This window comes from Oryctolagus cuniculus, chromosome 15 (assembly GCF_051225735.1).
Source record: "Oryctolagus cuniculus isolate XC-2025 breed Fujian yellow rabbit chromosome 15, ASM5122573v1, whole genome shotgun sequence".
In the NCBI taxonomy this organism is placed as follows: Eukaryota; Metazoa; Chordata; class Mammalia; order Lagomorpha; family Leporidae; genus Oryctolagus; species Oryctolagus cuniculus.
Genome location: NC_142881.1, coordinates 61,416,783 through 61,477,730, shown reverse-complemented (window position 1 = coordinate 61,477,730; position 60,948 = coordinate 61,416,783). Strand labels below are relative to the sequence as shown.

The 60,948-nt window shown below is 49.7% G+C and overlaps 1 protein-coding gene across 1 annotated transcript; it reads right to left on the bottom strand.

Annotated features, from left to right (window-relative positions):
- Positions 1-546: 546 nt before the first annotated feature.
- Positions 547-44,701, bottom strand: MACROH2A2 (macroH2A.2 histone). Its single transcript, XM_002718440.6, has 9 exons — positions 44,544-44,701; positions 27,703-27,933; positions 16,693-16,799; positions 14,636-14,833; positions 12,540-12,650; positions 10,655-10,754; positions 7,716-7,805; positions 2,285-2,459; positions 547-851 (listed from the first exon to the last, which is right to left on the bottom strand). The coding sequence occupies exons 2-9, from the start codon at positions 27,872-27,874 to the stop codon at positions 686-688; spliced, it is 1,119 nt and encodes a 372-aa protein (XP_002718486.1). The 5' UTR covers positions 27,875-27,933; positions 44,544-44,701; the 3' UTR covers positions 547-685.
- Positions 44,702-60,948: the final 16,247 nt, after the last annotated feature.

The following is a 60,948-nucleotide window of genomic DNA, read 5'->3' as shown; positions in this document are numbered from 1 at the left end:
GCGGCCTGCAGCCTGTGCTGCTGCTGTGTGGCAGGAACCTCAGCCCCTTGGTGCCAGGCCTTGTCCTGTTTACTTAGAACTTTCTGGAAATAGCCACCTACAGGGACACAGTTTTCCAAACTGAGGGAAAGGGTTGCAATAAAAGAAGTTGTTGTAAGAAAGACACTGGATCTTTTATTTTTTTTTCCTTTCATTTTCTTTAAAAAAACAAAACAACCCTCCCCCCCCCCCGAAAAAAAAAAAAAAGCCTGAAGCACAAACCTTTTAGGAGTTACACATGGCGGGGGGCGGGGCGGGGGGGCGGCTGCCAGCCAGGAGCCTTTCCCGCCCGGCCCCTTCACGCCCTCCTCCCTTGGACAAAGGAACAGAAGATCCAAGCATTTCGAAAGGATTTTTTTTTGTGTGTAAAAGTCAATGCTATAAATCTAAAACGAGGTCTGTTTTTTTTTTTTAAAAAGTTCTAAAACAACAGGAAGAAAACACATGGAAAGCAACCCGCGCGGAGACCTGGCTAGTTAGGGGCCGGGGCTCTGGCGACCGAGGACAGAGAACCGGGTGGCACCTGCCCCGGCCGCCCCGCGCCCCGCGCCCCGCCGCCAGCTCCGCCGCCCTCCCCCGCCGGCACCCTTCCTCTCTGCGTTTGAAAAATAACCCCCCGCTCTGGCGCCACCTGCCGGCCGCACAGCTACTTGGCGTCGAGCTTGGCCATCTCCTGCACGTAGATGCCGATGCTCTCGCTGTCGAACAGCAGGAAGTACACGTTCTTCAGCGAGGAGGCGCCTGAGTCGTCGAAGTGCGCCGAGATGGCCTTCAGGGTCACCTGGGCGGCCGTCTGTTTGGGGAAGCAGTTTCTGCGCCAAAGCAAGAGCAGAGCCAGCGTCACGAGGGTCCCCGGCCCCCAGGGGCTGTGAACTTCTTGTCCCGTGCTCCCTGCCCCAGACCTTGGGCCCCCTGTGGGCGATGCTGGCCCCCGCGCAAGGAGCAGGCAGCAGGCAAAACCTCCACCTCATGGGTCAGAGAGGCGATGGTTTTGGTCGAGGTTACAGGGCCGGCAGGCAGGCAGGCAGGCGTCCTGTGTTCGAGTTTTTAAGAAGTTCATGGGTGAGGAAAACATTACGTGTAGACTTCAAAATGTTTTTTGCACCCAAATACATTGCTTTTAATTCCATTTTTCCAGGAACTTTTTGAAGTACTCTAGTATTTGAATCGGTATCACGAATAGCTTTTAAAATACCCAGCAGAGGCCCAGTGGCTCTCGCACAGCTGGTCTGCGTGCCGATCAGACTCTTCTTAAAGAGTAAAAGCGTCTGCTCAGAAGCTCGCCTCCGCGGGCCCTTTCCCAAGCACCTGCTGTTCCTCTCGTCAGCTCACGTGGGCCGTGTGACAGTGGCTCTGGGTGGGGCTGGGCTGGGGAAAGTCTGCTAAGTGTCCCCAGCACCAGGAGCCATCGATAGTGCTGGGCCATGGCACCAGCCTGCGGGGTGGTTGGGGAGCCTCGGGGCAGGTCCAGGGTAGGTCTGCCATGGCACAGCTTCTCCTTACCCACCTCGAGTGCTCCGGTCCAGAGCAGGCCAGCCCTGGACACCTGGCCCTGCATGCCGAGCCAAGTCCCCCCCTACTCCCAACCTCCCCAGTGCCGCTTGTGCCATAGAGCGGCCTCTGGCGATGAGAGGGCGTGCAGAGGTAAAGCCGGAGGCTGCATGCTAGGGGCGTGGAGGGGGAGGGTGCGCTGTGAGTGACAGCACACGTCTCCTCACCCTCCTGCTGCCCTGCCGGGGTCTGTGACGCTGATAATGGTCATTTCCCCTGCCCTCGTTAGGCGAGCCCTCGGGAAGGGCCTTTTGCTTCTCTGGGTGTGTCTGTCATGCCTCTGCCGATCCCAGGGCTTTGGAGCAGGTGTAGGGTAGGGCCTGAGATTCCACACTGGACCCAAGTGAGGTCGCTGCTGCCAGTCCCTGGACCACACTTTGAGCAGCAAAGGCCTCTGGGCCTGGGGTCTGCCAGTTACATGTTCCAGACTTGGCCCGCAGGCGGGGATGAGTGATTTGAACTACCTGGGCTCTCAAAAAAAAAAAAAAAAAAAAAAAAAAAAATCACAGGCCACCTTCCTCGCCTCTGCCTCTCCTGGGGCTTTAACAGCCGTGCGCCCCATGGGGCAGCAGGCTCGCTTCTCCCTGTGAGCTGAAGGATGGAAACCCAGTTTCCTGCTCTGACCTCTTGATCACGTCCCAGAGTGGGGAGCAGGGGGTCCCCTGGGAAAAGCCTGCAGGAGCCGGCGTCTTACCTGCCGCTGGGGAAAGGCGGGAACGCCACGGACTTGAGCTTTTTGTCCTCGGCGGCCGACAGGCAGTTTTTGATGGTCTCTTCCAGCTGCTCCTCACACTTGTCGGAGCCCCACTGCGGGATGTGACAGTGGATGACAAACTTGGCTGCGAGTCCACTGGACTGGCTGACAGCGGCTGGGACACAGGGGCAGAGAAACGCAGGTTATCGCCTAAGCCTTTGCCTTACGCTGGGGTGAGGCTGAACCTCAGAGGTCTACCTGTTAGCTCACTGGGGACAGGGAAGGGAGAGAGAAGTGGGCTGGATGCACTCTCTACCAGACAGCACAGGGCCCTGGCACAGCACTTCCAGGTGGTCCGCCAGCTGGCCCCTGGGTTAGATGGCTTGCTCCTAATGGCTCCTGGCCAGAAACACAGGTCGAGTGGTCTCTGGTGGCTGGGGGAGGCCAAGTAATGCCCCCGCCCCAAAACCCCCATCCTCATCTCTGGAAGGGATGCAACTCTGCAGGAGGCAGGAATACATGAAGGATTTGGAGACAGGACCACTGTCCTGGGTTGTCTGGGCCCTAAGTGTGATCAGGTGGGTCTGGACAAGATGCAGGGCTGCAGCCAGGAGTCCTGGGAGAGAGCTTCCCCCAAGAGGCCCCTGAAGGAATCAAGCTGGCCGAGGCCTTGATTTCGCCCCTTAAAACTCAGCGTGGCTGCCTTCTTCTTTTTATTTATTTATTTTTTTGACAGGCAGAGTTAGACACAGAGAGAGAGAGACAAAGAGAAAGGTCTTCCTTCCATTGGTTCACCCCCCAAATGGCCACTACGGCTGGAGTGCTGCAGCCAGCGCACCGCGCCGATCTGAAGCCAGGAGCCAGGTGCTTCCTCCTGGTCTCCCATGCAGATGCAGGGCCCAAGCACTTGGGCCATCCTCCACTGCCTTCCCGGGCCATAGCAGAGAGCTGGACTGGAAGAGGGGCAACCGGGACAGAATCTGGCGCCCCAACCGGGACTAGAACCCGGGATGCTGGCACCACAGGTGCAGGATTAGCCTAGTGAGCCGCGGTGCCAACTCAGCGTGGCCTTCTGACTGCCAGAGCTCTAAGAGAACACTTTGAGTAGGAACCCACTGACGTTATGGTAACAGATCACAGCAGCCACAGGAGATGAGCTCTGTGTACCTGAGTCCAGCCCTCAGAGATCCTCACTTGGGTGACTTTACGACGACTCTGAACTGAGAACTGCTGGACGTTTGAGAAGGATGTTTATTTATTTACTTGAAGGGTGGAGCAACGAGAGAGGAGAGAGAGAGAGATCTTCCCTCTGTTGGTTCATTCCCCAAATGCCTGTAACAGCTGGAGTTGGGCCAAGGCAAAGCCAGGAGCCCAGAATTCAGTCTGAGTCTCCCATGTTGCTGGCAGGGACCAAGGCACTTGGGCCATCATCTGCAGCCTGCCAGGGTGAATTATAGGAGCCTGGATCAGAAGTGGAGGCAGGGGCCAGTGCTGTAGCGTGGTGGATAAAGCTGCCGCCTGCAGTGCTAGCATCCCACATGGGCGCCAGTTTGAGACCTGGCTGTTCCACTTCTGATCCAGCTCTCTTCTATGGCCTGGGAAAGCAGTGGAAGATGGTCCAAGTCCTTGGGCCCCTGCACCCACGTGGGAAACCTCGAAGAAGCTCCTGGCTTTGGATCGGCCTAGCTCCGGCCATTGCAGCCAATTGGGGAGTGAACCAGCGGATGGGAGACTTCTCTCTCTCTCTGCCTCTGCCTCTCTGTAACTCTGCCTTTCAAATAAATAAATACATCTTTTAAAAAAATGAAACTAGATCATGCCAGCTTTGGCTCCTGATTTCAATCATACTTTCTCATTTTACTTTTTACTCTCCCAAACATGGTGCTTCAAAAAGTTCATGGAAAATGGAATTAGAAGAGGATATGTTTATTTTGTTTTTAAATGTACTTATTTCTTCATTTTTTAAAAAGACTTGTTTTATTTATTTGAAAGACAGAGTGAGAGAGAGGTGACAGAGAGGAAGAGATCTTCCATCTGCTGGTTCACTCCTAAAATGGCCTCAGCGGCCAGGGCTGTCCAGGCTGAAGCCATGGAGCCTGGAGCACCATCTAGGTCTTCCACATGGGTGCAGAGGCCTGAGCATGTTAGCCACCTTCTGCTCCTTTCTCAGGCACAGTAGCAGGGAGCTGGATCAGAAGTGCAGCAGCTGGGACTTGAACTGGTGCTCTGACAGGGGATGCTGGTGTTGCAAGTGGGGGCTTAACCTGCTACGCCACAATGCCAGCCCCTGCCCCCTTTACACTTAGTTATTTGAGGGGGAAGAGAGAGAGTATGCACCCCAGAACAAGTGGGCCAGGAGGCAGAAGCTCAATCATGGTCTCTCACTTGGGTGGGAAGGACCCAAGTACCTGAGCCCTCCCCTGCTGCCTCCCAGGGTGCGCATCAGCAGGAAGCCGAGCCTGGGAGTGGGGACTGGACTGACGCCGGGCACTGCAATACTGGATGCAGAGGTCTTCAGTGCTATGCCAAATGCCTGCCTCCCTAAGTTTATCTTACTCCCCCAACCCAAAAAGTGAAATCCAAGTGTCCATGGAATCTTCAACAAGTGCCTGGAAACGTGCATGGTTTTCACAGCTTTTTGCATCAGAATAAACGTATCTTTTAATTCCATTTTTGTGGGGTTCTCTGGAGGTTCCCGTCAGCATCAGAGCTCACAAGCACTGAGGCTGCTGGGAAGTCGGAGAGGTCCCCGAGCGCACTTCTCTCTGATCTGCTGGTTGCACCCGCGGGCTTCCTGCCCCGCAGTCACCCCCTGCCTGGGCACCTCTGAAGCAGCCAGGCTCTGGGCCTTTGGCAGTTTAGGGAGGCCGTAGCCACGAGGGGCAGCGGTGTAGCGGGCACGGGCACGGGCATGGGCACGGGCACGCGCGGTGTTCTGGAGCTGTGTGGCGGGGGGGGAGGGGTTGGTGCCACAGATTTCTTTGCCGTCTGTGATGCCCTCTAGGTTGATGAGAAATGTGTCCTAGCGATGGCCACGGTTTTGGAGAAGCTGTGTTTGCGCTTGCTTGGGAGCGTGGAGACTGAGTCCTGAGCCAGTCAGGTGAGGCTGTAGGCTCTGTCTCCCCATGCCTGGCACGGGAATCCTCTCGCAGAACGCCAGTGAGGCAGGGGCGTGACATGGCCCCATGGGCTGACACTACCACCCTGTATCTGCACACCGGAAGCAAACGTCCTGGTTTGGCCTGAGCACTGATACCCAAGAGTCTGTTCTATGGAGAACGGAGGACTCTGGGGCCTGGCCATGCCACCTGGGGCACTTCTCCCAGGGTTCTGACTGCTATCAAATGCTGGAGAGAGTGAGGCTCCTCACATCCACGGCTGACTTATTTCACATGGGAACCACATCATGTTGTCAGCCAAATAGTATTGTGCTTAATGTGAAGTCTTTTTTTTTTTTTTTTTTTTTTTTTTTTTGTGAGGGGAAGATTTATTTATTTGAAAGGTAGAGTGACAGAAAGAGAGGAAGTGGGATAGAAGGAGACAAATGAGAGAGAGAGAGAGAGAGACAGACAGACAGACAGACCTTCCATGTACTCGTTCACCCCCCAAATGCCCACAACAGGCAGGACTGGGTCAGGCTGAAGCCAGGAGCTGGGACCTCCACTTGGGCCATCATCTGCTGCCTCCCAGCATGCAGTAGCAAGGAGCTGGGTTGGGAGGAGAGAAGCTAGGACTCCAATATGGGCATCCCAAGCTGTGGCTTAACCAGCTGCACCACAACACAAGCCCACAAGGTGATTTTTAAATCAGAGGAATGCGCTCCTATTTGCAAGGTTAAACGTTCAATGAAGGAAAAAAAAATATTTTTATGCCGCACTGCAGGCAGTGGCTTTACCCACTATGCTACAGTGCCACCCATCTGTGGCATCTCTGGAACATCGGCAACCAGCACAGCTTCAGGCCCTCTCTCCCATTTCCAGTTGCCATGGAAATACATTGTTTTGGGCTGAAACACAGTCATGGGCGACCCTATGGCTCTGAGCCTGGCTCTGGTCACCTACAAGTGTGCGGTAGCCATGGTCTCATGACCAAGGAAGAGTTGCCCTCCCAGTGGTTCTGCACATTTTCAGACCCAGAGCTCCGTGCAGGGGCTGCCACGTCCTCGTGGCCACTGCCCACGGCCCTTCCGCCTCTGTGTACACACTAGCTCTGCTTGCACTGGAGTGCGGCTGTCTCACTTAGAAAGGAAGTGTTGCCTGTCACCGCATGCGTGGGGAGTGCCATGTGCAGTCTTTTCAGGCCGGCCACTTTTCTAACAGTCAAATCCAATCTAACAGTCCCTGTATCCTCTTCCACGTGGTGCCTCTCATCTGCATAGGTCACTTTCAGTCCATGGGTCCTTGCTCCTCTCTGGCTCCCATCTTTCTCCTTCCTCCTGCCTGCTCATGCCCGAGCCTGCTCACACACGATGTTCTCACTACCCACAGCGTCCTGCCCCTGCGTGGGCCTAGAGTGCTCCCAACCCCCCCGAGCAGAGGTCATGGTTCCTTCCCTGCCCCACTCATGCATCTGAAGACAGCGATGGGTTTGCTGACCCCCGAAGTCCTGGCGTGAGTGCAGCACTTGGCATTGACCATATGTCCCATGCATGAATCGACAGGGGACTGTGTGGTTAGAACACAAATCCGCAGTTGGGTTCACCCATCATCAGTTTCCCAGCGACCCTGATAACAGGTGTGCAGGCAAAAACCTGTGCACAGACGTCCACAGTGGCAGAGGCGGAGGCAACCCCAACGTGCATCAACAGGCAAACGGATGAACAAAGTGGATTATTATTCAGCCATCAACCAGGACAGAGGCACTGACCCCCAGTATAATGTGGATGGACTTTAGAAAGATTAAGGTAAGTGACGGAAGCCAGACACAAAGGGTCACATACTGGATGATTTCACTGACATGAAACGTGCAGAATGGGCAAATTCATAGACACAAAGTAGGCCTGTGACTGCCAGGAGCTGGGGAGGTATGTGGCTGCTTAACACATATGGGCTTTCTGTTGGACGGGGTCAGGCAGGCAGCTCTGGAACCAGACAGGCTGATGGCTGCACAACACTGTGGAAGCACTCCATGCCATGGAGGTCCACACATTAGGATGGTTATGGTGGTGCCTTTCGTGTTGTGTGTGTCTCACCACACCCTCGCGAGGTTCACTCAATGGCTTTAGACCATGTAGGGAGTAGCTCATGCAAAGGGAACCATCGACTTTCTAGTCCCCAGACCCACTTGAGCCTGCTCCAATGACCTTAGGGACGTGAGCCCAGCTCTCTGGTCAGTTATGGCGTGTTTTGTTGCATAAACTGAGCACACATGAGGCCAGTGGGGCTGGGTGGGGCTCTGCTGGGAATCCACATGGACCCAACGCCACACTTACCTTCAGCCACCTCCAAAGGGCCCTGGGATTTGCGAAGCTCCTTTACTGTTTCCAAGAACTCCTTCCCCCCAGCCTTTTCCAAGGCTTTACCTGCAAGGGAGCACAACAGGAAAACACTGACTGTTCTTTTGATGTCATTACACTGCTTGACACAGACTTAGTAAGCAGGTGTTGGTGGGGGTGCCCAGCATTCCTGTATGTGTATATATAAAGATCTATTTATTGGTGCTGGTGTTGTGGTATAGTGGGTAAAGCTGATGCCTGCAATGCCAACATCCCATATGGGTGTTGATTCGAGTCCTGGCTGCTCCACTTCCCATCCAGCTCCCTGCTAATGGCCTGGGAAAAGCAACGAAACATGACCCAAGTGCTTGAGCTCTTACTACCCACATGGGAGACCTGGAAGAAGCTCCCGGCTCCACTCTGGCTCAACGCTGGCAGTGGCCGCCATCTGGGGAATGAACCAGCAGGTGGAAGATCTCTCTCTATGTAACTCTTTCAAATAAATAAATATTTTAACAAAAGATTTATTTGAAAGGAAGAGTGACACAGAGGTGGGGTGTGGGGAGAAACACACACACACACACACACAGTTTTCCATCCACTGGTTCATTCCCCAAATGGCTATAAGACTCGGGGCTGGGCCTGGCCAAAGCCAGGAGCCAGGAGCTTCATTTGGGTCTCTCACGTGGGTGCAGGGGCCCAGGTACTGGGGTCATCTTCTGCTTCTTTCCCAGGTGCATTAGCAGGGAGCTGGATCAGAAGTGGAGCAGCCGGGACCTGAATTGGTGCTCTAATATAAGATGCTGGCATTGCAGGCAGCAGCTTTACCCATGGCACAACACTGGCCCCCGGAAGATGATTTTTGAAAAAAATCTTCATATTCCAGTGTTCTGTTCCATGGGTTCAGTAACCATGTTGACAGCTCTGGGGTCCTGTTCCTACCTCAGTGCCACCAACATGTTGTAAGTCCTTGGGGTCAGAGGAATGATACAGACCCAGGGCAGCCTTGCATGTTGTCCTCTGAACTTGGGGCTCCCTTTGCAATGGAAAAATGCAGAGGTTTGAGAGGCTTCCCTTGAAGGACTTTGCTGCTGGGAGACACCCCAAATCTTTTTTTTTTTTTTTTTAAGATTTTTTCATTTATTTTGAAAGTCAGAGACACAGAGACAGGGAGAACCAGAGAGGGAGAAAGAGATCTTCCATCTGCTGGTTCACTCTCTAGATGGCTGCAACAGCCAGCACTTGGCCAGGGAGAAGCCAGGAGCCAGGAATTTCATCTGGGTCTCCCATGTGGGTGGTAGGGACCCAAGCACTTGGGCCATCTTCTACTGTTTTTCCCAGGCACATTGGCAAGGATGTAGATTGGAAGTGGAGCAGCTGGGAGACACACTGGTGCCCATTTGGGATGCTGGCGTCACAGGCATTGGCTTTACCTGCTATGCCACAACACCGGCCCCCTATATCCCCAGTCTTTGATGTTGGGGGTAATATTCCATGTCTCAGGGTCTTGTTTCCACGGAGGCCAAGTGGAGCCCCTTGGAGATGGCAGGAGGTGCTCTGGCCCAGCAGGGACCCGGTGCCTTGTAGCACCCTGGCGTCTCTGAGAACACACCGGTGTGATGTCCAGACCCGGATGCTGCTGTTGTCTGGTGTTTCGTCTGCAGGTTAGCATGCTGATGGGGATGTCTTGGGCAAGCCTCCACTCTCTCTCCTTAGTGGTTTTTATTACAGGTTGAGCATCCCTCATCTGAGAATCCAAATCCAACACGCTCCAAAATCTGAAACTCTGAGTACCCATGTGACACCACAAAGTGGAGACTGCTGCCCCTGACCTCATGTCCTGGGCTGCAGTCAAAACTACGGTGCAAGAAAAATGTTACACAAGATGGCCCTCAGCCTAGGCTTATAAGGAGCACAAGAAACGTAAATGAATTTCGTGTTTAGACTTGGGTACCCTCTCCCAGGATATCTCATTATGTATATGCTAATGTTCCAAAATCTGAAATAGGGGCTGGCACTGTGCTGGTGCTGTGGTGTGGTAGGTTAGGCCTCTGCCTGTAGTGCCGGCATCCCATATGGGCACTGGTTCAAGTCCTGGCTGCTCCACTTCCGATCCAGCTCCCTACTGATGCGCTGAGAAAGCAGCAGAGGATGGCCCAAGTGCTTGGGCTCCAATACCCATGTGGGAGACCCGGAGGAAGCTCTTGGCTCCTGGCTTCAGATAGGCCTAGATCTGGCCATTGTGGCCATTTGGGGAGTGAACCAGTGGATGGAAGACTTCTCTTTCTCGTCCTCTGTCTGTAACTCTGCCTCTCTAATAAATAAATAAATCTTAAAAAAAAAAAACTCAAAAAACAAAATCTGAAACACTTCTGGTCCTGAGCATTTTGGAAAAGGCAAACTCAACCTGTGTTATTTCTGTTATTATTATTCAGTTCAGAGAGACCCTCGGACTTGGGCGATGGAGCTCCCACCCAGGCTCAGGCATGAAAGTGCATCTGGCCCAGAGGGCAGTCGTCTCCGAGAGCAGCCTGCCCCCCTGGGGTTTCCTCACTGCTGTGCTTGCGTCTCAATGCTACAACAGGGCAGTGGGGATCACAGCCCGTGCCCACCACCCCCGATCTCCTTTCTGGCCTTGGACTCCTGGGCCAGCCACTGGTTGTAGGGTAGGGTTCACTTTGAGAAAAATTCACCGAACTGCACACTATTGATCGACTTTTACACAATACTTCATAAAACTGTCCAAAAATATATGCAGGATTTCAAAAAGCTCATTAATCTCTCATGATGTTGTCCAATCACAGGTGAAGACAAGAGTTTGACAGGGACTCAGACAGTGGGATGTCCAGTTGACAGTGACAAATGACGGATCTCACGAGGACGTGACCTAACACCGGGCTACTTCATGGCGCCTCTACCAAAGTAGAGGCCCTTACCTATATCTTCCTTGAGGTCAATTTCAGCTGTGGTTGGATGGACGATGCCCTCCACTCTCATGGAGCCAATATGGCTGATGTCACTCTGGGTCAGGGACAGCTGCGTTGGGAAGGAAAGACGGAGAACACAGGAAGATGAAGTTCCACTGAAATCTTCGTATTTTACTCAGCACTCATTAATTCTTAATTATTCTTACTGGATGTCAACACAAAGGCTGCACGGAGAGCACTGCTCTCGATGTTCCCCGCTGTCTGTTTTTCACTAGGCTTTTTGAGCCCAGCGGATTGTCTTTGCTTTGAGCATGCAACAAATGCACCTCCTCTTCCAGGAAGAGGAACGAGGTCTCCCTCCTCTTTCTTTCCTTTGGTTGCCAACACCAGTGGGAGTTTTTATTTATTTATTTATTTTTTTTTATAGGCAGAGTGGACAGTGAGAGAGAGAGACAGAGAGAAAGGTCTTCCTTTTGCCGTTGGTTCACCCTCCAATGGCCGCCACGGCTGGCGTGCTGTGGCCGGCGCACCGTGCTGATCCGATGGCAGGAGCCAGGTACTTCTCCTGGTCTCCCATGGGGTGCAGGGCCCAAGCACTTGGGCCATCCTCCACTGCACTCCCGGGCCACAGCAGAGGGCTGGCCTGGAAGAGGGGCAACCCGGACAGAATCCGGCGCCCCGACCGGGACTAGAACCCGGTATGCCGGCACCGCAAAGCGGAGGATTAGCCTAGTGAGCCGCGGCGCCGGCCCAGTGGGAGGTTTTCAGTGAGGAGTCAGTGCTCTGAGTTGCTGCCATGAGGGAAGCCCAGGGCTCACTCTGTCTTCTCCCCTTAGTGCCCTGGATCTTTCCAGAACAGCACAGAACCTCTGGAGGCAGGACTCAGAAGCCAACTACCTTGCTTGAGAGGAGTGGTGGGCTCTGGGATGCTGACCTGCCCATGTCTGGCCTCCTTGCATTTTGGGGACCACATCAGGAGGCTACCCTTGGGAAATGCCACCCAGTGTGCTCATCATGGGTTGTAAGAAAGGCGTTCTCTATCATGACCTGTGTGAGGAGGAACTTTGGTCCCCCTGGCTGAGTGGAGAACGCTACTCAGCACGGAACCATGGACAGCTGTAGGAGGGACACCAATTCCACCTCTCTGCTCCCTGCTTTCTGCCATTAGTGAGGCACTGGAAACTCGCACACCTGTGTTCTCAGGACATGCTTTTGCCAATGGCTTTGAGGGAGGTTCACTCTATTGTCAGTGTGCAGCACTCAGTGACCGGAGAGGAGGAAGTGACTATTTCCTGGTGTAGCTACTGCAGCCCCAGTTGACTTGGTAGACAAAGTGCTCTGTAGACTTCACACTTGTGGGGATAAAATCTTTGCACGTCTGCCTGGGCTGCTGTTGTGTTGCTGAGGACTGCTCAGATGTATGGCCCTGTTGGTTTTCTTCCTGCAGCCCAGGAAGGCAAGCAGGCTGAGCTATTAGCAAGGAAGTCATTGCTAACACCAGGCATGTCCAGGAAACAGATACTCCTGTTTTATTTCTTTGACCAATTACATTCAATGAAGACAGGCCTCTCAGAGGCTGTTTGAGAGGGCTAGCTATGGACAGGCGCAGGGAGAATCCCCAGGAAAACCAGTCCTGTCGTCCTAGCTACTCTGTGCTTCCCTTTGGCTGATCAACGTCAGTGTTAGCAGTTCTCAGCACCAGAGGAGGGCTTGCTCACTCTCACCATGCAGACACTGCCCAGCTCTTTAGTCTACCAATGAATAATCCAAGACCGGAGGGAAAGTCATATTAGGGGAGCAAGGGGCGAGGGACGAAGGAGGCGTCACTGCTCATAAACAGGAGGTGGTAAGAATACAACAGTTTTACTGCGGCACACCAAGATCACTGTATTACCTTCTGTCCTAGAACAAGGCTCTTAGAAGACAGAATGGTGAATCCATCCCCTGGCCCGTCCTCCGAGGTGGAGTGTGAAGCTCCTTCTTTATCGCTGTCCTTTGGTTTGGACTGTTGGCAGAAGGCAGAACAGGTGAGAATCAGAAAGAGCCAGTGTGGCTTTCCTTAGCTCTTCCCATGGCTGCCACCAGCTTGGACAGGAAAGGAAGTGGTTAGGCGTTATGTTCTGCTGTTTCTTTTTTATCTGAGATGTACAGTGAGAGTGAGAGCACGCTCAAGACACACACACACACACAGCAAGAGAGCGAGTGAGCGGGAGAGAGCGAGAGAGGTCTCCCATCCAAATGCTCATGATAGTTGGGGTAGGCCACAAGCCTGAAACTCCATCCAGGCCTCCCCCATGGGTGGCAGGGGCCCAAGTCCTTGAGTCCTCACCCGCTGCCTCCCAGGGTGCACTGGCAGGAGGCTGGGTGAGCAGAGGCACGAGCTGCACACCCGGGTACTCTCACACGAGATGAGGGTGTCCCAAGCCCTGCTGAACCACTGTGCTGCAACGCCTGCCCCTGTGTCCCACTGTTTCTGGATGGAGGGAGGCAAGGGACAGCAGTTTGAGAAAAAGGAAAGGACACTGCCAAGACTGAGGGCCGGTGAGGGGCTCACATGTTGCCGTGGCTGAATGTCCCCTCCAAAACTCATGCTGACATGCGACTGCCACTGTGCCAGTGCTGGGAGGTGGGACCTTTAAGAGGTGATTAGGCCAAGGGCAGCTCTGCCTCCTGAATGGATTAAGCGCCGATCAGGGGAGTGGCTCTGTTGTAAAAGGGAGCGCGCTCCTGTTCCTGCCCTCGCTGGCTCCTGGCCCCGTGATGCCCTGCCCCGTGTCACAGAAGTGGCCCCTGGATCCTGGACTTGCCAGCCTCCAGAACCGATCCTTACAACACACACGGCGCAGGTGTCCTCCTAGGTCAGCAGACAATGGACCACACACCCGGGCCCTCACCTGCACCTGGACACAGGGACGTCGTGCTTGCTCTTTTCAGTGCCTAGAGCTTACGAAGGCAAGCAGCAGAGCGAAGGGGGTCGTCCACAGGGCACTGCTCAACCTCCCTTCTGCCCTGGTCTCCCTGGGGTGCAGTGGTAGTGGCCCGAACTCTCACATGACCTTCTGTGTTATCATGGAGGTGTGTGGAATGAGAATGTCACAGCGTCACAGCTCGGCCTCACAGAACTCTGTGGTCACGGAAATTCTGTCCGAGCTGTCGGCTGCTACCGTGTCCATGTGATGTGGCTTGTGCCATCGAGAACCTGAATTTGTAACTGGATGTAATATTAATTCAAATGTAAACAGCCACAGGGGCCTAGTGGGTCCTGTCCTGAGCAGCACCTGAATGTATTGCTACACAAAGGGCTCTCTGCGAGCTACGCTACTCATTATGGCAAGCTGTCCCAGACACCTGGACGCCCACTGGCTGAACCTAGGGGGCTTCCTAAGGGAGACCAGGGATTGCCGAGTCTGCAGCATGGGGCTCCACGGAGGAACGAGAAGCAGGGTTCCAGGCTTGTGCCTCTCACGTGAGATTCTGGTGGGGGTGGGAGAGGGGTCTGAAAACCAGCCCGCTCAAGGCTCAAAGGCCTTGACCCTCTCCTCCCCGCACCAAGCCGCAGCACCCTGGGTTCTGCAGAGACGCCGGCTCAGCCTGCATCAGTGCCTCGCTAAGCTTTGCTTTCCCTCTGCACTGTCTCAGTCTGTTCCAGCGGCGTAACAAATCGCCACATGATGGGTGGCTCATCAGAGATGGAGATTCATTGCTGAGAAATCTAAGATCAAGGCAGGCGCCCGCAGGGCGTGTGCGGGCGAGGTCCATTCCTCAGAGCTGGTGCCCTCTGGCTGTGCCCTCCGGGGCGGAAGGCGTGGAGAAGCTTGCTCAGGTTCAGGAGAGGGCGTCCTCAATGATCTAATGACATTCCCCAGGCCCCGCCTCCCAGTGCCAGCCCCTGGGCTTAGCTGTGAGTCCGAGGGTTTTGTGGGGGGGATGCAAACCCGAGCACAGCGGTGGGGTGGGTGCCCAGCTCAGGCGTGCAGCCTCTCGGCTCACCTTTTTGGACGTGCGTGGCTTGGTGGCCTTGGACTTCTTGCCCCCCTTCTTTCCGGACGAGGCCTTCCTTCCTCTCTTCTCTGGGGGTGGGGAGAGGATGGTTTCCGACTTGCCTTTGGTCCCTCGCTTTTTGGCCAGCAGTTCGGGGTGAATTCTGGGCAGGACGCCTCCACTGGCGATGGTCACCCCCTTCAGCAGCTGAGGAGAGAAGAGCGCGGGCTCACTCAGCAGAGAGCTTGCTGCTGCGGATTTAACGCGGGTCTAACGGTCGGCAAAACGAGCCTGAACTTGGGTTTCTGCTTTCCTAAAGAAACTGCACACTACACCGTTTAACTGGCTTTCCCCTCCTGCTTGCAGTATTTCTCTGTAGGAATCGAGGTATCCCCTGATCTTGTGCAGAAAGCAAAACAAAGCAAAGCAAAATGAAAAGGAGACAGAAGTTGAACTGGGGAAGCTGCCTGGGGCTCTGGCATTCCAGACACAGAGGAGCACAAAGAGCTTCACACGTGGGAGCACAGCTGGACACGATCAGGTTCAAAGGTCAGTGCAAGGAGCAGAGCCTGTTACGGATCCCCTCTCCTGACCATGCACGGCCCCATCAGTGTATGCTTACTGTAGATGATTGACACGTATGACTACAGGAATATACTGTGCCAATCCCGAAGCGTCAACAGTCCACGGACCACATTTGCCCATTAGCTACCCACTTATGAAAACAGACGTTTGGAACTGGTAAGGAAGAGCCTGGAAACATCTACAGCAAACTGCTCCCTGCTACTGTGCATGCTGGGAGGCAGCAGTGATGGCTCAGGGGCTCAGGGCCCTGCCGCCCATGTGGGAGACCCAGATTGGGTTCCAGGCTCCTGGCTTCCACCTGGTCCAGCCTGCGTGTTGCAGGCATTTGGGGAGTGAGCCAGCAAATGGAACATCTTTCTCTGTCTCTCTGCCTTTCAAATGAAAAAAATAATTATAATGCATATGAGCGAAACTGACATTTTGAGATTTGAATGTTTACAGTCCTTATTTCTACTGTTGAGGAACAGGTATTTTTTCTTATTATTTGTTGAATTCTTTACTTAGTGGAGGGTTAAGCTTATGATTATAAAATAAACAGAAAGTATGTCATTGTAAAAATTAAAAGAAAGAATAAGGAAGGAGGAAGGAGGGGAGGGTGGGAAGTATCACTATAAATCCGTATATATGAAATACAGGACATTTGTTCACCTCATATAAATAAAAATACAAAAAAAATTAATAAAACAAGAAGAATAGCAACTTAAACAAAATTGTTGAATAGCTATTGAATCTGCTTACAAAAATTATGGTTTGTAGCTTATATACCTTTATGTCTTTTTAGTGATTAATTTTTGTCCCATTTTTGAAATTGTCAGTCCATGATGGATCAGCAAGATTGGCAATAAGAGCCAATTTTTCACTACAGTTTGAGTGAATGAGATAAGAAAATAAATATAAATAAAACTTCTTTTAAATGAGTGTATTTAAAAATTGAGAGGCAGAGAGGCAGCGATGCAGACAGACAGGGAGCGAGGGCTCCTATTTGCTGGTTCACCCTCCGCATGCTTGCAGTGACCGGCTGGGGCAGGCAAAAGCCAGGAGCCAGGAACTCAACTCAGGTGTTCCCACATGGGAGGCAGGATCCCAATTACTTGAGCTATCACTGAGGCCTCCCGGGGTCTGCAGTGGTCAGAAGCTGGAATCAGAAGCCAGAACTGCGCATGGAACCCTGGCACTCATACTGGACATGGGCATCTTCAACCTCCAGGCCAATAGCCTGCGCCTAAACAAAACCCCTTATACTGTTTACCCACCACCTTGCGTACTATGGAGTGGGCTGGGCTGGGGCACACAGCAGGACCTGTCCCACAGGCACTGAGTCTGAAACTGAACCACAGACCCAGCAGCGTGAGTCCTCCCCTTAGCTGGTCTGAGAGTGCACAGACGTGGCTGTCGCAGGTGTGGTCTGTGGACAGCCGGCTCCACCTGCTGTGCTGTGTTTGGAGACCTATCCCGTGGCTGTGGCAATGCCTCAGACATACCTGGTTGAGTTCCTCATCATTGGCAACTGCCAGCAGGATGTGTCTTGGAGCTATTCTGGCTTTCTTGTTGTCTCTCGCGGCATTCCCGGCCAGCTCCAGGATTTCGGCTGAAATGACAAGGGAGTGTTAGCAGGCAATCACACAATGGCATCTGAGCTCTCTAAAGTTTTCCTATAGACACGGTCTTTGGGTTTGATCCAATTTATTCACTGGCTATTTTCTTTAAAAAAAATTTTTTTTTGACAGGCAGAGTGGACAGTGAGAGAGAGAGACAGAGAGAAAGGTCTTCCTTTACCGTTGGTTCACCCTCCAATGGCTGTCGTGGCCAGCGCACCACGCTGATCTGAAGCCAGGAGCCAGGTGCTTCTCCTGGTCTCCCATGGGGTGCAGGGCCCAAGGACTTGGGCCATCCTCCACTGCACTCCCGGGCCACAGCAGAGAGCTGGCCTGGAAGAGGGACAACCAGGACAGAATCTGGCGCCCCGACCAGGACTAGAACCCGCTGTGTCGGCGCCGCAGGCGGAGGATTAGCATAGTGAGCCGCGGTGCCGGCCCACTGGCTATTTTTAAACTTGGACTTGGAAAGAAGTCTAGAATGCCAAAAAGAACCCATTAGAGGCAAGTATGATATTTTTGTAAGATCTGATACAGGATCCTAGAGCAAAGTCTTATTGTTCTGGACATTCATTCTTCCTCTTCCTTAGTAGATGGGCTTGTGACTTTCGGCTGAGTCCAGAGCCACAGGAACAAAGACTGTATTTCCCACCATCCCTGGTTGAAAAGTACGGTCATGTGACTAAGTTCTGGCCAATGGAAGGCAGGCAGTTGTGTTGTAAGGGACTTCTGGGAAGGTTTGTGGCCTTCTTCCCTTTCTGCTGGTGGATGATGGACATGATGGATGGCATCTGAGCAGCTGTCTTTGACCAAGAAGTTGTGGAGGAGAGCAACAAGATGGAGGGAACAGACCATTCTGCTCTGTCTGTCCTGGAGTTTTTAATATGAGAGTGAAGTAAAGTCTCTTGTTTAAGCCAAAGTTAGCAGAAGTGAATCCTGACTAATGCAGAATCTTGGTGCAGGCCCTGAATTTTGTTGGGTCTACAGAGAGCAAAGCCATCTCTGAGGAGAGTAGAGAGTGGGTAGAATCTGTCTCTGGGGAGTCGGCGCCGCGGCTCAATAGGCTAATCCTCCGCCTAGCGGCGCCGGCATACCAGGTTCTAGTCCTGATCGGGGTGCCGGATTCTGTCCCGGTTGCCCCTCTTCCAGGCCAGCTCTCTGCTGTGGCCCGGGAGTGCAGTGGAGGATGGCCCAGGTGCTTGGGCCCTGCACCCCATGGGAGACCAGGAGAAGCACCTGGCTCCTGCCATCGGATCAGCGTGGTGCGCTGGCCGCAGCGCACCGGCCGCGGCGGCCATTGGAGAGTGAACCAACGGCAAAGGAAGACCTTTCTCTCTGTCTCTCTCTCTCACTGTCCACTCTGCCTGTCAAAAAAAAAAAAAAAAAATCTGTCTCTGGGACCCAGTGGGATCCGCTGTAGACTCCCTCACCCCCTCCCTTGGTGCGGCAGGTTGCTCCCGTCCTGGGGGACAGTCAATGGTGGGAGCTGATTCAGCCATGGAATGAGGAGATGCTCACGAGACCTGGGTGGAAAGACCCCCCAGGACGTAAGCATAGCTCTGAGCTGATCAGACATGGCATTTGGTAAATGAGAAAATGTTGATGAAAAGAACTTTTCCTATAGCAATTTCACATGGCAGCAACACTTTGGGGTCAAAATCATAAAAAGCTGTGGAATTGGTTTAGACCACGGATGCACATTGCCTCTTCGTCTTCTGTCTTGTTTTGTTATTTTCCCTTCTTCCTCAAAATTGGGAGGATGTTATACTAAACCAAATTTGTCTGCCTTCAAAAATGTGAATGAGCTTTGAAGAAAAATCCCTTTCTTTGGAAAGCTGGAGGTGTGTGCCCATGTGTTGTCTCCTTGATAATGAGAGGGAGTCAGTGTGTGTGCGTGTGTTCAGGGGTCTGCTGGTACAATACATAAATCCTAAAATTAACAGGCAATTCTGTAGGAGTCTTTACAATCAACCTAATTTCAAATGAAATAGCACATGAAATTGCCATCATTCATAAAATCTATGGCAATAATAAAAACTTGGCATAAGTATGCCATATTAACTAAGCAAATGTGATTAACAAAAAATTAGAATAAAATAAACATTACAGTTAAATATTTATATGGCATTTCCATAATGAAAAAGCGCTAAATCACCGCAAATTCATTCTCACATCTTCTCCAGATGATTAAGCAATGACTATTGTGCTTACCCCCAATGCATTTCTACGGGCCCATGTTTTCTGAATCAAAGATTGGGGCGCTCCACTTTGAGAGCCATGAGCACACTTGGTGGAACAATGGGACGGGGATTTGAAGTGGATGGTAAGTCATCCACTTGGCTGCATTCAGGTCGTTGCCCAATCCTTTCTCTCTCTTGCAAAGGATACCCATCAAGAGATGGAGGTGTAAATCTCTCAAAGTTTTTTTTTTTTTTTTTTTTTTTTTTAATGACTCCAGGTCAAAAAGTACAATTCCCCAGTGTGCACCATAAAAGAGATTTCCTTACCAGCTTACTCAGGGCATCGTCACTGCTGGAGCCCATACTTGCCTCTTTCTCTCTTATTTATTTATTTATTTATTTATTTTTTGACAGGCAGAGTGGACAGTGAGAGAGAGAGACAGAGAGAAAGGTCTTCCTTTTGCCGTTGGTTCACCTCCAATGGCCGCCGTGGCCGGCGCGCTGCGGCCGGCGCACCGTGCTGATCCGATGGCAGGAGCCAGGTGCTTCTCCTGGTCTCCCATAGGGTGCAGGGCCCAAGTACTCGGGCCATCCTCCACTGCACTCCCTGGCCACAGCAGAGAGCTGGCCTGGAAGAGGGGCAACCGGGACAGAATCCGGCGCCCCGACCGGGACTAGAACCTGGTGTGCCGGCGCCGCAAGGCGGAGGATTAGCCTAGTGAGCTGCGGCACCAGCCATTGCCTCTCTTTTTAAATGGGAGAGGGAACCATGGAGCTGCTCAAGTTGAAACTTGGGAGCAGGTGAACTGAGTTTAGCATCTTGAACCACGGCTCTCCTGCCTCCTGCCACCTGTGCTTAGAGAGGTGTGCAACCTCTCCAAGGCCGTCGAGTGAGCCGTCTGCACGAGGGCCAGGCTGCCAGGGAGCCGTACGGGCCTGGAGCTTGCAGAAGCCCCTGAGGAAGGTCCGGCTGTTTTCAGTTGGACAGACGGATGCACAGGAATTGGATTCACAGAAGGAAAACCCGCTGGAATCAAATGCGGCACGAGGGACGAGCGGCGCAGTGCAGGCCATGCAGCGAGTGAGCAGCTGGGCTCTTGGGCTGCCTTTCTGAAACAACTTGTAAGAAAGAACACCCTGGAGCTGATGTTGGGGCACAGCAGGTTAAGCTGCTGCTTGGGACACGGGCATCCCACCTCGGAGTACCGCTTTACGACCCGGCTGCTCCGCATCCAGTCCAGCTTCCTGCTGATGCACTTGGAAAGGCAGAGGGTGATGGCCAAAGTAGTTGGCCCCTCCCACCTACCTATGTGGGAGGCCAGAATGGAGTTCCTGGCTCCTGGCTTTAGCTGGCCCAGCCCCAGCTATTGCAGTCATTGGGGAGGGAACCAGTGGATGGAGGAGCCCCCCCGCCCCCCATTATTCTGCCTTTAAATAAATAAATAAACCCTGGATTCTAGGCTCTAGCATTTTTTTTTAATTTGACAGATAGAGAGAAAGGTCTTCCTTCTGTTGGTTCACCCCCCAAATGGCCGCCACGGCCAGAGCTTCACCAATCTGAAGCCAGGAGCCAGGTGCTTCCTCCTGGTCTCCCATGGGGTGCAGGGCCCAAGCACTTGGGCCATCCTCCACTGCCCTCCCGGGCCACAGCAAAGAGCCGGACCGGAAGAGGAGCAACTGGGACTAGAACCCGGCGCCCATTTGGGATGCCGGCATTGCAGGTGGAGGATTAACCAAGAGAGCCATGGTGTCGGCCCCTGGCATTTTTTCTTTAAAGAGAAGAACGTATTGACACAACAGAGACTGTGGAGCACATAATTTGTGTATTTTTGGATGTTCAGTCTGGACATCCTTGGACAGGGACATCACTATTTAAATGGCTGAAATCATGTTACTCATCATTAGTGGTTCAAATGTTATTGTGACAAGTATATTCTCAGGAATCACAAAAGTCTGCTACACTCGTGAGTGATTTTATCGATCCTGGGGCCCAAAGAGTCCTTACATTGGCAATCAATAGGAAAACAAGATTCACACAGCACAACTTGGCTTCACTGCCAATTCTGCAGGACGATTGTGATTCTGCTGAGTGCTCTGGACGCCTGTGAGGTCCACAGACTCCTACAGCACGGCCGAGCTCCTGGCAGTCACACCGCCACCACAGCAGCCACGTGGAACACAGCTGAGCGGCTGCTCCCACACAGGCACGACTCCCTTAGCCAAAGGCATGCCCGGGTCTTCTCCTTCTGTACACAACCTAGACAACACTGGGCACTCCAGCCCGAGGAAGATAGGAAATACCACCTTCAGTGAACGGCTGGGACCGGGACACGGAGTGGCCCTTCCTCCATGGCTCAGTCTCCTTGCCCGACCCTGTGTGGTGGTGCCCTGTGCTCTCCTTGGGCTCTGCAATCTCCTGGGGGAAAACCCACCCAGCCACAGCTCCAGCTTCAACACACAGGCCCCTGCTCTAGTCCTGCCAGGATGCCACCTGGACAGGGGCCCTGCAGGAAAACGAAACCCAGCACGTCTCCAGTCATTCCCCACACCTCCTTCTCCAGTGCATCTGGGACCCGGCAGCTCCACCCACACATAGCCCCTACCACAAGAGGCTTCCTTCTCCCTCTGCTCACCTGCCCCTAGCCCCTCACGGCCAGCCTCCTCAATCTTACTCACCTGTGCCCCACTGGGTGCCATTACTGGGTTCAGGCTGGCCTCTCTTCTAGCCCAGGTGATATGATGGCTGGCCACGTGGTTTCCCTGTCCCCAGTTTTACCCTCCTCCAGATCCGTGCCTTCATATGCTGGCCCACATGCACCTTACGCAAAGTAAAACAAAGACGCCCCTTCCCTAACGCGCTTTACTGCCCTTGGTTTTGTTCATGCAAGGCCCTTTATTAACATCTGCTGGAAATAAATTCTCATAATAAATATATCATTGCAGTCTATGGTGGGAATGAGACACCACTTTTTTTTTAGAGACTTATTTACTTCCTTGAAGGCAGTTACACAGACAGAGACGGGGAGAGAGAGAGAGAGATATCTTCCATCTGTTCACTCCCCAAATGGCCGCAATGGCAGGGTCCGGGCCAGGCCAGTCAGGAGCCTTGAACTCCACCCAGGTCTCCTACAGGGGTGCAGGGGCCCAAGCGTTTGGGCCATCCTAAGCTGCCTTCCCAGGCATATAAGAAGGGAGCTGTATCAGAAGCAAAGCAGCTGAACCCGAACCAGGGCTCCAGTTTAGGATGCTGGAGTCGCAGGCGGAGGCTTAACTAGCCGCGCCTCAACACCGGCCCCACGAGGCGCTCTTACATGTGTGTCCTCGGGCGGTGTAAGCCCCGTGCAACCATATACTTGCTCACGGCAGCCACAGTGATTTTTTCAAAATACACACGTAATAAATGAAAACCGTTAGATAAGAAAATGCGTGGAGAGACCCAATTGACCTGGTATAACTCGGCAGTAAGTTAAAATTCAGCTGAGTTGGCATTCTTGCGCTGTCTCTTTAAGTGCCGGCTTGATACGCCCACCTTCCCAGGATGCACCTATCACATCCGGGATCAGGCGCATGCTCAGACACCACCCATTGGTAGCTCTGATGTGGCGGGGGTGGGCTCATCCCATTCGTTATAAAGAGAGGTGGCAGGTGGGTGAGAGGACTCTCCCGCAGGCCGGTGGTGTCGGTCGTTGTTTGGAGGACCGTGGTTTTTCTTCTCTCATTCACGAGCAAGTCTGGCTCACTTATGTTTCGGATTTCTCTGTGGGCAGCCCACACCTGCATGTGAATGTGTGTTTACTCGTTCACTGCTAAATAAAGCCTGTTTGTATTTGCACTCAATACCTGCTTCCCAGTTAGTCTATTTAAAGATTTATATATTTATTTGAAAGAGGCACAGAGAGGCAGAAGCAGAGGAGACGTCTTCCATCCGCTGGTTCACTCCCCAAATGGCCGCAACGGCCAGGGCTAGGCCAGACAGACCGAAGCCAGGCACTTCTTCCGGGTCTCCCATGTGGGTGTAGAGGCCCAAGGACCTGAGCCATCTTCTGCTTTCCCAGGCCATCAGAGAGCTGGATCAGAAGTGGAGCAGCTGGGACTTGAACCGGCACCCACATGGGATACTGGCTACGCCACAGCGCTGGCTTCGGGATGTGGGCATCTTAACTATTACACTACATGCCTGCCCCTGAGGCTGATAAGTTGGCCAACACTAGCAGAATTCTACACATCAAGGAACTGAAGTATGGATATGCTGAATATTCTGGGATACTTACACAGGTTCAAATCCATGGAACATTCTAGAGTAGTTGATTATGCATTCTTTGCTGGATTGTTCAACCTCTGCCATTAAGGTGGGACTAGAGACATTGTATGTCTCTAACAGCAACAGGATGTGTGCACCTGGGACCAGCCAGGCAGCCCGCCTGGGGAAGTCAGGCACAGCCACGCTGCCCTCGCCCCTGGGGCTGCTGGAAGTGGGTGCCACTGCGGGTCTGTCCCCTCCCCTGCCAGCCTGCGTCTCAGCGACCTGGAGAGAGGACTTCAGAAACCAGACATGAATCTGAGGAGGGGCTCCTCCAGCCAGAGGAGGCCCACCGAGAGTGGCCGCCGGGCTCCCAGGACCACAGCAGGAGGGACCAGTTCACGCGGGGTGGAGAGCACTGTCTGCGAGATTCAGGTAGGAGCAAGGCGTGCCATACTCAGTGTTGTCTCCTGAGGGCCACCTGGGAGCGGCTGCGCCTGTGACGTGCCGACGTCCCACAGGGGACCCTGGTGTGAGCCTGTGTCCCGGCAGCCTCTCCCCTCTGGGTGCTGGAAGAGGTGCCTGCCTGTGTGGGGTCAGAGCTCCGGCCAGCTCTGGAGCCCCCAGGAACCCAGCTTCCCTGGCATCTCCCTGTGTCCAGCCCCTCTCTCCGCCGCAGGGGCTGCCTCTTGTCGGTGCCAGGAATGCTTTCAGTAGTTGGGTGAGCACCAACGACCCGTTTCAGACTAAGTGTTTTTAGTTTTTAATCGTGATAAAATATACAGAACATAAATTTTTGCTGTATTTAAAGTCCAATTCAGCCAATTCAGTGGCATCAGCTCCCCATTCTTCTTCCTTCCAGCCGCCGGTAGCCATCTCTCTGCTTTCTGTCTAGGTACTTGATGCTCCAGGTACTTCCTGTAGTGGAATCGTACTCCATGGTCTTTCATCCGCACGGTGCTGTGGTCTGCATTGCGGTTTTGATCCTTCTTGTGGTGGAGTAACTTGGCGTCCCATTGTGTGGGCAGGGTACAGTCCTGTGCAGATGGACACTTGCAATCTGCCTTTCGGCTGCTGTGGGTAATGCTGCTGCAGGTGTTGTGGTACGGCTGTCTGCTTGAGTCCCTGCTTCAATTCTAAGGCTGTCTGACTGCTAGGTGATGGGTGGCTCTAATGTTGAGCTTTTTTGGAACTAGCTTGTTTTCCTTAGTGAGCGCGCTGTTTTACAACTTCTGGGGCTGGGTCAAACTGAAGCCAGCAGCTGGGAACTCAATCCAGGTCTCCCATGTGGGAGGCAGCAACCAACTACTGGGGTCCTCACCCTGGCGTGCCAGGCTCTGCATTCGCAGGAAGCTGGAATCAGGGTGCGGAGCTGGGACTTGAACCCAGGCACTCTGATCTGGGCTGTGGTGTCCCAAGCAGCATCTTGACTGCAATGCCAAATGGCTGCTCCCAGGATAGATTTTTTTTTTTTTTTTTTTTTTTTACAGATAGAGTTAGACAGTGAGAGAGACAGAGAGAAAGGTCTTCCTTCTGTTGGTTCATCCCCCAAATGGCTGCTATGGCCAGAGCTACGCTGATCCGAAGCCAGGAGCCAGGTGCTTCCTCCTGGTCTCCCATGCAGGTGCAGGGCCCAAGCACTTGGGCCATCCTCCACTGCCTTCCCGGGCCACAGCAGAGAGCTGGACTGGAAGAGGAACAGCCGGGACAGGACCGGTGCCCATATGGGATGCCGGCGCCGCAGGCAGAGGATTAACCAAGTGAGCCACAGTGCCAGCCCCAGGATAGAGGTGTTTTTTTTTTTTTGACAGAGTGGACAGTGAGAGAGAGAGACAGAGAGAAAGGTCTTCCTTTGCCGTTGGCCGTTGGTTCACCCTCCAATGGCCGCCGCGGCCTGCGCTGCGGCCGGCGCACCGTGCTGATCCGAAGGCAGGAGCTTCTCCTGGTCTCCCATGGGGTGCAGGGCCCAAGCACTTGGGCCATCCTCCACTGCCTTCCCGGGCCACAGCAGAGAGCTGGCCTGGAAGAGGGGCAACCAGGACAGAATCCGGCGCCCGGACTGGGACTAGAACCTGGTGTGCCGGCGCTGCAAGGAGGAGGATTAGCCTACTGAGCCGCGGCGCCGGCCCAGGATAGAGTTTTAGATACATCAAATACAGAGGATGACAAACAAAACCAGTGTCCTCGGAATACAGTTTTCTCAGTTGTTTAAACGATATCCACATGCTTCCTCACCAGCGTGTTGAGTGATAGGATCTAGTGACAACGCTGATAACCACGTGATTGAAGAGCTCCCACCCTGTGGGTCCTAGGCCACACCTCCCCCTCCTCAACCCAATGTGGTTTGGCTCTGACTGCCACATTGTCCTTACCCAGGTCACCATGACCTTGAGGGGCCAGGTTTATTGTCTTTGATTTTTGCCTGAGTGGCCCATTAGGGCTGCTGGCTCCCCTGCCCTTCCCTGGGCTCCTATGGTGTTGCTTGCTCACACCTCCCCCTCAGCCTCTGGCAGTCTCTTTGCCCCTTTTCTGCTGTACTTGTCCCATGAACCTGGGTACCTGGTGCTGCTTGGGCAGGCCCTGGGCCCTGCAGTCTCGTGGCCATGCTCTCTCTCTAGGGGACCTTCCTCACTTTCATGGCATCTGGTGCCCAGCCCTTCCGCTCCCTCCTGGGCTCCTGACACACCTGAGGTCTCCACTCAGCTGCAGCAGTGGCTGTGTGATGGCAGTCACTCACGTGCTTGGCTGAGCCAGGCTCTCTCCGTGCAGCTTTATGGAATCCTCACAAGGATACCGCCCGTAGTACAGCACTGTGCCTAGCGGGTCACAGCTTGCTCTTTCATAAAACTGTTTTATTTTCATTTTATCTGAGAACAGATCTTTCATTTGTTGGCTCGCTCCCAAAATGCCTGCAGCAGCAGGTGCTGGTTCAGGCTGAAGCCAGGAACTGGGAACTCCATCCAGGTTCCCTACGTAAGTGGCAGGAACCCAAGTACTTGAGCCACTGCCAGCTGCCTCCCGTGGTCAGCATTGGCAGGAAGCTGGATCAGAAGCAGAGGAGCTGGGAATTGACCAGGCACTCCGATATGGAATGTGGGTGTCCCATGGGGTGACTTACCCACAAACACTCTGATGTGGAATGTGGGCGTCCCATGGGGTGACTTACCCACAAACACTCCGATATGGAATGTGGGCGTCCCATGGGGTGACTTACCCACAAACACCTGCCCCAAGAGATGGCTTTTGAGGCAGAGACAGGAGAGCTGAGGAACCTGGGGTCAGAAGCTGGGGCCGCTGTGCCACACCTGCAGGGGTTTTCACCCTGCAGTTCAGGGCCTCAGTTTCCCAGGACAGTTTGAGGAGGATGCTTTCTAATCCAGTGGACTTCCCAGGGAACTTAATCTTGTCGTTTGGGTAATTTGTTAATGTTAAGCAATGTTAGCTGTTATTGCTCATGGTTAAAATGACCCTACAGGCCGGCGCCGCGGCTCAATAGGCTAATCCTCTGCCTGTGGCGCTGGCACCCCAGGTTCTAGTCCCGGTCGGGGCACCGGATTCTGTCCCTGTTGCCCCTCTTCCAGGCCAGCTCTCTGCTGTGACCTGGGAGTGCAGTGGAGGATGGCCCAAGTGCTTGGGCCCTGCACCTGCATGGGAGACCAGGAGAAGCACCCGGCTCCTGGCTTCGGATCAGCGCGGTGCGTTGGCTGCAGCGTGCGGGCCACGGCAGCCATTGGGGGTGAACCAATGGTAAAGGGAGACCTTTCTCTCTATCTCTCTCTCTCACTGTCCACTCTGTCAAAAAAAAAAAAAAAAATTGATCCTACAAGAAACAAACCATATTTACTTGTGTATCTCATACTCTCTCTCTCACACACACAGACTAGTCTCCCCTAATCTGCAGTGTTGCTGCAGTTTTCAGTTACCATGGGGGTTCACCAAGGTCATATTAAAAGGAAAATTCCAGAAATAGAGTTTTAAATTGTGTGCCATTCTGGGTAGCAGGAGGAAATCTTGGCACCAGCCTGCCCTGTCCCTCCTGGGATATGACCAGTCCCTTTGTTGAGTGTATCCACACTGTATATGCTACCCACCCACCGTTATCAGACGGACTGTTGTGGTATCACAGGGCTTATTTTATTCAATAAAAGCCCCAAAGCACACAGTAATGATGCTGGCCGTTTAAACTTGTTAAACTGCTTCCTTTAAGTAGAAATGTGTAAGGTCCTTGACTTAAAAAGGAAAGAAAATCAAATGCTGAGGTTGTTAAGGTCCACAGTAAGAAATCTAGGAATACAACTCCCCCTAGCCCTGACAGCAAAACACAGCTAGGCTAGAGAGCTCCTAGGTGGTGGGTCCTCTGCCTTCTACTGGTCCTTCCCGCACCCTCCTCCCTCTCCTGAAGCCTCTGGGAGTTGGCTTGGCCTCGCAGGCCAGGTGAGAGCCGTCACCACACACAGGCGGGCGGGTTTGCCTTACCTGCCAGGTACTCGATGACAGCCGCCATGTAGACGGGAGCCCCCACGCTGATCCGGTACTTGAAAGTCCCTTTCTTCAGGTAGCGCATCAGCCTCCCCACCGGGAAGATGACGCCTGCCCTGGCTGAACGGGACAGCTTGGACATCTTCTTCTTCCCGCTCCGGCCCGACATCTTGCCTCAGTTTCCCTCTCAGCTTGCTGACACCGTGGCCTCCCGGCACTAACACAATGCTGAAAAGGAAAGAAGGCGGGGTTGAGGCAGGGTGGCTGCAAATACCCGGGACTCAGCAGTATGGCCTCTGGGTGCTGGGGTGATGCACCTGACTGCAACCGCAGGGTGCTGCACGCAGGAGCTGGGCGTGGGCAGGCCCACCTGCAAACATCCCTTCCCCATCAAGCCAGCCCAGCCTTGAGAGGACCAGTTCATGAAAACTGTCGCTGGAGAGTGGCCTGAGAATGTGGCAAGAAGTATGGCGGAAGAGGATGTCCATGAGTGCGCGGTTAATAGGAAATAGATGCAATGCTGGGATTTAGTTCATCTGATGAGCATCAGTGTAGAACTCAATTCCCTAAAGCATCCGACAGTGCCATTATGATGGAGTTTTGTATTAAAAACTACAGAATTAGCCACAAACTGCATTCTCAACACTCATTTATCTCCCAGGTGAATGATGCAAGTTTGGGACATTTTATTACATACATCAAATACACTGTTTTCAAATGCTCCTATGTACTTACCACTCTGTTTTTGTGTGTGTGGTTTTGCCCCCAAATGGTGCAGACATTTATCAAAGTTGGGTTTAAGCGTGAGTAGAGGTTTAGCGTAGACGCTAAGAGACCACATCCCTCACTGACTTCCCTGGCTCCAGCTCCTGACTCCAGCTTCCTGCCAGTGCAGACCCTGGGAGGCAGAGGTGATGCTCAAGCAATTGGGTCCCTGCCACCCGTGTGGAGCCCTGGGTTGAGTCCCTAGCTCCCAGCTCTTGTCCCTGGCCACTGCGGCCATTTGGAAAGTGATCCAGCAGATGGGAGCTCCCTCTTTCTGTCTCTCTGCCAATCTGTCTCTGTTGATATCTCAGACTCGTAAATGGAAAAAAAAAATTAAGTACATGCAAAGATAGTCTCAGAATGCTCTTTCTGGTAGTAAGACGCAGAGATAGAATAATATCACCGTGTTTAGAACGTCCACGTTTTCCATGCTCGTGTTGAGGTGGCTTACTCTCTTAAATCCACCTGCGGATGTGCTGCCTTTGAGGAAGCCACTAACTGCTAATTAGTTTATTCATCAGTAGAAGGGGACTTCAAAAATTTGTGGAAAATGTTATTAAAAGGTGTTTATTTTGGTGCAAAAATTTTTGAAATCCACAGTCTTTTTCATAATAAATGTTTTAAATGAATTTTTAAATGAAAAAAACTACGCATGGATTTAAAAATTTGTTTTGCACCAAAGGGACTTTTTGAGGTGTCTGGTGTGGAACACCTGTCCCTGGGGACAGGTGCAGCAAGGTTGAGTGGCCCTGTCCTCACACAGCACCTGTTTGCTAGCTGGGTGCTGGTGCTCAGAATGGAGGTGGTTCTTGGTAGAGTGGACAGAGCTGGGACCAGAGCCGAGGCCTAGGCACGGTCCCACTTCTGCATAACCAGTTACCCGAGCTCCACGTCATTTCTCCGGCCTCTGGCCTCATCTGCGAAACAGGGGAGGTGGCTAATTGATTCTTAAGGTCCTTCGGCCTTAATCACACTGATTTTCCTGAAATGCACTTTCAAACGGTTTTGGAAAAGAAGCTTAGTCTCTTTAAAAAGTCAGTTCTAAAGAGTTAAGAGCCTGCACAGGTTCACAAAGATGTATTAGTGACTCCACTAAGCCAATTATGTGCTTTTTCCAGTACTGTTAAGTAGGGGGGGAGGGGGATTAGTAAGTCTGGTTGCCAAGGAAACCACATGAAAAGCCCATCACTGGGTGGACATGCCCGGTGGATATGGTGTGTGGTGGATAAGGTCATGATCTCTCCCTACCATCCTCCCACTGGGGAAGATGCACAAGGACCAGTGTCATGAGGGCCAGAACGTCCCCTACACGCACACGCGTGCCCATACACAAACAGCCAGAGAGCGACTGGGCGGCAGGATAAAGCCGCCTGGGCCCTCTCCCAGTGAAGCCACGGGGAGTCACAAGTTGTCCTAAGAATTGGAAATTCAGACGTGTGGCAGAAGAAAAGTGACTTCAGGGCAGTGGTCCTGCGGAGAAAGTGCTGAGGAAGGAAATCAAGGCCGGAAGTAGATGTAGGGATCACCCTAGGAGTGCTTTATCACAAGAGTCCCTGTGGCTTCTGGGCTTCCTTCCTGCTGAGGGCCTTGGCTGGGGCTGGGGAATGCAGCTCCAGGTGAGACCCACTGACCTTTGGGTGTTCTTGAGCAGGCCTGGTGAGCTGTAAGCAGCCAGAGTCATGGCCGTCAGAATACCCACACCCAGGAATCCCCAGAGGATTCCAGGTCCCATTTATGGAGTCCACAGATGGAGGAAAGTGCTGGGCCTCCCCAGCCCTGGGAGAAGACCCTGCTCTCCAAGACCACCCCCGCCCCATGCCTGTGCTGGACTCCACCGAGTTAGGAGAAATTATAACTCCAACTTTCTTCTTTCCTTGAACTCCACTCACTCTTGGGAAGAAAGGAGTTAAAAACTTGACAGGATTTTATCCACATCCTGTGAATCTGAGTGTTGAGAAAAGAAACATCTCAACAGGAAAATTTGTTTCCATCCCGCTAATACCTAAATGTTTACATGTATTTACCTTCTGTTCTGAAACAGTTTTGCTCTGATTAGGGCTGCAGTATGAGCACATTATGTCTGTTTACATGTTTGAAGAAAGTGTGGCTGGAGGATACACTTAGCACCTCACACACACCACAGAAGGCCCTGGGGACAGCATGGCTCTATGCAGTGGCTGTGTCCTCCAGGTGACATGTGGGACCCTTGAGGAACCTGAAACCCAGATCTGCAAAGATTCAGGGTTAGCGAATCAGAGAGCTCTAAGCTCAATGGCCCTGGGGGACAGGAACTAAACTGCAAACTCAGGGAAGCAGGGCAGCTGTGCCCTCTCACACACAGGGGCCCCTGTGGCCAGAGGAGCACCACTTGTGGGCGTGCAGAGGAACAGGGAGTGTTCTGACTCTGTTGTTTTAGGATTTATTTCTAGGATCAGGTTTCAAGCCCATAAAGACACTGATGAGTTAGATTTTATAGATAACACAGGGTAAATATTAAATTACAGCACTGACTCAGACATGGGCAATAAACTCACACCAGCCTATTCAAATAACTACTGTATTTCACTGGTTTTATGATGTACTTTTTTTAAAAAAAACATTTTACTGTCTCTAGAAATTGGTATGCATTTTGCCATCACTGACACCTTGCATTCAATGAAAGATAACATTTATGGGGTATTTATTATTGAACAAGAAATCACATTACATGGTATGGAACTTCCATGACCCTGGTCCTCAAATATTTTCCAACAGAGCTGCATTAGAAAATAAATATACCATAATAATGGTAGTAATAAACCATAATGAAGTTTCAAAGAGATCTGAGAGCCATGGTTCCCAAACTATGCACCAGGGCACCCTGGGGCACACCTGCAGGAGTGGTTAAGCTTTCAAGGCAAGTACAATGATGCTTGGCCTCTGCTGGACCCGCACTCCCAGCTCACGCTGGCTCACAGTTTCAGTGGTAGATTGCATGCACTACATTCTTCTTGATGAGGCCTTATCTTTGCAAAGCTGGGTTTTTGGGAGTTGCTGTGATTAAAAGCAAGCTGTGGGTGAAAATCAATATGGGACAGAAAATGAGAGTGGCAGTGTCCAATCTGATTGAAGAACTTACGTAGTGCCCAGCAGGTGCACACATCTTAGTTGTAATTCATTGTGAAGATTTGAGGATGGCATACAAATATTCTCTTCAATTCGTGTGTACTGTTTTTTCAAATGGCCAGCACATGTTTAGCCATAAATACTTCTGAAGTTGCTCGGACCTTTAATAAATGGAACTCACGTTTCTTCTGGCCTGTGGCAGAGAGGAGACGTGGCCGAGACACTGAGGACTCTGAACTGACAAGGTTCAGGAATATTTGTGTTGGGCCTGCCCCCATTAAGCTTGAACATATAGTCTTGCTCAAGATCCCCTTGAAGCAAGGAAAAGAGGAGATAAAGAAGCTGTTTTAGACATCTGAGATTATTTTACCTTTAAATCTAAGTAATATTTGCACATTGTAAGTAAAGGTAAAATTGTTTCTGGACGAGTCAGTGTTGAAAATTTACCCCTTCTTTCTCCTCCAGGCTCACTTGCAGAGGTGACCACATGTGACAAGTCTGCATTTTGTATTTCTCCTTCCTTTTTTTTTTTTTTTTTTTTTTACAGGCAGAGTGGACAGTGAGAGAGACAGACAGAGAGAAAGGTCTTCCTTTTGCCGTTGGTTCACCCTCCAATGGCCGCCGCGGCCGGCGCGCTGCAGCCGGCGCACCGTGCTGATCCGATGGCAGGAGCCAGGAGCCAGGTGCTTTTCCTGGTCTCCCATGGGGTGCAGGGCCCAAGCACTTGGGCCATCCTCCACTGCACTCCCTGGCCACAGCAGAGGGCTGGCCTGGAAGAGGGGCAACCGGGACAGAATCCGGCGCCCCGACCGGGACTAGAACTTGGTGTGCCGGCACCGCTAGGTGGAGGATTAGCCTAGTGAGCCGCGGCGCCGGCCTCTCCTTCCTTTTCTGATTGTTGACAGTTATATGTTCACTTTAGTTTCCTCCTCCAGTTGCCTTGGCAACTTTAAATCACAAATCTCAGGCGCTGTTTCCGACTCCTCCAGTTTGGGCATCACCTCTCACACTGCCCTCTCGTAGGATGAGGATGAGAGTGCAGATCTTTCTCTGGTGCTCTGCTCCCTGCCTTGCCTGCCTAGTTTCATCTGTCTACTTCCCATTGTCTCGGTTCATAACATTTTACATTTTTTGCATCATCACCACATTTTATTTTTAGGTTTATTTTATTTTATTTTTTAAAATGTGTTGAGACTTGTATAGCAGCATATTCTTTTTTTTTTTTTTTAAGATTTATTCATTTATTTGAAAGAAAGAGTTACAGAGAGGCAGAGATAGAGTGAGGTCTTCTATCTGCCGGTTCACTCCCTAAAAGGCCGCAACACCTTGAGATGGGCTGATCCAAAGCCAGGAGCCAGGAGCTTCTTCCAGTCTCCCATGTGGGTGCAGGGCCCAAGGACTTGGGCCATCTTCTGTTGCTTTCCCAGGCCACAGCAGAGAGCTGGATGGGAAGTGGAACAGCTGGTTCTTGAATCGGCGCCCATATGGGATGCAGGCATTTTAGATGGCGGCTTTACCCACTATGTCACAGTGCCGGCCCCTCTAGGTTTATTTTGAAACTGAAATGCCAACATGCAGCGTTTGGGTGATGAAGACTTTGTACCTGTTGTTCCCAGCAGAATACCGAGGGGGTGCTAGTGGCACATTTCCTTCTCTGTGGTCCCGCACTAGGAGCCTTGTGTCCCAGCATCAAGAATGGGATCTGTTTGCTTTGGAAACATGACGTTCAAAATTATCTCTACTTTACTTGGCAGCACCTTCAGATGCTATGTTTTGTGTATGGTTTCCCCTCCGGCCTGAGAGGTTGCCAGCTCTGCTGTCCAGTGGCTGGAACACGAATGGGTGGATACTGAACTGCTCTCCGGATGGCGTTAGGTTCCTGCAGGCCACTGGTCATGCTTTGATCAACCGATCAACACGCAGCCTTGTCATGCCTGTGTTTCTGTTTAAAGGCATCTTATGGGGTATACATGCTTGGTTCATTTAACACTGAACTCACGGCCGACAGCACTGTAGCTCATGCCTGAACAACGCTTCTTTAACACCCGTGATGTCTCCATATGGTGCATCTCACCCTTGCCCTGAGGAACACCGGGCAGTGCCTCATTATGCTTGTGAGCCATTTTATTTATTTTTATTTTTATTTATTTTTTTTTATTTTTTATTTTTTTTTTTTTGACAGGCAGAGTGGACAGTGAGAGAGAGAGAGACAGAGAGAAAGGTCTTCCTTCCTTCCGCGCTGATCCGATGGCAGGAGCCAGGAGCCAGGTGCTTTTCCTGGTCTCCCATGGGATGCAGGGCCCAAGCACTTGGGCCATCCTCCACTGCACTCCCGGGCCACAGCAGAGGGCTGGCCTGGAAGAGGGGCAACCGGGACAGAATCCGGCGCCCCGACCGGGACTAGAACCCGGTGTGCCGGCGCCGCAAGGCGGAGGATTAGCCTAGTGAGCCGCGGCACCGGCCTTGTGAGCCATTTTAAACAGCAAACACCAACAAAAACATAAAAAAATCACAGCACGCCAAGGACTGCGAAAAGCATTCCTGTTGCTGGTGTGAGAGCTGAAGCAGGAAGGCCTCGTTCACCTCTTAGGAATGTGCACATGGGGAGACTGACACTCCTTGAAGCTCTGTGCGTGTCTTTGAGTGACCACCAGTAGTCCATGAGTATTGGTTTTGGGGTTACAAATACATTGTAGCCAGTAGGAAATCATGCAGATACAGAACCGGCGGATAATGAGGAGGGACTGCACTTTTCTTTGTTCTTGTTGAACAAGGGAAAGTGTGCCTGTATCATACCCTCCGAATCACTCAGCTTCTCAATTATGTTGTTCTTTGCAGGGGTCCTGTTCGAGGACATTGTCCCTGGATCCCTCTGACCTCCTCCAATTTGGGGCAGAAGTTGTCCTCGCCAGGGGTCATCCCGGGACCTGTCTCCTGCTCATACTCAATCCCATGCTCCTCCTTTCTTGGTTGTCTCTTGGTCTGTTTGTATCCGCATCATGCAACTCCAGAAACAGTACAGGGAAGTAAACTTCGTTTTCTTACACAAACAGAATTGTATTTTTTTGAAGATTTTTTTTATTTGAAAGGCAGAGTTACAGAGAGGGAGGGAGAGATGGAGATCGTTCATCTGCTGGTTCACCCCCCAGATGGCTGCAATAGCTAGGGCTGGGCCGGGCTGAAGCCAGGAGCCAAGAGCTTCATCTGGGTCTCCCATGTGGCTGCAGTGGCCCAGCAAGTCCCACTGCCCATATGGGATGGCGGCATCGCAGGCAGTGGCTTAAGCCGCTGCATCACAATTCTGGCCCCTACAGAACGTGTGAATGGGGTGATTTTGGATTATCATTCAGTAGGGTATGTAATTTTTAGCCTTAGAATTGTTTTGCTTTAGCATTTTGAAGTCATCAATCTCTCTCCTCCCTCTTCATTTTGCTCAGCACTTGGCAGTAAACTGCTCAGTTTGGAGACTCAGGTCTTCCTAGTGCAGGGCTGTTTTCCTGTTAAGTGTAGGATTATTTTTCCCCCAGCCCCTTTATTTCTCCCATCCTTCCTTTTACTTGTCTCTTACTGGGATGTTTGTAAGCCCGGTGTTGATCTCTTGGTGTGTTCCTCCAGGTCTCTTACTTTTTTCTTCTATCTTTTACATTTTCCTCAGTGTATAATTTTGGTAATAATAATTTCAGTTCCCAAGAGCTCTAAGAGTGCTTTCTTGTTCTCTAATTGTTCATTTTCCATAGCATACTGTTTTTCATTATTTTTTTTAACCGCACCTTGTCTTCAAATCTTTCGGAAACTAATTAGAATGTGTTAAAGTTATCTTCTCCCTAAATTATTTCACCCAGGCAGATGTTCTAATGATTGATTTTCATCTTTCTCTTTCATGTTGGCTTTGCTTAAATGCCTGGTGATCTTAGGTTCTGCATCCGTATTTCAGAATGAAAGACAACACTGATTATTACGGGCAGCTAGACGTATCTGCCAGTCGAAAGAAGCACGTGTGCTCAGTCCATCATTTTGAACTGGAAATCGAAAGTGTCATTGTAATTTAACATCTTAACAGCCTCATTTGCAGATCTGCCTAAAAATGAGTATGCTGATAAGGAGAAATTGCTCAACTATTTTGTAATTGAGCGATAATGTCATGTTAAAAAATTAAGATCACTTTCATCTCCAGGTGAGTCGTTGGAAATGAACTGATCTTGAGATAATTGAAGAGTATACAATTTTGTATCAAGACAAAATATAATTTGAATGCAATTCATTATGCCTGTGTTTGCACGACTGTAGCCTATGGGATTCCCTAAACAATATTTAAAATTACACTGTTATCCTAGAAGGGAGGAGAAGAAAATAGGGAAAAATCCTAAGCATTTGTCCTTATTGTATAAACTGGTTGTGGTGAGAAACAGAAAATTTTATTTATACCCACCAACTGCTTTCATAAAAAGACAAAATTGTCTGGTTTCTTGAGACCAAATTTTCTTTTATTTCAAACAAACTGGTAAAGAGCTGATGAAGATGAACCATTCTTATGGTTTTACTCAGGCAACTTCTTGGCATTATTTTTTTGTAAACTGATGAGAACCAGGACAAACCATCCGCCAAGGAGCAGCATGGGCCATTAGCAACCTGCAGTCCTCATGGAAGTGACCCTGTCCTCTACAGTCAAGCTTCTGCAAAGAGGCTTTTAAAAATAATCATGTGATGATCAATAATCAATAATCACAGGCCAGTGTGTCACAGGTGAGGTTTTGTCAAGTTGGTTCGAGCATTGAGAATGACAAGACAGCTTCTTTTGAAATCATTCTCTTCAGAAGTATACAAATCAAAGTACTTTCAAATATATTAGATTTTTGCAACTAGAAAAATAGAGATCTTATGGCTTTTTGATGCTAGAAATGGATTTTTCTAAAAGTTTAAAGACAGTTTTCTGAAATGTTCATGAACATGAGAGTCAGTGCCATCTGCTAATGGATTCCTGTACTGTTTTAAAACTGCCGAAAATTAATCAATTTGTTCAGGTTTTGCCTCTATATTTCCCTGATCTGTGGTATTGTGCTTTAGAATAGCTTATATTGTAAATATTTATGAAAGTGGAGTAGTTATTGCAAGGAAGCATCTTCCTCCTGTCAGTTTAAACCGATCCTTTGGGAGAATAAAATGAGATGAAATAAAAGTAGGTGGGAATAAGGGAATTCGATATAGACATTAACTATTTGTAGAAATATATTTTAAACAGTATAAAAAATCTTGGAGACAGCCTCACATCTAATAGAATTCTCATATATTTTGGTGTGTAACCCTAAGTACTATATTAAAATAATAATAGTTTGTTAGCATGATTTTGTAGCTGTAAAAGCCATTTTCAGTAATACTAGCTAAATCACTTGCTCTATTACACTTCCATTTATGAACTCCAAGGGCAAATCATTATTGCACAAGTAATACTTTCCAAACCATTTTCTTCCAAGGCCACCTTAAAGTGAATGAGAATAGTCAATAATTTTATCGTCATATATATGTTAAAGCACATTAGCAATTTATAATGTAAAGAGCTATATCAAATGCAATTTCATCAAAATGACACACAGATCAAATTAACCAAATTAACCAACCATGAATGTTAGAACCACGCATTAATCCAATTTATTTAAATTACACTATCGGCTAACAGATCATTCCCCTTTTTAAACAGTATTTCAAGTCGTAGCGTGGATTTGAAGCTCAGCTGCCAGCGCGTTCTCTGTAATTCAGAGGCAGGGAGCGTGTGGCTGTCTCAGGTGTCCTAGCAGTGCTGGGAGAGCTGGTGGGGGCCCGTGTGGGGTGGACTCAGGGTATCTGCTGCCACTGCGGGACTTGGTACCTCTGTAACACGTTGTGCTGTATTTGAGGTTTTTTTTTTTTTCTTCTTCAAGTTTGTTTGTTTATTTGAAAGGCAGAGAAGAGAGAGGGAGGGAGGGAGAGAGAGACAGACAGACAGACAGACAGACCGGGGTGTGTGTGTTTGGGGGGAGGGAAAGACAGGGGAAATGTCTTTAAAATTGCCTGCAACAGCTAGAACTGGGCCATTCTGACCTCCTCTGTGGGTGGCAGGGACCCAAGTGCTTGAGCCACCGCCCGTTGCCTCCCAGAGTGTGCATAAGCAAGAGGCTGGATGGGAAGCAGAGGAGGGACGCAGCTTAACTCATTGCACCGCAGCAGCTGCCCCAGCTGTGGTTTGTTTAAAGAGGGAAAAGCAGACGTAGCAGGTATAAAGTTTGTTCATGTTTGCCTCATACCACTTTCTACTACAAGTATGTTGGCCTCCTATGGTCAGAGCTCAATGAAAATTGAGTAACAATACTTTGTTTTCTCTGAATCTCAGCTAGCAATGCATGCCAGAACCAAGGCAGCTGGAGCACAGCCCTGTTTGCTCCCTCAATCTAGCTGTCCGTGGAGGACAAAACAAAAACAAAACCCTCACGGTGTCTGGCCTTCCACTCCTTGAGGACTGACAGACGGAACAGCGGGAAAACTGTCCTTCATCTGAGTCTCGGGTTCCAGTTAGCAGCACAGCTAGTTGTTGTAAGCAGGGACCTGGCTCTGTGCGAGCCAGGATGAGCCCCTCAGGTGGGAGTGGGGGTTGGGGTGAGTGTTCCAGGACAGACGGCAGGTGGGCTGCGGCCTGTGGCGCCACCCGACCCAGGGCTTCTAGAGACATCCATGTTTTCTAGGCAGACAGGGTCAGTTGTCTGCAGACTGAGCTCTAAGTAGAGGCAGCCACTCCGGAAGCCCCCTCTGTCCCTCCCTTCCCCTGCCTGTGCCCCCCATGTCTATTTTCCTTACTGTCAGTCCTCAGCCAGTGGCTGCCATGCTGTGGGGACCAGTAGCTGGGGGCTTCTGCTCCAGTGTTCTCGACAGGAAGTGTGGCTCCCTGGTTATGCATGCGTTGGTTCCCGTGGATGTAACCGCCCAATCCTCATGGTGGCAGAATGGAAGGGGTAGGGGACTGAGGGGTCCTAGGTTCTACCTGGGCACCTGTGGCCCTTGGGCAAACCAGCAGACTTCTCAGAACGCCCTTTTGGCTTGAACAAAATTTACAAGAGCTCCAGGCTACAGAACAGATGGAGGGGAACTGTGCTGGTTGGAGTGGAGAGGGGCCTGGAGACCCGAGGGCTTGGTCCCCGCCTTTCCTGCCCTGGGCTCTGGGGAGCTCCACCTGAGAACCACCCACCCCCTGGTCTCCGAGGTCCTCCCCAGGCTGTAAGGACACTGCTGTTCCATGGAGATGCTCAACACGCGCCACCTTCCCACCGCCTCTGCCGCTCACCTTCACAGAGGTCAACAGCCAGGAAGAGTAGGTCACTTCTAGAGCTCTTCCCTCTGCATCACCCCGTCATCACCCACGATACTCACAGAAGAGAGCTGCACCTGAAAAGTCCGCTTTGTTTGTTTCTTAGGGCTGCCTTTTCCCTGCCCCCAGACAAGATCTCTGTGATGTCTGCACGAGGTTCAGATTCAGTTGAGTGGCAGTGGGGGAGGGGGCGGCACTTGGATCCATGATCACATCACTAAGTGATGGATGTGGAAGCCTGTGAATGACCATGACCTTGAAGTTTATGTTGTCTATCAGATGCGCCATTAGACTTTGCCTCTCTGTAGCCCACCAACACCATTTAATTGTAATGGTTTTAGTGAGCAGTGAAGGCAGCTCAAAATGTAAATTATATAACTCTGTATATATATATACCTTTGGTAGGGTCAGCCTAGTAAACAGAGGGCCTGGGTTCCAGGATGTTTGATTTTTATCTTATATTTTTGTCCTGTTGTCAGGGAAACACCCCATATTTAGGCATCTAAACTGTATCATTAGGACTGCCTCTCATATCCAGAGACAACTCCCAAATCTTTGGTCAGACCATGTCTTGTAATTTGGGGTTAAAGAATATGGGCACCGTAGCCAACTCTTCGGAGTTCACAGAGTCAGTGGGAGTCGGTGCCCTGCTGGTGCGTGCTGCATATTTCCAGACCCATTTCTGTCAAGGCACGGGAATTCTGACTTGAATTACTCACTCCATCCTAAGTTCAAATTGGCAGTGCCAGTCAAATGAATCGGGCAAAGTATGATGGATGGTGCGACGGATAAATGAACAGCCAGGGCTTCAGAGAAACTACCAAATTTATCTTACTTAATATTTTGTGACAAGACTGTTCAAAGTACAGTGTTATGTGGCTCAATCTGATGCTCTTTATCTGGCATTTGTGATAGGGCAGGTAAAATAGCGATGCAAATAAGGAGTTCTTAAAATAAAATTTGTGTCCACTCATATGAAATGTGCACAGTCTCCAAAGCGTTGGGAGTGCAGTGGCTGCTTGTCTGTGCACAGGGCCACAAGCAGCCAGGTTGCCCAGAGCGGAGGCCCTCTGGGCATGTTCTTAACTCTCTGTAAGATGGGGATCATAGTGGCACCTACTCCTGGGCTGTTGTCAAAATTAAATGACTTAATAACACATAAAGTGTTTGAGACAGTATCTGACAGGTAGTAGACATTTAACTATTACGATTCTTCCACAGAAGAAGCCATCAAGGAGAACTTGGCGGAACACAGTCCGATACTTTGCCGAGCATACTTCTTTTTATCCCTCCATTTCAAGCTCAACTCTTGTGAGCCCACAGCGATGAAAGTTTTGTGGATGAAAATGCGAGGCTTAGCACTCAGCAGCATCTCCCTCTCTCCCCTACGGATCTTAGGAGCGGGTGCAAAGAGGTGCTAATGGAATTTGAACCTTATGCAGACTGAACACATGTAATCCACCGGGAACCCTCAGGACAGTGAACACTTTTGTTTCTCCTGAGGCTGAGCACCTTTGGATAGCTCCTGGTCTAATTAAATATATTCTCCCAATTCCATCTGCCTCGGAATTTACAATCACCACAGTGTTGGAATCACACACACTCATTAAATCATAATCTAAGAATGAAAGGGACTTGAGTAATTAGAAACATTTCATAACTACCCACTACTAATTTTTAAAGGCTATTGAAATATGGCTTTTAAAAATGTTTGATTTGAAAGGGAGACAGAGAGGTATCTTCACCTGCTGGCTCACTCTCCAAATGCCTGCGACAGGACAGGCTGAAACCAGAAGCCTGGGGGCCCTAGGTGCAGTAGGTTAATCCTCCGCCTGTGGCGCCGGCATCCCTTATGGGCGCCAGTTCTAGTCCCAGCTGGCCCTCTTCCAATCCAGCTCTCTGCTGTGGCCTGGAAAAGCAGTAGAAGATGGCCCAAGTCCTTGGGCCCCTGCACCTGTGTGGGAGATCCAGAAGAAGCTCCTTTCTTCTGGCTTTGGATCGGCACAGCTCCGGCCATTGCAGCCATCTGGGGAATGAACCATCTGAAGGAAGACCTCTCTCTTTGTCTCTCCCTCTCACTGTCTGTAATTCTAGCTCTCAAATAAATAAAATCTGAAAGAAAGAAGGAAAGAATCCAGGAGCCTGGAACTCTATCTGGGTCTCTCAAGTGGGTGGAAAGGACCCAAATACTTGGGCCATTGCCTTCTGCCTCCTGGGTTCATTAGCAGGAAGCAGGATTAGAAGAGGAGCAGCCAGGACTTAAACCAGGCACTCCTATGTGGGATGCAGGTTTCCCAAGTAGCGGTTAACCCACTGCACCACAGTTTAAATATATGGTCATTGTAGCTAATGGATTATTACCTCCTAAAACACATCTCTTCCTCCAGCCTAATTCCTAACATCCCACTGTGTACCCAAGAGAAAAACATTCCCCATCCTCAAGGCTTATAAATTTGTTCCTTTTAAAAATACCACCTTCCGGCATGATTATGAGAACTTGTTTCTTCTCTACTAGCTCATTTTTCTTTCCTTTCTTCTGAATAGCTAATTGGAGATATTCACAGAATCACAGTGGTAGAAGTTGTGCGTGGCGTTAGTTCATCCTTCAGGCAGATCTTGGGGGGTGGGGGGGCAGGCCAGGGCTCTCACCTTGCAGGGGATTTACAAAATGATGTTGGAGAAAGAGAGGGGCTAGCTGGAGCCCAGATTCCACCTCACAGGTCCGGTCTGCCTGGTCCTCTTGTGCCTTCTGCATCGGAACCCCGCTCGGTTCTCTCCGAGTCCTGGCCTACTCCCCCTTTAAACATTGCTGTGGTATGTACTTGTTACTCACATTATACGTTCCCAACCACCTTTACATGATTAATTTATATTTCCTGCCCACTTTTTATGCATTTCTACTTATGGAAATTTAGAGTTTTGATTTTACATCAATAGTACATACACTATGCATTGTTCTGCAATCTGCCTTTTTTTTTTTTTTTACAAATGAATAGTATGTTGGTATATAAAGATTTGCTTCATTCTTTTCAACTGCTGCCTAATATTCCAAGAGATGGATGTTTTGAAGTTAAGCTAGCCATTCCTTATGGATGGCTGTTAGGTTGTTTTGAATTTCAGAAATACCAAAATTCTGCCCAAGCACTGGTTACACAGGCTGAGCAAGTGTGTGCTTGTTTCTGTAGGAGACAGAGCAGGACATGGAACCCTGGGTTACAGGAGATGCACATTGTTCATTTAGTAGTGCCAAGCCCCTTGCTCATTGACGCCATCAACTTTCACACCCAACAGCAGCAGACAGAAGCACCTGTTTGCCCACTGGCTTGCCAGTGTCACTTTTTACCTTGGTCTACCTGCAGGTAGAGTTTATTTCCTTTGCCTGGAGATGTAAGACCTGTTTGCGGCTCTTCCCCCATCCAGAGGTGTTTATGAATCAGTGCTCAATAAATGTTTCTTGGATGACCTCCACCTATATGTTCTTTGTGTGTGTTTGTGCCATATGCACTTTTAAAAAGCAGTAACCAAGACTCTGTCTGACTAACGTGGATGTTACTTCTTCAGAATAAAAATCAATCAGAAGGTTGGCTGAGTTTCTGTGCAGGCTCCCCACATGCCTGCCCCTGAACAAGTCACGTTAACTTTCACTGAAAGTTGCCTAAGACAGCATTTGCCTCCTGCTTTGCTGGCAGGAGGCAGTGGAAACAGACTGGCTGTCTCAGACAGAGCTAGCAGGGTGTCCCACCCACTGGGAGACTACAGACCAAAGGCCCTCACAAGCTTGGGAATGCGACACAAGATGGACCCAGCAGGGGGTAGGGTCAGAACCTGGCTTGGGGGGCACTCTGGTCCAGACTTTGGAAATAGGGGAACCATTAACAGTGTCTCAAGCCAGGCAATGAAGGGTGCAGGTGAGCAGAAGTGCATCAAGGCAGGCAAAGTGGGAGGAGGGGAGCAGTGGGCGGTTTCATGTGTAGTCAGGACACAGGATAGGAAAGGGGCATGATGGGGTTCGGGATGGATGTTGCCACAGGCCGGGGCCTACGTTTAATTACACGATAGTCTCGGTTTAAGGTAGTTCTCAAAGCCGTGAGCTCCCTACCGACTCTCGGAGCCCTGAACGTTTCCTTGGAAGTTTCCTGAGAACTTTCCGTTAAGGACGAACACGCCGAGAACCGCGTGTGCTGAGGCATCACAAAGGCAGCTGCATGCCTGCTCTGGGGTCTCCTTTTGTCTCACCCACTGAGCCGCTTCAGCAGCCGCACTGGACGGAGGACAGACGGACTGACCCTCCTGCGGGCCTCCGGGTCCCCATTGCCTCCAAGGTGCACGAGGCTGTTCTCCCGCGGGAGGCACCCTGACAGCCCGGCGACGGGGGCCATGCCCACGGTGCCCCCGGGAGCTTGCGGGCACCCGCTCTGGTCTCCCAGCACTTTTCTTCTAGCCCAAACCCACGGCCACGAATCAGTACTAGCAGAGGCTCACCGTGGCCCATTTCACCCCAGGGACAATGGGCGGGCACTTGGGGCGCCCGTGCCCCCCTGGCCATTGTTGCAAGGAACAAAGAGGGCAGGAACTGAGAGCGCCCCCACGAGGAGAGGCGGAGAAAGACAGCCGCGGGCTCGACGCGGGAGGCTGCGGGGCCGGGCCGGGGTGCGCCGGGATAGCGGGCCCGGAGCCCGGGAGGCAGGGCTGGTCCCTGGCGCCCGGCGCTGCCCTCGCCCGCGCCGCAGCCACTTTACTTTTATTTCCTTTTCACCTTATAGTATTATGATTGTTTTTTCCCGCGCAAAGCGGAAAGCCGGGACTGCCCAGGCGAGCCGCGGAGGGGCCGCCATTTCCCGGCGAAGGCGCAGCGCGCGTCTGCACCGGGCGCCCCGGAAAGGGAACCGGAGGGGAGTGCCCAGCCCCGCGCCCTCCTCCGCGCCGGCCCCTGGGGCGCACGCCCGCCCGCCCGCGGCGTCTGTGGCCGCGCAGCAACCCCCAGCCCTCGCCCCCGCCGCTGGGCGTCCCCGGCCTGACCTTCGCCGGCGCCGCCCGCTCCGCGGACCCCGGTGCCTTCCCTCCGCCCGGCGCCTCCGCGCCCGCTCCATTGTCAGCCTGGAGTAGCTGGTGCACAGCCCGGACACCCTTGGAGGCTCCCGGGCGGCCCTCCCCGGGCTCCCGCGGCCCCCGGTGCAGACCCCATACCTCCTCCCAGGCTCTCTGGGCGGCTGGGCGCCTCCCTCCTCCCTCCTGCGCCCCAAACTCCGCATCCCCAGCAACCCGAAGCGCCTTCCAGATTCAGCCGCGCCCGGGGCCCACCGCTGGACCCCGCATCCCTGCTCCCGCCCGCCCTCATTGCCCGAGGCGCCCTGGGCCCCTGGCCGGCCGCAGGAATTGAACCGCTTCCTTGGCAACCCCCTTTATTTCCCGAGGAAGCAAGTTGGGCAGCTCGATTTATTCATCATCTTTTTTTTTTTTTTTTTTTTTTTTTTTTTTTTGCAAGGGGTGGGTGGGCTGCCGGGGGTGCGCCCGCAGGGGCTGCGGCGAGGGGCAGCGGTGGCCCTCTCGGGCCCCCGCACTACCCAGGCGGCGCGTTTTGTCTCCAGACCCCGGAGCCCCCGAAACAACAATGCCATCGCCATGGCGGGCTCACCTGGTGCTGCGCCGCCTGCTCCGCGCGCCCCTCCCCGGGCACAGGTTCGGCCCGCGCGGTGCCGGTGCCGGGCAGGACTCTTTGCCTTTCTTTGGGTTTTATCTGTGCGTGTCAATGGCGGCAACGGCAGTTCTCTGGGCCGCGGATAGTAGCGGGGGGAGGAGGAGGAGGGAGAAGGGATTGCTCCTTCTCCACATAACCACCTCTAGGAGGAGTCGCTCAGCCTCATCCCCCGCCAGCCCAGGCGCCGCGACGGGTCCGCGGCTCTCGGCGGGGCTGGATGAGCTATTGTCCTGTAGGAGCGTTCACCGCGACACCACGCAGCCCCCGCACCTGGCCACGGAGGCCCTGTGGTCGTCTGCCGGCGTGTCCTGCCAGCCAGACCCACCGCTGGTGGGAGAGGGCGGCGTGGGTGGCGGGCGTGGAAGAAGACGCCTTCGAGGGGCTCCTGCCCTGGAAGAATTACAAATGCAGATGCGTGTGCGTCCTGGGATGGGAGTGCGGCCTGGGTCGTGGACGCGGAGGGTCTCTGTGCATGCCTGCCCCCTTCCTGTGGAGGAAGCCCTAAATAATTCAGAATCTGGAGTTTGGAGTAGCAGATGTTAGGTTTCAGTGGCTACGACTGAGGGCACGGGCGTAATTTTTAATTGGGTTTCTGTATAGTGTGTAAATGTGCTATTTCCCAGCGGGCAGGAAGATTCTGACGAGGCCATTGTCTTAAGAACCAGGTCTTCTTAGTTTCTAGAAAATATTCCTCCCGGGGCTGTGGTGGACAGTGTCGGGAGATTGATAGCTGCCGCTTCGCACCGCAGGCCGCTGCTCTCCTTTGTGTTGGGAGCGGTGGCTGCTGGTCGGCTGGTGGCTGGAGGAGGAATTGCCGGACTTGCCACGGGCCACCTGTGTTTCTTTGGTTTCTTCTCCAAGACTGAAAGGGAGGCATCTGAAATCCGAACTCTCTAGCACTGGCCAAAATGAACATTTTTGAGAGCTCTTAGCATTTGGTGATACTGTGTTTGTTGCTGTGCGCTTGCAACTGTTCAGGCCGTGGGGGACTTTGAGGGTGACTGAAGCCGCCATTGACTGGTGGGAAGAGGCTGACACCCCCCACCCCCATCAGCTGTGGCTGCTGATGTCTGCTTTATTTGTTTGAGAGGCAGAGAGAGACAGAGATGGGGGGTGGAGAACTCACATCCACTGGTTTCCTCCCCAAATGATGATAAGGCTGGGGTAGGCCAGGCTGCAGCCAGCAGCTGGGAACTCAGCCCAGGGCTCCTGTGTGAGTGGAGCTCTCACCAGTGCCTCCTGGGGTCTGCTTCAGCAGGAAGCTGGAGCTGAGAATCCAACCCAGGCACCCTGGTGTGGGGTGGTAGCCACCAGGCTAAATGCCTGCTCTATGTACGTTGTACTTATGTATTTGTTATTATTTTTTAAATATTTTATTTACTTGAAAGAGTTACAGAGAGGTAGAGCCAGAGACAGAGAGAAAGCTGGTTCACTCCCTAAATGACTGCGACAGCCAGAGCTGAGCTGAGCTGAAGCCAGAGCCAAGAGCTTCCTCTGGGTCTCCCATGCAGGTGCAGGGGCCCAAGGACTTGGGCCATCCTCCACTGCTTTCCCAGGCCACAGCAGAGAGCTGGATAGGAAGAGGAGCAGCCAGGACTCAAACTGACGCCCATATGCAGGCTGGGGCTTTAACTCACTGTGCCACAGTGCCGGCCCCTGTATTTGTTCTTTTTAAAAAGATTTATTTATTTATTTATTTATTTGGAAGGCACAGTAATAGAGAGAGAGGGGGAGACAGAACCTCCCTATGCTGGTTCATTCTCTACGCTGGGGTGGGGGTCAGAGCCAGGAGCTTCATCCCAGCTGCCGTGTAGGTGGCAGGGGTCCAAACACTTGTACCATCTTGTGATGCTTTTTCCAGGCCATTGGCAGGGAGCTGGATCAGAAATGGTGCAGCTGGCACATGAACCCGAGACCTTTCCTGCTATTCCACTATGCTGGCTCTTCCACTTGGATTTTAAACAAGTGTTTCTGTTGAGAAACCAGCGATCTCCCTCTCCAGTTTCCCCCCAAATCATGCATGTCTCCTTAAGGCATAAATAAACCCCTCTAACTCTCCTGTGGCTTCTACAGCTCTCCTGGTCTCGATAGCTCAGTTTATAGGGTCATCTGTATTGCTCTTCCTAAGCCTTCTCTGCTCTTCTGTGTGGTCTCACTGTTTTTGAACTTAGAAGGTGCTTCCCAGGTCAGAAATCCACTTGAGACAAAGTTCTGTTTTCCCAGGACATCTGTTAAAAGGATTTAAAAGATCCTTTTGGGCATCTCACATTGGTATCTGCCCATTCTTGGAGACAGTGCCTATCTCCCTTCATCTGCAGCAAAGAACTGGTGCCAGTTCTTTGCCAGAAATAACCTTCAGGCCAACATTCAAGGGAGTTCCCAAGCCTTCCAGGAATGCTTGGAAAATACTCCTACTCTGACACCCAATCAGTGGGGCTGACTGAAACACTGTTGAATAATTCATCAGTTTATATCAGATTCTCATTTTCACTGTAATTTTCCAACAAAAATGGTATAAGTGGTCATTTTCCTGTGAGTTTTATGTAACTTGTTGCATCCTGGCATTCCATCATGTGCTATCCCGGGAAAAGGCAGGATCCCAGCTAGGAATCTTCCATTTCGTACTAGTTGGTTTCTTCAAATGCATATGCTCCTTGACTCATGGTGAGGTCACATTCTGATAACCCCCTTGTAAGTTGAAAATTCTGCAAGTTGGGAGTGCGTGGGACCCATCTGACCTGCAGAACATCACAGCTTAGCAGCACAGCTCATGGCGAAGTTGGGTGGTTTTCCCCAACATCGCCACAGAGGATCAGGCTGTGTTTGGCAGGAAAGGGTCGAAATCCAAGTTCAAAATTTGAAGTATGAGTTTTACTGAATGCGCATCATTTTGCACCATCATAGAGCTGAAAAATTGTAAATCGTAAGTCAGGGACCATCTGTAGACAATGCACCCGTAACTCAGAGAATTAAGGGAGACGTCAGCTTTGTAATCCTCTGCTTCTTAGAATCAAGGGGATCATAGAGTTTGCCTGATGCAGACTGTATGTTCTAAGAAGAAATCTGGTACCTGGGCAGGTGAAGAGACTTGGCCAAGACACACATGTCATTAGTGCCAGGGTTCCCCATGCCTTTGCAGATCCCCAGCTTGTGCAGTTTCCACCAATGCCAAACTCTGGAAGATGTGTAGGGAACAAATACACAACCTGACCTATAGACCTACTTGAAATATGTATCTTTAATACGGGCATTTAACTTATGAACAAACATGTATCATTAGCATACTATTGAGTTCCTTTAGCTCAGAGAACCTCTGAGAAGCTGAACAATAAAAGACTGTAAAAGCCCATACTCATGGAGTGCTTACCATGTGCACTGTGACTTTAAGCTCTACCCTTTCTAACATTTAATCCTCATGATTCTAGGGGGCCAGCGGCATTTCCTTATTTTTACAGATGGGGAAAACTGAGGCAGGGAATAGGTGAAAAACTTGTCTAGAGTTAGAGGTAGGCAGTGGCAGGTGCGCTGTCTTAGTCTGATCATAGGGGAGTACATGCTCTGTAAGCAAAGGAGTTTTACACTTGGTCACATTATTGAAAGCCCCTCGGATCCCTCCCAATCCACATCCTCATGGAGTCAGCAGACAGCCTCGTTTGATTACAATTGAGCTGAAAACAGGTTCTTAACCCGTGACCTGTAAATGTGCCTCGTACTGTGAATACATGTATTGATTGTGAGTTCACTCCATTAGCAACAAGGATGTGGAGTAAAATTTCTTGGAGACATAGGATGAATAGCTTCTCTATTAGAGACAGCATGTAGAGATGAAAAAAAAGAAAGATCAAATGAATCAGGCATGTAATCATGTTCAGGTCCTATTAGGACTTTTAGTAATTCACCCACAAAACAATCTGTTTTAAAAGAAGCTGTATCAATTTTGGTCCTTCAAGCCTTTTTTTTTTCCTTTTTGATCCCAATTGATGATAATGTTTGTATGAGAGGACCTGTATTTCCCATGATTAATTCTAATTCAATGCATGATACATACTATACTTTGTGATCATTTTACCCTTCTAGGATCTTAGGGTGCAATTAGCTGGTTAATTCCCTGACTTTATGTCTTTAAGAAGGGCTATGTGCATGTAGATATATGCAAGGGTGCTTTAAAATGTGTAGGGAAATGGAATTAAAAGATAAATTTATTTTGGTGCAGGGAACTTCTGAAATTCATATGTAGCTTTTTCATAATACACATTTTCCTTGAGTTTTTGGGATCTCTCCCCCATATGCGTGTATTTCAAGTTTTTGCGTCACAATAAGCTTATCTTTTATTTCAGTTTTCCTACAAACTTTTTGAAGTGCTCTTGTGTTTGCATCTGGGGCATGTAAATGTATGTAAGATTTATGTATTCAGATTCATTGCATTTGAGATTTTCTGAACTTCTTTGAAGTAACCTGAGCTTCCTTGGGAGTGTCATGGGAGCAGATGGAAAGCATTGGTTTAAGCTCTTCTTGGGATGTAAGTCTGGCAACTCTAGATGCTGCGTTAACTCCATCCAGGCACCAACTGGCGGGGCTCTAAATAGCCACGTGGGGTTCTGAGGCTGGGAAAGTAGACCAGCAGCAGCCGCAGTGTCCCGCCAGAATGCCTTATAGTCAGGGAGAGAAAAGACAGCATGAGTCTACACACATGCAGTTTTTGGTGGCGTTGTAGTTCGAAGAGTGAACAAGGTTAATGTTAAATGTTAATTTCCAGGGCCAGTGCATAGCAAGTTAAGCCTCAGCCTGCGGTAGCTGGTATCCCATATGGGTGCTGATTTGAGTCCTGGCTGCTCCTCTTCCAGTCCAGCTCCCTGTTAATGACCTGGGAAAGCAGTGGAAGATGGCCCAAGTGCTTGAGCCCCTCATCCACATGGGAGACCCGGAAGAAGCACCTGGCTCCTGACTTCAGATTCACCCAGCTCTGGCCGTTGTAGCCATTTGGGGAGTGAACCAGTGGATGGAAGACCTCCCCTTTTGTCTCTCCCTCTCTCTGTAATTCTGCCTTTCAAATAAATATATTAATCTTTTTAAAAAATGTTAATTTCCTTGGTTAGAACTGATGGCTCCAGTCTGTGATTCATTTGTAGAGAAGAGTGTCCTGGAAAGACAGGCGGGCAGTCATGGCAGCAAATCCTGTTCTGAGAACCTCTGGTGGAAAAGAACCCATCTTGGTTTCTTAACAAAAGAAATATTTTTACTAGTCCCAGCTCTTAAAATACCAACAAAATTTGTCCTTTTGGACATTAAGTCCTGATCCTTTAGTTCTGGGATTAGGGATTTGCCTGAATGAGTTTGTGCACATGCATGGCAAAATGAAATAAAAAAGATGTTTATTTTGGTACAGAAGAATTTTGAACCCCGTGCATAGTTTTTTCCCCATGATATGCATTTCCATGAACTTTTTGAATACCCCTCCACCCATATATGAATTCATGAAAATATTTTTTTCTTTTTTTGGATAGGCAGAGTTGGAGACAGAGAGAAAGATCTTCCTTTTCCATTGGTTCACTCCCCAAATGGCTGCTATGGCCGGCACGCTGCGCCGATCCAAAGCCAGGAGCCAGGTGCTTCCTCCTGGTCTCCCATGGGGTGCAGGGCCCAAGGACTTGGGCCATCCTCCACTGCCCTCCCGGGCCATAGCAGAGAGCTGGACTGGAAGAAGGGCAACCGGGACAGAATCCAGCGCCCCAACCGGGACTAGAACCAGGAATGCTGGCGCCACAGGTGAAGGATTAGCCTAGTGAGCCATGGCGCCAGCCAAATTCATGAATATTTAAGGTGTATGTTACATGTGTGTAGTTATAAGAGTGACCATGACTGAGACTACAGGAGGCTCAGAGTTAAGGCTAATTTGGATTTTATAGGAATCTACTGAATGTTTGGCATTTAACCAGTGAACTATATTATAAAGGAAAATGAAATATTTCACATTTTAAAGACAAATAGGCTGTCAGATCCAATTATGTGAAGTTGTGTTTAGGAAATAAGGCACATGGTACCACCGAGTTGAATGGAAACAGAAGCCAGAGCGACAGGGAGTGTGCCAGTTGCTGTCTTGCTCTGCTCAGTGACAAGCTCTCCGGGAGGTCATGCGTTACCTCCAGGCAGAGCTCCTGTGACAGTCGTGATGGGAAGTGGCAGCGAGTGTTGGACTTGGGCGTCTGTATTGGCATATCTCTACATTGTGACCTCACACCTCAGTGAAATTGTTCTTAACAGTTGAGGTCCATTTGGGAGACTGGGGGCATTGATTTTCCAAATCCACAAATGCAGAGCATCATAGTAAAACTCTAATTTATTTATACAAATGGTGTGTTTTCACAAAGGCCATCTGTCAGTTGACTCTCTGATCTAAAACAAATCTGTTTGTTCCCCGGAAGAAATAACATGTCTGTTGAAAGAGGATTTATGGACGGCAGGCTACCCAATCCGCCAGCCATTGGTATAATAGTAACTATTTATGATATATTTATTTCTAAGGGAGTGCTGTGAGTAGAGACTATGACTTGTAAAGTATGGTAATTAATTTCTCATTACCTCAAAGCCAAGAAATGGAGCTCAGTTGCATTTATTAAGATTGCTATATGAGAAACATATTCTTTCTGGAAAAAAATCCACATGAAATCACTTATTGCACGATGGCATGTCACAGCTCATCACTCTGATTAGGTAGGGATAGGACCTTGGAGTTGATCTTAAGCCCTTGATTATTTTCTGGAGGACAAAAAAGGACAAATCACTCTTGAGTGTCCCTGGCTACTTGATCTCCCAGCAACACTCTTGTCCCTCCCTGAAAATTATCTTCCTATTAACACTCTAAGAAGGGACGGCTCTGGGCTGGGAGAGAGAGAGATGGGGAAGAAGGGAAGGCCCTTACCCTACCTCCACCTCCCCTGGCTGCCCGCACTGAAAGAAAAGACTTGAATGAATATTTTTTTTCCTGGATTTATTCTCAACAGCTTAAAAGTTTTTTTTTTTTTTTTTTTTTTTTTTAAAGATTTGTTTATTTACCTGAGAGGCAGAGTTAGAGAGAGAGAGAGAGAGAGGTCTTCCATCTGCTGGTTCACTCCCCAAATGGCTGCATCAGCCGGAGCTGGGCCAATCTGAAGCTGAGCTTCCTCTGGGTCTCTCACTTGGGTGCAGGGGCCCAAGCACTTGGGCCATCCTCTACTGCCTTCCCAGGCCACAGCAGGGAGCTGGATCAGAAGTGGAGCAGCTGGGAATCAAACTGGTGCCCACATGGGATGCTGGCACCGCAGGTGGATGCTTAACCTACTATGCTACAGCACTGGTCCCCAAAAAATTTTTTTAGAAAGATTTATGTCTTTATTTGAAAGGGAGAGTGGGAGAGGGAGAGGGATATAAATTTTCTATCTACCAAATGCTTGTACAAGTCGGGCCTGGGCCAGGCTAAAGTCAGGAATCAGAAACCCCATCCTGGTGTCCCACATGGGTAGAAGGAGCCTAAGTACATGGGCACGTTTTGCTGCTTTCCCAGGTATGTTAGCAGGGCGTTGGGTTGGAAGTAGAGCAGCCATTGCTCAAACCAGCACTCTATAGGAAATGACATCCCAAGTGGCAACTTAATCCACTGTGTTGGGTCTGTCCCTCCCCAGCTTTATTGAGGTATTGACATGATGCTTTGATAAGATGCATATGTGGTGAAATGATTTCTGCAGTCAAGTTAGTTAATATGTCATCAATATAAAATTCAACTCAAAAGCAAACATAGATACAAATAATCCAATCCAAAATGAGCAAATGAGTGGAAATTTCTTCAATGCAGATATGTAAAAGGCCAACAGGCGTATTAACGGGTGCTCAGGGTGGGTGTTCGGTGTAGCAGTGGAGTTGCTGCCATGAATGCTCACATCCCGTATTGGAGGGTCCCAGTTCAAGTCCCAGCTCTACGGATGCCAGCTTCCTGGGAAGCAGCAGATGATGACTCAAGTAGTTGGTTCTCTGCCACCCACGTGGGAGACTCAAATTGGATTCCCAGCTACTAGCTTCAGCCTGGTCCAAAACTGGCTACTGTGAGCACTCGGGGAGTGAACCAGTAAATGAGCACTTGCTCTTGTGTTCTCGTTTGCCTTTTAATAAAGATTACACACACACACACACACACACACACACACACAAGTGATAAGTGCTGGTGAGAACACAGTGATGAGAGAACCGCTGTGCATTGTTGGCAGGGTGTACATTTGTGTAGTCATTGTGGAAACCAGTATGGAGTTTCCTCTAAAAATTGAAAATAGGACTGCCATATGAACCAGAAATTCCACTGCTTGGTGCATGTCTGGAGGAGTAGAAATCAGTGGATAGAAGAGATGACTGCACCCCTGTGCTCACTGCACCATCAGTTTTGTGTTGATGTATTTCAGATATTAATCCCTTATCAGATATGTGATTTATAAATGTTTTCTCCCAGTGCATAAGCTCCCCTTCATTTTGTTATTGTCTTTGCTGTGCACTTGTTAGTGATATAGCCCTACTTGTTTATATTTGCTTCTGTTCCATGTGCTTTTGGTGTCATAGCCAAATATTATTGCTCAGAGAAATGTCAAAAACCATTCCCCCCATTTTATTCTAGGAGTTTTACAGTTTCAGCTCTTACATTTAAGTTTTTAATCCATTCCAAGTGTATTTTTGCACATGGTATGGGAAAGGAGCCCAAGTTCATTCTTTGGCATTTGAATATCCAATTTTCTCAGCACCATTCATTGATAAAACTGTCATCATTTCTTCATTGTGTATTCTTGGTTCCCTCGTCAAAGATCAATTGACTATATAAAATATTTGTTTATTTTTTAATGGAATTTAATATTTCTTTAAACTTAAATTTTTTTTTTTTAATTTGAGAAGAAGAGAAAGGTTGAGATTTTTTTTTAAGAGTTACTTATAGGCCAGTGCTGTGGCTCAATAGGCTAATCCTCTGCCTTGCAGCGCCGGCACACCGGGTTCTAGTCCCGGTCGGGGCGCCGGATTCTGTCCCGGTTGCCCCTCTTCCAGGCCAGCTCTCTGCTGTGGCCAGGGAGTGCAGTGGAGGATGGCCCAAGTGCTTGGGCCCTGCACCCCATGGGAGACCGGGAGGAAGCACCTGGCTCCTGGCTTCGGATCAGCGCGGTGCGCCAGCCGCAGTGCGCTGGCCGCGGCGGCCATTGGAGGGTGAACCAATGGCAAAAGGAAGACCTTTCTCTCTATCTCTCTCTCTCACTGTCCACTCTGCCTGTTACAGACAGTTAGAGGGAGAGGCAGAGAAAGGTCTTCCGTCCGCTGGTTCACTCCCCAAATGCCCACAATGGCTGGAGTTGTGCTGATTGGAATCCAGGAGCCAGGAGCTTCTTCTGGGTCTCCCACGCTGGTGCAGGAGCCCAAGTGCATGGGCCATCTTCTGTTTTCCCAGGCCATAAAAGAGAACTGGATGGGAAGAGGAGCCGCTGGTACATGACCAGGACCCATAAATGATGTTGGCGCTTCTGGCAGAGGCTTAGCCCACTAGGCCACAGCCCCAGCCTCCTTTATTTGCTTTTTATTTGTTTGCTTTTCAGACATCTTAAAATATAATTAATACTTGAACATAGTACAAAAATCTAAAGGGGCAAAAGGTGGACAGTCCAAGGGTCCCTCTCCTGTGCTCCCTGGCAGCCTGCTGCCTGTCTCAAGGACCTGAGTTCTCAGTTTCCTGTGCGTCCTTCTGAGCACATCGTCATCCTGTGTTTCCTTCTGTAGGCAGAGAGCACAGAGGGCTTGTCGTCTCCATGAGGTTCTGGGGGGAGTGTCTTAATTTTCAGGTTTCTCGAGGAAGATTCTAGACAGCGAGATCTCAGGCAGAAGAGGCTCAGAGTGAGCCTCGGGTGATGTGTGGAGGTGTCGATGTGGGATCTCCTGCCAGGGCTGCAAGGTGAAGGGCCTCATAACTTTCTATGTTGCTTACAAAGAACAGAGGAAGAAGGGAAAAGCAAGAACTAGAAGAGAGGCGTTTGAAGGTTCCCAACACGAAGACATCATAAATGCTGAAGCAGAGGAAATGCCACTTACCCTGATGCCACTTACCCTGGTGTGCATCATATACCTGTGCTGACTTAGCACATTGCACCCTGTAAATATGAGGGTCTTCAAAGTGTTTGTGGAAAATACATACTATGAAAAACTATGCATGTATGTTAATTCTTTTGCACCAAAATACTTATCTTTTAATTCCATTTTCCATGAACTTTAAAAATTTTATATATATTTGAGGATACAGAGTGAGAGAGAGCACAAGTGAGCTCCCATCTGCTGATTCACTCTCTAAGTGCCCACAGTGGTGGGGTGGGGGGCCAAAGCCAGGAGCTCAGAGCGCAGTCCAGGTCTCCCCTATGGCTGGCAGGAACCCAGTTAGTTGAGCCATCACTTGCTACCTCCCAGGGTCTGCGTTAGCAGGAAACCGAAATGAGGAGCTGGGCATTGAACCCAGGAACTCTGATGTGTAATGTGGGCATCTAACTGGTGTCTTCACTGTTAGGCCAAACACCTGCTGTTAGGGAACCATTCATGGAGAAAGTAATTGTAGCGCTGTTTGAAACAAAGTAACTGTAGCGCCCTTTGAAAGAAAGTAACTGTGCAGTAGCATGCATGGTAAGATTTGAAAAAGGAGGGCCTAACTAGATGGCCTAACCACAAACTGTTGTTGCCATGACGATGGGACCCTGGGGGGTCGGAATGTGGGCAGGGCTAGCCTCTAGAAACTGTATATAAGGGGACCCTCAGCCGCTGTAAACCAGAGGTTGCTCAGCCTCTCTCCCTGGTCCGTAGTGCCTAGTGCCCGCAGGAGTAGGCACTCCTAGTCGCCTAGAGTATCAATAAAGTGTGTTTAGCTTGACCTTCCTCAGTCTCCTCAACTCTTCCTTCGCGGTAACCCGGCCAGTTCCCGAAGAGGGAGATCATGACAGCTGGCACCCGAACAGGGACTTGAAGTCAGACGGTGAGGAGACGAGCCCTTGAGGAATCGTCAAAAGGGTGAGTAGTGGTGGTTGAAAGAGACCACGATGGGTGGGACGTCCCAGTCAAAAGAATATAGACAGGCACTAGTGAGTATAGAGGAGGTGAAGGTCCTTCCAGGCCAGGCACCAAGAGGCAAGAAAGTGAAGTGCTACTCACCAGGAAATGTCACATGGGCTTATAAGCTGGCAGCAGTTTGTACAGGACGGGACCTCCAAGATCTGCAGACCTTGGAAGAGGTAGAAAACCTCCTGGAGGAATTTCTACAAAAAGGAGGAGACACCACAACAGGGAAAGATGATAAATGTGCAGTAGACATCCTTAAGGTGTTAATTTGTTGTGGCAAGAGATTAAATCCAAAAAATACAGGAGATGCCTGTAAACTCTATGACGCCGTAACAGAATGTAGGCAAAAACCTCAGGTTGTTCCCAGAGAGTTAAGAAAGGAAGAAAAAGCAAAAGAACAGTCAGCTTACCCGATAGTGTTAAGAGGTGGTAGATGAGAATATGAGCCTGTGGGACCTGGACTAATAGCCACTTGGCTTAAACAAGTTCAGGAACACGGTCTCATGCACCCGGCTACCATCACTTATTTTGTGGTAATTTCAGTAAACTTTACATCAGTAGGCATCAATATGCTACTGAATGTAACTCCTGGCTTTGCAGCAGAGAAACAGCTAGTCATAGATAAGATAAAAGAGAAGACGATAGCATGGGATGAGATGCATCCCCCTCCCCCAGCCGACGCGGCTGGACCAGTGCCACTAACATCAAATCAGATTAGGGGAATTGGATTATCACCAGAAGAAGCAGCTGGCCCTAGATTTGCTGATGCCAGAACCCTCTATAGAACATGGGTTCTTGAGGCACTTCAAGAATGCCAGAGAACTATCAGTGGGGCCCCTAAAGCAGTCAGCATCAGACAAGGGCCCAAAGAACCCTACCCCGAGTTTATTAATCGATTATTTACTCAGATTGATATGGAAACATCTAGAGAGGATTTGAGAACATATTTAAAGTACACCATGAGCATTCAAAATGCTAATGAAGAATGTAAAAAGTTGCTTAGAAATTTAAGACTAGGAGATTTGTTAGAAGAAAAAATGTATGCCTGTAGAGAATTTGGATCCACCTCCTGTAAGATGGCCATGCTGGCAGAAGCCTTAAAGTCTGGAGATAGACAGCAAGGGTCAAGAAGTTTTCAGGGAACTTGTTACAGATGCAGAAAAAAATGCTGTAATTGTGGGAGAACAGGACATATGGCAAAAGTATGTAGACAGCCAAAAAACGGGAAAGTGGGGGGCAATGTCCCCTGGACCATGATGGCATCTGCCCAGGATATCCAGCCATCTATCCCACCATCTGCCCCACCCCTGGAGGAAACACAGATAGAAGCCCCTGCGACAGGGATCTACCTGAAACTACCAAAATAGAATTAAAACAAAGACCTACCTTAAAGGTAAACCTAGGGGGGAAAGATATAATAGGGCTGTTAGACACAGGGGCTGATTTAACTATAATAAGGGAACAAGAGGTTAAAAGAATAAAAGAAGGGATAACAGAAGGATGGCAAAATATAGAGGGGGTAGGAGGGTGCTCTAAATTACAAAAAAAAAAAAATCACAGGTTATGCTGAAAGACAAAAAAGGAAGGAAGACAAAGACATCCATTCTAATGTCCCCAGATATTCCCATCAATATATTTGGAAGGGATATCTTAACAAAGTTAGGGGTAGCCCTAATTATAGCGCAACTCTCTACCCAAATTACCCCAATAAAGATAAAAATGAAAGATCCTAATAAAGGTCCCTTGATTCCCCAATGGCCTTTAACCAAAGAAAAATTAGAAGGAATTAAGGAAGTAACAAAAAGACTACTAGAGGAAGGGAAGATATCTCCAGCAGACCCAGATAATCCCTGGAACACCCCGGTATTTGTGATAAGGAAAAAATCAGGCAAATGGCGAATGTTAATAGATTTTAGAGAACTTAATAAATTAGTAGATAAGGGAAGAGAAGTTCAATTAGGTATTCCACACCCTGGAGGATTACAAAGAAGAGACCAGGTTACTGTTTTGGATATAGGGGATGCTTATTTTACCATCCCTCTGGATAAGGACTTCAGGCAGTACACTGCCTTTACCATCCCAGAGGTTAATAATCAAGGTTCAGGTCATAGGTATGTTTGGAATTGTCTCCCACAAGGTTTTGTATTAAGTCCCTTGATTTACCAAAGTACATTAAGGGACATACTAGAGACCTGGAGACAACAACACCCAGAAGTAGATCTTTATCAATATATGGATGATATATATATATTGGGTCCGATCATTCTCCAAAACAACACAAACTGATTGTAGAAAAACTCAGAAAAATGCTTTTAGAAAAGGGATTCGAGACACCAAATGAGAAATTACAAGAACAATACCCCTATTCATGGATAGGGTACTTGTTGCACCCAAATAAATAAAATAATAAATAAAACTAGAGTTGCCAGAACTTCCAGAGAAGCCCACCCTAAATGAACTACAAAAGTTAGTAGGACTCCTTAATTGGATGACCCAAGCTGTTCCCGGAATTAAGACAAAACCTTTTACTCTTATGATGAAGGGAAACCAAGAGTTAAATAGTATCAGGGAATGGACCCCCAAAGCAAGACAGGAGTTACGGACTATAAGGAGGCTATTACAAGAACACAAACCTTTAAGCTACTGGGACCCCAGCAAGGAAGTTTACTGTACCGTTATGATGGGAGGTAACACCATAAATTATAAAGTGCACCAAGGATCTGATATTCTTTGGGTAGGTAGACAGGAATTTCCAAAGGTATTGGCAGCATCTCCTCTAACTAGAGCCCTAAAATGTCTACATAAAATCAGACAAGAATGCATTATACGAATAGAAGAACCTATATATAGGTTACCTATTAAAAAAGAGGATTTAGATGTTATGATTCAGGAAGACCCCTACTTGCATTGGGTACCACAGATTGAATGTATCCATGCGCCTTTAATGCTTAGAAGGGCGCCAGGCAGTCTTCAAGGTCATCCCATGCCAGGACCTACTTACTATGTTGATGGAGGAAGCAAACAGGGGCAAGGAAAATATGGCTTTTGGAGATCAGATGGAGTTAAACTAGTTAAGGAGAGTGAGGGAAGTAATCAAGAATTAGAAAAAAGAGCCATGCTACTAGCCCTTCAAGAAGGACCCCCAATAATGAATACAGTTACGGATTCCCAATATGTATATACATTAATTGAGGCCAGACCCCTACCTGTAAATATTGAAGAACCCTTGCTTAGAACCATACTAGAAGCTATAGAAAGTAAAGAAGAAATTTACGTCCAGTGGGTGCCTGGACATAAGGGAATCCCAGGCAATGAAAATATTGACAAATTAGTTTCACAAATAAATACAACTCAAATAAACCTGGTAGTACAAGGTGGTCACATTAAGGAAAAAGAACCAGAACAGATTGGACACTCCATACATGCCCCAAAAGATCTGGTACTTACGCCAAAGGTAATAGAGACCCTTAACCTACAGACATGAATTACCATGATCCCAGGACAGCGGGGGTGGATAACAGAAACACCAGAGATGACTGAGGCCAAAGTAAGGGTAGGGAGGTTTCATCAGCCCAGGAGATCAAAATCCTTTAAAGATAAGATTGGTCAACCTATCCCCAAAAATACTATATGTAAAAACAGGACAACTAATGGCTCAGTTAATTTTAATGCCTGTCCTCCATGACATAAGTAAGGCACCAAACATCTTTTTTCTAGAACATATTGAGACAGCCACGGACGATCACGCTAAATAGCATAGTGACGTGTCATACTTGAGACAACAATCCAGCTTATCAAAAATTGTAGCAGAACAAATAATAAAGGGCTGCCCCAAATGTGTACATAAAGGAGGAACTACTCCTCATATTAGTAGATCAGGGCTGGGACTGTGGCAAATGGATGTGACCCACTATCAGGCCCCGCTAATTCTGGTAGCCATTGAGACATCTACTGGCCTTCTATGGGCTAAGCTAATTCCTAAGGAGACTGCTCAGGAAACAGTATGGGGAATATTAGAACTGCAGAACCTATTTCAGATCCGAGCACTCCATACAGATAATGGCCCTAACTTCACCGCAGAAAGAGTCACGGGATTGTGCCGATATTTAAATATTGATCATACCACAGACACACCCTATAATCCACAGTCACAAGGAATGGTTGAGAGAGCTAATCAATCCTTAAAACAAGAAATGGATAAATTTGCCGATGTGGTTCAAACCATTGAAGCACGGCTACAATTGGCTCTTATCACCCTTAATCAAAAGAAAAGGGGAGGAATAGGGGGCTATACTCCTACTGAAAGATATATCCATCAGAGATGGCAAGAACTAGAGCAAACGCTCCAACTCCAGAAATTTAAAGATAAAAAACTCTTTTGCTTTTATAGATTACCAAACGGTAAAGACTGGAAAGGGCCCACTACCATCCTTGGGAAAGGAGAAGGAGCAGTAGTGATTGACACACCTGAAAGGGGATGATTCGCTTGCTCCAAAGACGTGTTAGGATGGTTCCAGCCCCAGGACCTCAAGACCTGGGAATTTCCAATTAGGCACTAATGGAATATCAATTGCAATTATCCCGTCAAAAGAACTCATGTGTTTGTAAGAAATGTAGATACCACTGTCAGTTGTGCTTTTTACAGAAAGAATTAGGGATTTCATATTCCAGAGCTAGGATTAAAGTGCTCCAGAAATGGCAACAGCAGCAGCAAACGTAGAAATGTACTTTAAAGGAAGAGAAGCAAAGACCTCTGTGAACAGTACATACATAAACGAGTAAATGAGGAAGAAAATCCACTACTTGTCAATCCTGTTGAGGGATTGCCCGAGGACCAACAAGATGAATTAGCAGCCAGACAACAAGCTCATCTACAACAGGTAAAGGAAGAATTAAAGAGATGGGACTCAGATAAAGGAAAGTTAATCGAAGGTAAGCGAACGCTTAAACGATTTAAAATATTAGGCAACTTAATGAAATTGTGGGAAAGATTTGAACTACATATGCTCAGAGCTTATGGATTGATCATAATAATTATCATCTTAATTATATGGCCAAGTGTAAAAACAGAAGAACAAGTGTTAGGCTTAGTAGAAAACCCACCAGCTTATACATATCCAGATGTTAATAATGTGCCCTTTACCTGTGAATCAAATGTACCAAGGTCAGGATGTGAGCCCACAGGGACTCTATCCCTCATTAAGACAGAAGTAAAAAATTATACTATCCCTTGGTTAACCCATGCTAAGGA

Bases quoted from the DNA above. Each gene is read 5' to 3' on its own strand.
- MACROH2A2 (XM_002718440.6), bottom strand. From the start codon at position 27,874: ATGTCGGGCCGGAGCGGGAAGAAGAAGATGTCCAAGCTGTCCCGTTCA. The intron at 16,800-27,702 runs GTAAGGCAAACC...TTGTCATTTCAG, and splicing joins TGTCATCGAGTACCTGGCAG to CCGAAATCCTGGAGCTGGCC. The intron at 10,755-12,539 runs GTAATACAGTGA...TTCCCAACGCAG, and splicing joins GCCTTGTTCTAGGACAGAAG to CTGTCCCTGACCCAGAGTGA.